This window comes from Molossus molossus, unplaced genomic scaffold (genome assembly GCF_014108415.1).
Source record: "Molossus molossus isolate mMolMol1 unplaced genomic scaffold, mMolMol1.p scaffold_m16_p_5, whole genome shotgun sequence".
NCBI lineage: Eukaryota > Metazoa > Chordata > Mammalia > Chiroptera > Molossidae > Molossus > Molossus molossus.
The window spans coordinates 4,995,559-5,066,631 of record NW_023425388.1 but is presented as its reverse complement, the minus strand read 5'-3'; the positions used below and the strand labels follow the sequence as shown (position 1 = coordinate 5,066,631).

The window sequence follows — 71,073 nt, the reverse complement described above, 5'->3', positions numbered from 1 at the left end:
CGCTAAGGGCGCGTACCTCGGTTGCAGTTTGTCCCCGGCCCTGGTTGGTTGTGCGGGTGGCGACCACTCGATGTGTCCCTTTCACATCGATGTTTCTCTCTCTCTTCCTCTCTCTCCCTCCCACTCTATCTGAACAAAGAATGGAAAAATGTCCTCGGGTGAGGATGATAAAAAAATAAAATAAAATCCCTTGGTCTCTTTCCTTTGCTGGCATGTTGTCTTGGTGACAGGTTTTACAGGAAGTGTCCGTGCCTCCAGATAAAGGACATACGCGTTAGCTTTCCCTTTGCACAAATAGGTGAGCAATTCTCACATATTTTCTCTTCCATGTGAACTTTAAAAATCATTGGTTCGCCCTGGCCAGTTTGGCTCAGCAGTTAGAGCATCGGCCTGCGGTCCGGAGAGACCCGGGTTCGGTTCCTGCTAAGGGCATGTACCTCAGTTGCAGTTTGTCCCCGGCCCTGGTTGGTCGTGCAGGAGGCAGTCACTCAATGTGTCCCTTTCACGTTGATGTTTCTCTCTCTCTTCCTCTCTCTCCCTCCCACTCTATCTGAACAAAAAATGAAAAGATGTCCTCAGGTGAGGATTAAAAAAAAAAAAGCATTGGTTCTCATGTCCACCTCCCAAACCAAAATCAAACAAACAATCAAAAAACATTAGAGGAATACTTATTGGCATGGCATAAGTTTGTAGATTAATTTCAGAGTAATGGACATTTTTATGATATGAGAGCTTCCCACTAAGGAACACGTACATCTCTCTGTGTATTCCAATCTTAAATTAAGTTCATTAAAAAATTTTTTAGGGTTTTGACTATGGACGTCCTTCACTTTTTCTATAAGGCTATTCCTGTAAACATCCTGTAAACTTATTTATATATTATGCTCGCACACAGTGTGTGCATGTGTGTCCAAGCCCTCTGCTCTGTTCCAGCTCCCCCCGTGGTTCTGTCCACCGTTGTGCCGCACGTTCTGACACCATGTTGTTAGGTGCACATGTGTTTATGGTCGTTGTAGATTCCTGAGTTATTCTTTCCCTGGCTGGTACAGAGCATTCGTCTTCATCCAAAAGGTCTTATATTTCTGGACATTTGTTGGACGTGTTTTGCTACTTTGGTTGTGACTTTTTCATTTGTATTGTTACCAAACACTGCCTCTTGGTCTTGCTGCCCAGCGTCGATGCTTTTTCGGATCCAGGCCAAGCAGACATTGACTTGCCCCTGGAAGAAGCTTGAAGTGCGAGCTACAGACAAAGCCTGGCCTTACCCCCCGCAGAGAAGAGGAAGCGGAGTCAGCGAAGAGGTCCGAGGGGACAGCTGACATTGTCACTCAGGACCGGGAGCTCGACCTGCCGGGACTGCTTGATGAGCAATCTACTGCAGCATGCTGTGCAGCAGAGCCAAGAGAATATCACTGGGGCCCGGCCAGTGTGGCTCAGTGGACCGAGCATCGCTCCATCGACTGAGAGGTCCCGGTTCGATTCCCAGTCAGGGCACCTGCCCAGGTTGTGGGCTGGATCCCCAGTGGGGGGTGTGCAGGAGGCAGCCGATCCATGTTTCTCACATCGATGTTTCTCTCTCTCTCCCTGCCCCTCTAAAAAATCAATAAAAACTTATTTGTTTAAAAAAAAAAACAAAAAAAACAGAAAATATCGCTGGGTTTGGGAAACCGTGAAAATAGCCTGAATCCTCTCTGAACCCTTCAGCTGCGGAGGAGGACCTTGACAGAGTCAGATCCCAGTGCCGACCTAGAAGCGCAGTTCACGAGGTGGGGTCAGTGCCAGGGTCCCCCCTTCTTTGCCCTCCGCGTGAGTGGCTCCATCCGATGAGCTGACGGCCTTCAGAAAGGACGTTCCTTCGAGGAGGAGGGAATCTGCCTCCGGACTCCAGCTGCGACCCCAGCTCTTCCTGCGCCTGCAGCCTGCCAGCCTGCCGTGCAGATCCGGGACTTTATGGACCTGCTACCTCCACAGTCCTGTGAGCCAATTCCCTCAAATCTCTCTCCTGCTAGACAGACAGACGACCGCTAGGTAGGGAGAATATTCTATATACGGCTATGTCTCCTGTTGGTTCTATTTCTCTGTCGATCCTTGACTGCTGTGGAGAAGGCAGGTTTTAAATGACCTTCCAAGGCACAGCAGGGTGGGGTGGGGAGAGCTGGGGGGGGGGGGCGGTGCTGAGAGGGTGAAGCTCCCGGGCGAGGACCTCACTGCAAACAGAGCAGTTTGCTTTTATTCTCCCTGTAACTCGAGTCCCATGTAATGTCACTTTAGGGGGGAAAGTGTCTCCTAGGTTAGCATTTCAGTCCAGAAACCACAGTTGTGGGACTCTCGATGCGGCTCACTGACGTGGGTGCTGACAGTGGGATCTCCTGCAATGGAGCCCCTCTTCCCCCGAGGCACCCGCCTGCAGCAACACCCCCACGTGCGGAGCGCCCCTGACTGCGGACTCCGCCCAGGCGAGCCCTGTCCGAGGGCTCAGTAGTGGTGCCATGTGTGCGATGTGAGGGGCACCCTGGGCGTCTGCCTTGGAAGGCTCTGGGCGCAGCCAGGTGTGCTGACAGCTGTGTTTGGGAAGCGTCCACCCCACCGCGGACAGCAACGCAGCGCCAGGAGCGAGCCGGGAAAGCATCCCCAGCAGCTCTGCTAACACCGACTCCCCGCCCCGCCCCGTGCTCCCTAGAAGCGCGTCCCCTGCTGCAGTGACCACACAGAGAACAAACGGGGGGTAAGAAGGACAGGCCGCCCGCAAACTCCCGGAACGGCCCTCCTAGTCACTCGCGCTCGGTTCGCGAGCTGGTTATGAAAAGGGAGCACACCCCGAAGTGGCCAGGCGCAGGGGGCTCTGCGTGCGCTCTGCAGGCAGGACGGGGGCCAGGGACACCGCACGGCCTCAGCCTGCACTGAGGCCACCGGGCTGCTTCCTGTCCCGGCTCACCAAGCCTGTCATTTTCGGCTTTCGCGGGGCACCGGTCCCACCTCCAGGTAAAACCTATCCTTACCACACAGGGCATGTTCTTAAAATTCTTTACAGCTTAACCCACATCAGTCTAACCCCGATAAAAGCATAGGTTTGCCTTCTGCTCAGCGCTGCATTGTAATTTCCCCAACAACCTGCTGAAAGGACCCAGGGAAACTTAGCAACCGGCAGCCGGCCTGGAGGGAAACTGCAATTACCAGGGTGCAGGCCTGCGGGCAGCAGCACCCACTTCAAAGGCGCGAGGGGCGGGCGTGGGCAGAGCTGTAATTAGCCGGGCCGCCGGGCACCACCGGCCTGCTCAGCCTGGGCTGCGAGGAGCAACAAAGCCCGCGTGCGCACGCACAGCCGGCGGAACAAAGGCGCCCAGTGTTTGATGTGAATCACCCAGAGTCCGGGAGGAGGGCCCGCACCTCCACCCTGCACCGGGACCCCCGAAGGCCTCCCGTCCGCCCTCTGGCAGGTCCCTGCAGATGTGGGGATGCCTTGAGGAGGCTTTGGGGAGATGGACCAGATGCGCCCGCTCCTTGCCAGCGCTCGCGGAGTGCCCTAAAGCAGGTTGGAGGTGCACGTGGTCTGCCCCCCACACAGGTGGGGCCGCGGTGGGTCTGCAGGGGACAGGGCACGGCTGCACCCAGCGGGCAGAACACACATCCTCACTGGTCAGGGCGTGTCCTGAGCACCTGCGCAGGGAGAGGCCTGAAGAGCAGGGGCCACACCCTCCCTGCCACAGGGACCTTGAGAGCTGGAGGGAGCTTCGGCAAGGACTACTCGAGAGAAGGAAGCGTGGGAGGCGTGGAGGCCAGCCGCTGGCCCCTTGCCTGATGGCCAGTTGGCCCCAGACGAGCCCCAAGTCAGAGTGTTTTGGCCTCCGTGTTGAAGTCCTGTCCTTGTTATCTTCAGACACTTCTAAAACCGCATCTTCCAAGGACACAGGACGTTCTAATGCTGTCACCAAGGCACAGGTATGTGCCATCTAAGTGTCACGTGTCCGACCGCGGCACCGAGGCTCTTCCCTGCGCCAGGGCACGATCTCTCACTGCGGGAGGACGGAGCCTGGGACATTGGTGGACGTCCTTGGTCCTGCACTGAGATCGCCCGGGGCAACCCCTTCCTGCCCCTGTGGGCCTGGGGACTGCCCCCGCCTGCGCAGCGAGGTCGTGGGAGTCAGAGTGGGTGCTCAGTCTCACTGCTGTGGACCCAGACTCTCCCGCAGACCTCACAGCCCCGCCGGCGACACGCCCACTGCTGGCTTGGGGACACCCATGGTCAGAGGCTTTTAGTCTCACTTCTCCCACAGCTGAGCGACCTCCTTTCAGTGGGAAGCGGGAACCCACAGACTGCATCACCTGCCCTTCCCTGCGTGTCCGCACACCTGCCCGGTTCTGCACCGCCCCCTTTTCCAATCCGCGGTCCCCACCGCCACGTGGGTCATCGTCCCCTCCTCCTCTCCGAGGTCCTCATTCCTAGGTTTCCCCTCGCCTCAGCCCTGCTACCCTCCCCTCTAAGTATCTTTCATTCCATCTGCTCCAGGTCTGCTCCAGGGCAGTGGTTCTCAAAGTCTGGTGCACAGGAACCCCTGGAGGGCCCAGCTTGGGACCAGGACTGTCCTGCGCAGCCCACGCAGAGAAATATTCCGGCTCCTCATTCCACGGGAAGTGCAGTTCCCATGGGGCTCCCCTCCACTCTGCTCCCGTCGGAGGACTTGTCCCTCTCCACCCTGACTCTCCGCACCTTGTCCCCAGCTTCCCAGCCGTGGGGCAGAGCCTGCGAGTTGCCTGTCCCTCAGGCCTTGGCTCCTTGGCCCTGGCCTCCGGGAGGGGCTCGGTAAAGTGTGACCTGCCTCCTTGGGTGCTCAGTTGGACCTAAGTCCAATATTCAGGTCACAGGAGTTGAGAGATGACTCGGGCTTCTGGTAACAGGCCCTGTGGGCTTCCCCAAAGGAGCAGAGGCCTCCACGGGGCCCCGTGGCTCCTGCGGTGCTTTCCGCAGGGCTGGGCTGACCCCAAGCCCCGATCGTCCTGCGCCCTGTACACCGAGGGAGGCGCTCGCTCCGTGCCGCGTGGGCCAGGCTGGTGGCTCGCTGCTGAGGGTGGGGGCACGGGCGTGCCCTGCTGTGCAGATGGGTGAGGGGGCAGGAGAGGCTTGGCCCTCCTCTCATGGGCAGTGAGCCTCTCGAGCACATGCTTGCATCTGCCACGGGCTTGCATCTGCCACGGGCTTGCATGCAGCTGCCACGGGCTTGCAGCGGCCACGGGCTTGCAGCTGCCACGGGCTTGCAGCGGCCACTTGCTTACAGCGGCCACTTGCTTACAGCTGCCACGGGCTTGCAGCTACCACGGGCTTGCAGCTGCCACTTGCTTACAGCTGCCACGGGCTTGCAGCTGCCACTTGCTTACAGCTGCCACGGGCTTGCAGCGGCCACGGGCTTGCAGCTGCCACTTGCTTACAGCTGCCACGGGCTTGCAGCGGCCACTTGCTTACAGCTGCCACGGGCTTGCAGCTGCCACTTGCTTACAGCTGCCACGGGCTTGCAGCTGCCACGTGCTTACAGCTGCCACGGGCTTGCAGCTGCCACGGGCTTGCAGCTGCCACGAGCTTGCAGCGGCCACGGGCTTACAGCTGCCACGGGCTTGCATCTGCCACGGGCTTGCAGTGGCCACGGGCTTGCAGCGGCCACGGGCTTGCAGCTGCCACTTGCTTACAGCTGCCACGGGCTTGCAGCGGCCACTTGCTTACAGCTGCCACGGGCTTGCAGCGGCCACGGGCTTACAGCTGCCACGGGCTTGCAGCTGCCACTTGCTTACAGCTGCCACGGGCTTGCAGCGGCCACGGGCTTATAGCTGCCACGGGCTTGCAGCGGCCACGGGCTTGCAGCGGCCACAGGCTTGCAGCGGCCACGGGCTTGCAGCGGCCACCGGCTTCTCAGGCAGTGGGAACAGAGCAGAAAGCCTCGAGACGGAGAGCTAGAGGATTCTAGAAAGAACCGAGCCCCTTGTGGAGAGCGGAGGGAGAGAAGCGGGAGACAGGTGGAGAGAGAGACCCGGAGGACAGGAGGCTACCAGACGCGGGGCCAGGCGGGCTCAGATCCAGCGCAAACAGCGCCTCCGGCAAGCGGCCCCTTCTCCGTGTCCTCACGTGGCTGTCCCTCCGTGGGCCTGTACCCTAGCACCCTCTTCTCATAAGGACGCCAGTCACGGTGGATGGGGGCCCACCCGAACGACCCCATTTTACCTTCATCGCTTCTCTAAAGACCCCATCTCTAAACACAGTCACTCTGAGGCACTGGGGGTCAGGGCCTCCACATATCAGTGTTGGGGACACAACTCAGCCGTAAAAACCATCGTGATAGAAGAGGGAGGTTAAGTCATTATTTATTTAAGAGAAAAGTCAACACGTCAAAGCAGATGGTGGTATTAGTCCTTTTCTCGGCGTCGGGAATAAACCTGGCAACACGATTGTGAGACACGGGTCTCGCTGAGTGATGTTGGGGGTGGGCCCAGGAGAGCCCGCGGTGAGCACGCTCCGCACAGGGCGTGTGCTGCGGCGAATGAAGAAGTGTGCGGGGCTGGGGACGACGGCTCTCAGCCAGGGTTCCGGGGTCACACTGAGCTTGGAGCACAGGCCCCCCGTCAGCGGCGGCACAGCCCCCCATGTCGGCGGCACAGCCCCCCATGTCGGCGGCGGCACAGCCCCCCATGTCGGCGGCGGCACAGCCCCCCATGGCGGCGGCACAGCCCCCCATGTCGGCGGCGGCACAGCCCCCCATGTCGGCGGCACAGCCCCCCATGTCGGCGGCAGCACAGCCCCCCATGGCGGCGGCGGCACAGCCCCCCATGTCGGCGGCGGCACAGCCCCCCATGTCGGCGGCACAGCCCCCCATGTCGGCGGCGGCACAGCCCCCATGTCGGCGGCGGTCTGTGGTTGGACACGCCGGTGTCACGTCTCATCTGTAACCTGTTAAAACAGCAGCGACAGGGCCGTGAGCATGCGGCTTCGCCCCGCGGGCAGATCCGGGGGTGCGGGGAAGCCTCCGCAGTCGCCCAGGACGGGCCTCGCGGTTACAGCCGGCAAAGAAATGACCTCACGTAGACATACGTGTGCTTCTAAAATAACTTTATTTTTTTTAACTACACAAGTAGGTTCATTGTTGAAACCTCATCACATAGAGGACAAAAGGACGGATGTGAAGATTATCCGTAATCAGAGGTGATCACTTAGCATCTCTGTGGGTTGCAGCCCAAACCACAAACCTACAACATACTACATACGTGTCCTCCATGCAACATACTACATACGTGTCCTCCATGCACGGGCTCACAGTCCCCTCTGCCACCTCTTCTTGGCTGACAGTGCGGCTGAGGAGGAGTCAGCGTGAGCATGGGGGCCGCCCTTGTAAGCTGCGGCTGCCCATTTCCCAGGGGGACCCGGGGGAAGGGGGACCCGGGGAAGGCAGACCCGGCCCCTCCCCTTGTGGCTCCGAAGTTCTGAGCCGGCCCAGGGCCCTCTGTGTCCCTCTCCCTGGTCAGAGTCCAGCAGGTGCTCCCTGCACACAGCTCCCCCCACCTCCCCTGCAGGGGGCAGGGCATTTCATCAAGGGGCAGCGTCCACTCCATCAGAAACTGGGCTCCCTGCCATGCCCTGTGGCTCTCTGCCTGAGGCCAGGCCTCCGAACGAGGGACCCCACTCCCAGGGGAGAGGGAGGGCCAGTCCCTTTGCTTTGCTGCGTTTCCACGTCCTTATCCTAGGACAGGAACACTCGCGGTGGCCACTGCCCTGCCTCCCTGAATTGGTGCAATGCAGGTGATCTGGGTCACGGAGGGAAGGTCGTTGCCCAGCCCCCTCCAAGGGCCGGGACAAGGTGATCACCAAAAGGGAGGGGCCGAGCCTGGCAGCACCAAGTGCGGCAGGTGCTTTCAGACGCCACAGGCTCCTGAAACTCACGCCTCCCACCCTGGTCCCCGAGCAGACCCCTCCCCCTGGAGGTCGCAGCTCTTTCCCTGTGCCCGGCACGCGGAGGCCTCTCTCCACGAGGATCCGCTGTCCCCGTGATGATTTCCCACCCACACCACGTAGGGCGTGGTCCAGGCCGTAGGACACACTGACCCTGTACTTGCGCAGACTCGGTGCAGCGGGAGCAGGCGGAGCACGGCAGTGACCATGCGGCTCCGTGGACCTCGGAGGCGCCCGCTGCGGCCTGTCCTCTTGCAGCCTCCTCTCCATCCAGGCCGGGACACTCCGGCTGCCTGGGCCTCCCTCGCCTCCTCCTGGCCCAGCTGTGCCGCACTGGGAAAGGGCCCTGGGATCCAGAGGCCCAGCCCAGAAGCAGATGCCTGGGAGCTGCTCCGGGAGCCGACCAGACACCACTGGGCACCCCCAGAGCAAAAAGACTGCGGGGCGGGGAGCACCCTGGGACAGCCGGGGCAGCAGGGACCGGAGAGGGGCGGGGAGGGGGACAAGCAGGGGCTTCACTGTCCTGGCCACCCTGTGCACAGCCCAGTGTAGGCTCCCTGGTCCTGGAGGGGCCGGAGCTGGGGCTCCTTGTCCGACTTCTCAGGGGGGAAGAGTCAATGTTCCAGGACAGCGCACGAACACTGGTGAAATGAGGGCCCAGAAACTGTGGGGCACAATGAGCCCTACTGAGGCCCACCGATGACTGTCATTGAAATTGTCCGTAAGAAGGGATGTTAGGGTGCAGTCGGAAGGCTTTGCCCTGAATCAGAGGGAGAAGAGTGGGTGATGGCCTGCGTCGGGGCTCCAGCACCTCCTGGCCGAGCAAACGCCCGCTCAGCCACACTGCTCTCCGCACGCCTGCCCAGGGAGGCCCTGCCCACTGACCACAGCCAAACGCTGGAGCAGGAGCACCGGGCTGCGTGTCTTGGCTCTGAGCCAGGACGAAAGCAGGGCACAACCCGCAGAGGGTTCTCTCCCCCAGACCCCTCCGCTCAGCTGTTAGCTGGTTCAGCTGCAAAGCTGAAGTCAGGGTCACTGGCCGCGATGAGAGAGGGGTGACTGTCACCTCTCAGTCGGATGTACCATGTGTCGGGCACTCTCAGGACACTGTCTCCACCCCCCACGGGGCTCTGGGGCGCTGCCTACAGGGTGAGCACCGCAGGGGGAGAGGTGCTGGCCAGGGTGACAAGGACAAGGCACGAGATGACAGGTGTTTGCTTCCTGGGGCAGCCGGGAAAATGAACACACTGAGGGACTCGAAAGAACAAATCCCTCCCTCGCTGTCTGGAAGCCAGGAGTTGGACCCAGCTGTGGGAAAAGCCGTGCTCCTCGCCCCGGGCTCGGGGAGGGTCCCTCCAGCCTCTTGCAGCTCGGGGTGCTGCGGGCACCTTGGTGTTCCCCGGCGGGTGGTGGCATCACCCCCACCTCTGGTTCCTTTGTCAGGTGTGTCTTTGCCTGCTCTAGCCTGACCTCGTCTGCAGCGACCCCGCCGAGGCTGTGCTGATAAGCTGGCGGTACCTGGGGTGGGCAGCCTGCCCGGTTTGGATTCGGGGCTCCCTTGCCTCAGCCCCCAGGCTCCGGAGCCCAGTCTGGGGCAGGAACCCCTTGCACCGGCGCAGAGCGGCAGAGGGGCTGGGACTCACGGGAGCCCGTGTGGCTCTGACGTCAAACCACCTGACACGGCTCCGGCCCGTTCGGTTTCCACTCAGGATCCGACCGTGCATCCGCCGTGACTCGGAGCCCGCTTCCTCCGAGCTCGGCACGAGGCCTGCGCAGGGGGACCCTCTGGCGGACACGCCGGGGAGGGACACGCCGTGCTGGCCGGCGGCTCCGTGCTCCAGGGCCCCGCGTGGCCGGCTGGAGTGGTGAAGGTGAGCCACAGGCCAGGTGTGCGAGGAGCAGGAGACATGACCAAGTGCTGTTCCTTGGGGTAAAACGACCCGGGGTTGGGGCCAGACCCTGAGGACAGGGGTGGACACACGATGCGAAGAATGTACCCATAGAACACTCCAGAACACTTTGGGGCCACTTACAGGTAAACATCAAAAACAGGAACGTCCCAGTTAAGCTCCAGCCCGTCCCTGCAGCGACGTCACACATTCTGAGGGTTCACTCACCTGGATTTGCTCCTCTAACCGCCACGGTCCCTGCAGCTCAGGACCCGTGTGGCACACACCCTTGGGGTGAGTGTTTCAGAGGCGCCAGCACTGGGCTCCTCGGGCTGCAAAGAACAGAACCAGCCCCTGGCGGACTGAGCCGGGCAGGAGGCTCCAGTTACAGAGCCGCCAGGACATCCGTCCCAACAGGGCGACATCTCTTGTGTGTCTGTCTCTCGGACCCTCAACTCAGGGTCAAATCCCAGGAGGTGCAGCCCTGGTGGCTGAGGCCTGGACTACATGTTCCTACCTCCTACCTGACTGCACGCTGTGGAGAGGCGATTCCCAAAAGGGAGCATGGCCAAAATTAGGGGGGGGGTGTGACCCAAACAAGCAAGCGTATCCTTGTGACATCACACAGATCACACCGCCCTGGCCTGTCCCTGTCCCCACAGTCCTTCCAACCACCCCACTGCCGCCTGATGATTCCAAGCTCTGTCCTCGGACCCACTGACAAAGCCTGTCCTGACCCCGGGCCCACCCACCTCCTCCTTCTTCACCAGCCCTGCCCCCACGCAGCCTCCAGACAACCCCCGTCTCCGCACCTCACTCCCACTCTGACCCCACCAGCGGGAGGGGCTGTTTAAAGATGCCACTCCAAACACGAGGCTCCTCAAATCTCCGCATAACAGCCAACCTCGACACACAGCCCATCAGCCTGTGGCTGGGCTGCTCCCTGTCCAGCCTCACCTGGGGAAGCGGCCACCCACAGCCCTCTGTGCATGTGTCTGTATGTGGTGTGTGTGCATGTGTGGATGAGTGTGGGCACGCAGGCATGTGTGTGCGTGTGTGTGCATGTATGTGTGTATGCATGTGTGTGTGGCCATTTAACCAGTAAGGACAACGGCTCCTCGAAACCTGAGGCTGAGTCACCTCCTGCCGCAGGGCCTGAGCATTGCGGGCAGGTCCGAGGCCCTGACGGAAGATAGGATCTGCAGACGGTGAGTGATTGCATCTCCAGGTGGCTGGAGGGAGGAAGCTGGATGCATTCCGAATGTGACTCCCAGGCACAGGGCAAAGCACCTGAGCGACGTCATCGGTGCCATTGTAATGAGCTGGCTCACGCACGACTCGTCTCAACACGTGTGTGCGCCCATGAAAGAGGGAAGATCCCCGTGGAGCCCGCACACCGCATTGTCGTTGCTGCTCAGAGACCCGGGTCTCTGACCAGACAGGTCTGTCGCCACGCACTCCTCCAGGAGAGAACAGCACTTGGAAGTCACTTTCATAGCAAGTGTCTTGTTGTCGAAGCCCCTGGGCCCTGGAGGCCTCCTGGGGGAGCCACAGTGGGCAGCAGTGGTAATGACAACCATCACAACGACAACAATGACAACCGTGGGTTCTGTTGGTCACACCCCACTAGCAGCAGGCTCTCGCTCTTCCAGGGCAGAGCCAGGACCTAACCCAAGTCTACGTGGTTCCCAAGCCCTCACCCGGCTCCTAGGTCACCTGCAGGGGACGCCGTGGTCTGGCCTCAGACTGAGCGGGCTCAGGCAGGGTTTTCGTCACTGCAGCTTCTGAGATGCGCTCCAACCAGCAGGAAGGCTGCAGGGGAACCTCCAGCAGGACGAGCAGGCAGGAGCAGCAGGCGTGTGGGCCTGACAGCAAGCGAGCCGGGCTTGGAGCGGCCGGGAGGAGGTAAGGTGAAGAGACCTCGAGCCTCTGCAGGTCCTCAGGCTGGAGACCGCGCACAAAGCCGACAGTGTTCTTTACATCTCATTAATGGCAACAAAGAGGGAACGAGCCCCTGGACACGAGGCCCAGACTCGAGAGAGGGCCCGGCATGTGGAGCCATGCTCTGGGGGCACTGGCCAGCCTGGGGGAGGCGGCTGGGAGCCCCTCAAGGCTCTGAAGACAGAAGGCTGGGCCGACCCCAGAAGGCCTGACCACAGGAGCTGAGCCTGGCCCTGGCCGGTTTGGCTCAGCGGTTAGAGTGTCGACCTGCGGACCAAAGAGTCTCGGATTCAATTCCGGTCAAGGGCACGTACCTCGGTTTCGGTTCAGTCCCCAGTCCTGGCACCCCGCGGAGCTGGGGACCCAGTTGGAGGAGGGTGAGCCCAGCAGGTGAGCAGTCTCGTGCCGTCGCTGGGTGATCGGAATCAAGCCAACCCAGCCCAAACCAAACCTCAGGCAGCGCGGGTAGTTCGGAGAGGTCTGTGACAGGTGGTGCCCTTGCACCTGGCAGAAGCAAAGGCCAACGCCCCCTGGGGAAACGCACCTCCAGCCAGGGATGGGCTCAAGGTCAAAATGAACTAAGCCCAGGGAGGAATAAGAACGAGAGCCCCGCAGGAACCAGACCACAGGAGCAGACCCGAGACTTCGGACACAATGTAACACCCATGCTCGCTGCGCTTGTGACAGGGTGGGAAACGGTTGTCTATTTCCCGAAAGCCCCAGACACAGAGGGCCCACCAGGGAGGGCACCAAGGCAGCAGGACACACTGGTCCCAGCAGGGCCCCTGGCTGAACCCTCCGCGGCTGGCAAGCTTTTCCATGGGCCCTTCCTCCCGACACCCACACCCAACTTCCGGGCAGGAGAGGACAGGGAGGTGGTTTGAGTGCATATTTATTCTATGCATTTGTAACATTTTAGAAGAAACAATACACTTTAAAAACATAAAATATAACTGAGCAAAATCTTGGCTGGTCGGTTGCTACCCAGAGGACACCAGTTCTCAGGTGAGCCCAGAGTTCTCAAGAGGGGGGATGGGCCAGGCGAAGAGGGGTTCAGAAGCAGACCCTGATCTAAGATGCCCCACTCCTTCTACCCCTAGGGAGGCCACCTTCCCTGTCCCAGGCTGTGTGTGACTTCTGACCAGAGGGCTGAGAGCCAAGGGTCGCGCATCCCGGAAGAGCAGACGGGATCTCTGTGCAGCCAGGCCGGCTGTCTGCCCTGGGCCGCACCTCAGGTCACAAACACGGACACGGCACCTGCTGGGCCAGCAGGGTCTCAGCCTGTCCTGAGAGGGGCGGGGCCTGTGGCTGGTTCCGCTGAAGGGCTGGACAGGCCGGATGGAGCAGGAAGAAGAGGGCAGACGAGAGAGGACGCGAGTGGGTCGACCTGGCAGCGGAGCCCGCATGGCCCATGTGGTCCTGCTTCCCTCCATCCTAATTGGTGGCCCCGGGTCCTCAGGTGCTCCTGCAGGATCTGCAAGACGCTGCTGTCACCAGGGACGTTCCCCATCATGAATCACCCCGCAGACGGGCCAGGCGGGCATGCCCGACACGTGACTGCACAGGAACGTTCAGATCCCAGGCGCTTGAAAGCCTCTTCAATAAAATCTAATTAAGTTTTCAAAAGCATTGGTTTTCGAAAAGCCTAATTTTAATAACTTGGATTTACATTTTATGTTCATTATAATTTGTATTTTGCAAATCACTACTTATCCATTTGACTTGGTATTTTAATATACACCTTTGAAAACTTTAAAAGCGAATTACTTTATGAAAACACTGAAAAATACTTTCAGCTTTTCATTTTTCTATTGAACTTCAATTTATGTATTTTATGGAAATGCACTCAAAGTATGTACACTTTAAAAACAATTAGTCTTGCCCGGCTGGTGTGGCTCAGTGGCTGAGCGTCGACCCTGCACCAAGAGGTCGCCAGTTCGATTCCCGGTCAGGGCACGTGCCCAGGTTGTGGGCCCGATCCCCGTGGGGGGCCTGCAGGAGGTGGCCCTTCGATGTTCTTTTTCATTGATGTTTCTGTCTCTCTCTCCCTCTCCCTTTCCTCTCTCTCTAAAATCAATAAAGGAAAAAAAATTTTAAATAAATAAATACAATTAGTCTTTTTTTTTATCCTCACCGGAGGACATTTTTCCATATTTTGTTCAGATAGAGTGGGAGGGGGAGAGAGAGAGAGAGAGAGAGAAACATCGACGTGAAAGGAACACATCGAGTGGCTGCCACCCACACAACCCAACTAGGGCCGGGGACAAACTGCAACCGAGGTACATGCCCTTAGCGGGAACCAAACCCAGGTCTCTCCGGACCGCAGGCCGACGCTCTAACCGCTGAGCCAAACCGGCCAGGGCAACACAATTAAATATATATATATATATATATGTTATATATATAATATATATATATAATATATATATATATAGTTTGTTTGTTTGTTGTTGTTAATCCTCACCCGAGGATATTTTTCCATTGATTTTTTTAGAGAGAGTGAAAGGATGGGAGGGAGAGAGAGAGAAACATCAATGTGAGAGAGGCACATCGACTGGTTGCCTCCTGCACGACTCCAGCCAGGGCTGGGGATCGAACAGGTACGTGCCCTTGACCGGGAATCGAACCACTGACCCTTCAGTCTGCGGGCAACGCTCTAACCGCTGAGCCAAACTGGCCGGGGCTCTTTAAAAATATTTCAGATCAACACTGTCAATAAATATGAATTGAACGAAGACCGTGAGCATCCTGGTGAGGGACTGTTGAAGGGGAAGCATGTGAGCTGTAGCAGTGCTGGGTGGCGTGTCCACGTTCCGTCTCGCGCCGTGTCGCAGCCTGCCCCTGCCCACGGAGGCCAGCCAGCCTGTGCCCGAGCTGAGCTCCGTGTGCTCCAGCTGCTGTCAGCAGGGACCCGGCGCTGGTTCGCCTTCGGGCAGATGGGCCAGAACCTGTTTGATGTCATGGTTAGCTTGGGCCTTGCCATTTCCATGTGGGCCTGGCACCCGCCCTCTGAGCCTCTGCATCTGAGGGGGTGGGGTGCACATGGGGGGGGAGCGGCTCAGTGGGGCGGACCCCTGCGGACCACCTGGACAGTAGGAAAGTGGGGAGTTGCCTCCCTCAGCCCCGAGGTCTGGAGGCATCTTAGCAGTGTGAGCCGGCCCCTCCTGGCTCAGAGAAGCATGTGGGGTCCCCACAGAACACGTGCATGTCCGAGACTTCTGACGGCAGCCCGAGTACCTCCCAGGCCAGATCCCGAGACCCCTGGGTCCTGTGCCAGAGGATGCCCTACTGGAGTGCGAACTCCCCTCGGCCACCAGCTAGACAGAGGGCTGGCCGGTGCCCACAGGGCTCTGCTCTCTGCTGGGGCCCAGGAGCTCTGAGCCAGAGCGCAGCCTCAGCCACCACGGCAGCCTGGGCGTCATGGCAGCCTGCTGACCTGCTTTGCCACCTAGGGTTGGACAAGAAGTCAGCAGGCGTGCGGAGGACCCACGTCCCCCCGCGGAAGCTGCCGGCCCAAGCTCCTGTGGCGGGCCCAGGAGGATGCTCACCTGGAAGCCAGCGTGTGCAGGCTGGCAGTCACCGATGACTCATGTGGCTAATTTCTTTATGACAATCAGGCTAAATTTAGGTTAATTACTCCTTAACCACCCTCCGGAGGGTACGTGAAGATACTTGAAGCCAGCCCACAGCTCCGACGCGGCTCTCTGACAGACCGGAGGCCAGCTGACGGTGCGGTCCTCTGTCCTGCTGTCCAGGGGACGGGAGTAGCCAGCTGGAGGGACCTCATGCGCCACTGTCCAGCGTGCAAACTGGTAGCCCAGGTGGGGTTTTCGGGCACATAGGCATGAATGTGTGCCAGGGCAGTTTGCCTGCCCAGCCCTGCAGCCCTGTCCCCTCCCCCAGCTGTGTGGATTTGCGGCCCCTCACCCGATCAGCCTGCACACTGAGACCTGGGGACCTGGGGGACGCTCTTCATGTGCCACCAGTGGCCCCTGCGCACTGCCACGGCAGCTGGGTTCCCACCAGACCCTTCTCCTTGGTCTCCTCGTCCCATCCTCCCTTAACTCAACAGCGCAACTGAACTTTCCAGAAAGTCACTCGAAACCCCGGCAGGTGAAGCCTGCCCAGCGGTGCTGCCAGCCTCCCTCCACACCTCCTAGCCCCCGGCCCTCCCGACCAGCGGTGCTGCCAGCCTCCCTCCACACCCCCTAGCCCCCGGCCCTCCCGACCAGCGGTGCTGCCAGCCTCCCTCCACACCTCCTAGCCCCCGGCCCTCCCGACCAGTGGGGCTCTAGGCCCCCCCGAGCTCCGCCCCCACTCTAGAGCCGCTGCTGCCTCCCGCTGCCCCAGCACCCTCACCTGGCCCCTCCCCAGGCCCGGCCTCTGCTGGAGCCCTCCAGGCCTCCTGCTGGCTCGGCCATCACTCTGGCTCACAGCTGCAGGCAGAACTGCGGCTTCCCACTGACCATGGGGCCTGCCCCTCCCACCGAGGGGCTCGGAGGACACGTGGCCAGCACGGCCACAGACAGCACTGGCCACGCAGCACCCCTCCCAGCTCTTCCCATGCATCAACTCTGAATGCTCTAGAGGCTGGGGCCGGGGCCTGCTGCCTGTGGCTGACCGTGGGAACTCCCCTCTCCCTAGAATACCAAGTCAGAGGTGTGGCCAGAAACCCTGTCCCGCTCCCGAGCACGGTGCCTCCCCACCTCGCCCCACCGACAGCGACCCCCCTTGTCCAAAGTCCACTGGCCAACCCCTGGCCCAGGAAGGCCAGGCCCCTGCACAGCGGCCTCACGTGACAGGATTCCGGTTCGTGCCGCTTGGACGGGCCGGCCAGGGTCTGTACGGGGCCCAGACCAGGGCTGGTCTGAAGCCCAGAGCCATGTGCAGTCCCCGGAAGGAAGGCTGTCTGTGGAGGGCGAGCACTGGCGTGGACAAACCTGCCCTGCCCTCCACGCCCCGCCCAAACGGGACTCGCATCCTGAAGGATGACCGACGGCTTCCTCGGCCTCCCTCCTCGCCTCCCGGGGGGGCCGGCGAGCAGCCTGAAACCCGGTCGGAGACGCAGCTGCACAAGGTGGGTACCAGCTTCCCCAGCGTTTTGCCCTTTATGGTTTTCAAGTTATGGAAGCGGCACGTGTCGGCTGTCCCCGGGGACCGGAGCGGCACTGTCGGCCGTCACCGGGGACCAGAGCAAAGCGAAGGTGGTGAGCACCTCGGTCCCGGCGCAGCTATGACGGCATCGGGTCCTGACCAGCAGCTTTGCCCTAAGCCAACAGCACACTGGACAGAACGCACAGGCCGGTCTCGGGGCAGCGGAGGAGGCTGGTGTGAGACTGTGACCCCCGAGAAAGGAACAGGAGGCTGCAGGAGCCACGGACTCCTCCCTGGGCGTGGCTTCCCGGGTGGCACAGAGTTGGGGTCCAGGCAGAGCATCGGAGAAAAAGGTGCAGGGAGGACATCAGACAGAAGCTGCATAGACGGGCCCCCAGATCCACAGCCCCCGAGTCCTTGGCTGAGGACTGTGCGCCCCGACCGTGTGGGCACGTGGGAGCTGCCAGGTGAGCTGCTCCAGGACGGACACTGAGAAGCCGACTGGTGCCAGCCCAGCGGCATGGAGAGGCCACCTCAGCCCTCACTCGGCCCCTGGCATCTGGCTGAAACACCAGGAAAGCCACGCCTGAGACTTCAGCAAGGTCACGCCTTCTAGTGGGAACCACATTTTAAGTAAGATCCGTGCTAGACACCCACCTGCAAAGCCCTAAGTAAAGTCCTGACAGGAGCCACGGGGGTGGGTCTGCCCGTGGAGCTTGGGGAACACCCAGGACACACCTCAGAAAACCAAACCCACACACCGATACTCAGCACTCTTCAGAGGGGAGAACCCAGGGTCTCCAACCCCTCAGCAACCAAGACGGCGGGAGTCAGGAAGTCGCGTAACCAACAGCCCAGACAGAGACGCAGGCGGTGGCACGACCCTGCAGCAGGTGTGGTCCGTAGGCTCCAAGAACGAAGGGGAAGAGGACCCGTGGGAGGGGAGAGTCGCGGCAGCTACACAGACACCGTAAGATGCAAATCACATTGTTCAGCTCTGCAATGTCCACACGAGCAATTCACTAAAAATTAACCAACCTGAAGAAGAGAGAAAATGAAGCTTGAAGAGTAACACAAACTCAGGGGCCAGCGGGACAGTCGCAGATGCTCCGACACTTAAAATTAAAAAATTACTCAACATACATTTAAAAATCCTAGAAGAAAATGCAGGCAGAAAAATCTCAGACATCACATATAGCAGAATTTTCACTGACACATCACCTAGTGCAAGAGAAACAAAGGAAAAAATGAATAAATAGGACTATATCAAACTAGAAAGCTTGTGCACGGCAAAAAAACCAGCATCCAAATGCAAAGGGAGCCCTGGCCGGTTTGGCTTAGTGGTTAGAGCGTCGGCCTGCGGTCCAGAGAGACCCAGGTTCGGTTCCCGCTAAGGGCACATACCTCGGTTGCAGTTTGTCCCCGGCCCTGGTTGGCTGTGCGGGTGGCAGCCACTCGATTTGTCCCTTTCACATCAATCTTTCTCTCTTTCTCTCTCTCTCTCCCTCCCACTCTATCAGAACAAAAAATGAAAAAAATGTCCTCGGGTGAGGATTAAAAACAAAAAGGGCAGAGGACCTGAATAGACACTTCTCCAAATATGATAGGCAAATGGTGAGGAGACACGTAAAAAAATGTTCAACATCACTAATCATCAGAGAGATGCAAATTAAAATGACTGAGATATCACCTCACACCTGTCAGAATGGCCACCATCAACAAGTCATCAAACAACAAGTGTTGGCGAGGGTGTGGAGAAAAGGGGACTCTAGTGCACTGCTGGTGGGAATGCAGACTGGTGCAGCCACTGTGGAAAACACTATGGTGTTACCTCAAAAAATTAAAAATGGAACTGCCATTTGACCCAGTGAGCCCACTTCTAGGAATATACTCTAAGAAGCCTGAAACACCAATCAGAAATATATGTACCCCCATGTTCATAGCAGCCTATTTACAATAGCTAAGATCTAGAAACAGCCCAAGTGTCCATCAGTAAACGAGTGGATAAAAAAAGCTGTGGTACATGTACACAATGGAGTACTATGCAGCGGTAAGAAACAAAGATTTCTTATCCTTTGAGATGACATGGAGGGACCTGGAGAGTATTGTGCTAAGCAAAATAAGCCAATCAGAGAAGACAAGTATCACATGATCTCACTTGTTTGTGGAATATAATGAAGAAAATAAGCTGATGAACAAAACAGATCCAAAGACATAAAAGCAGGGTTCAGACTGACAGACTCAAAGGAGGGGGCGGGGGAAGGGAAGAGATAAACCAGAGAACTTGTATGCATGTACGCATAACAAATGGGCACGACGTTAGGCTGGGGGGAGCAGGAGGGCATGGGAGGAGGACAAAGGGGTCAATGGGGATGGGAACATCTGTAATACTCTCAGCAATAAAAAACTTTTTAAAAAGACCACTACCCAAGGGAAAGAACAGTAAACAGACGTCAACCACAAGATGGCAGAGTGTCCGAACTACTGGACTTGAAGTGGTTTTCCACGCAGCCTCCACGAGGTGTGGTGATAACACTTACATTGTGTGAAAATAGAGGAGTTCTCAGCAGAGAAATAGAAAGCCTTAGAAAGACCTAACTTCAAAAAAAAGATAGCACATGAAGTAAAATAAAAATATTAACTGTGGCCGGCCGGTGTGGCTCAGTGGATGGAGCGTCGTCCCCCGGACTGAGGTCCACGCTGGGCTCTGGTCAGAGCACATGTCAGGGTTGCGGGCTCGATGCTCAGTGTGGGACGTGCAGGAGGCAGCCGATCCATGCTTCTCTCTCACATCGACGGTTCTCTCTCTCCCTTCCTCTCTCTCTAAAATAAATAAATAAATATTTAAAAAATTTTTAAATATATATATTAACTGTGTGTAGAGTGTGGAACTTAGGGCTGTGTACTGTTATCCCTAGAGTGGTCACTAAAACATTAATACAAGGAATATATTTGAAAAGCTAATAAAGTAAATGTAACACTAAACACTGCAGCATGGCTCGGGGGACGGAGGCTCATCCCACGCGTGCAGGACGGAGCCGATCAGTGCTTCTCTCTCACATCGATGTTCCCCTCCCCTCCCCTCCCCTCCCCTCCCCTCCCTCTAAAAACAAACAAAAACAATTAAAACATATTTTTAAAAATAAACCTCCACAGGCACCAGCACGTCAAACTGAACACACAGCTGGAGCGAGCACAGCGCAACCAAACCGGGCGCCTGAGAACCACGAGACGGGCTTGGAAAGTCCGGGAACGTCACTCGCTCTGACAGGTGGACAGAGAAAGGGAGCCACGCACGCAGGGGGCAGAGCAGGTGCACACAGGGCGCCATGTCTCAGCAGCACCCCAAGAAAGCCCTGGGAAGATCCCCTAGGCCGAGCAGAGGCCCAGGCTCTCGGTGCCCTCGGGAGGGCAGAGCGGGCAGGGAGGCTCACCCTTCAAAACAGCCAGGAGCGCCCTGGCCAGTTTGGCTCAGTGGTTGGAGCGTCGGCCCACAGACCAGAGAGACCCGGGTTCGGTTCCCACTAAGGGCACGTACCTCGGCTGCAGTTTGTCCCCGGCCCCGGTTGGGGTCATGTGGGTGGCGACCACTAGATGTGTCTCTCTCATGTCCATGTTTCTCTCTCTCTCTTCCTCCCTCTCTCCCTCCTGCTCTATCTGAAGATAAATGCAAAAATGTCCTTGGGTGAGGCTAAAAACAAAACAAAAAAATAAATAAAAGAGGCAGTTGGTTGGTTGGTTGAAGTGTCATCCCACCCAAAAGGCTGCGGGTCCGATCCCCAGTTGGGTGCATACAGGAGGCAACTGATCGATGTTCCTTTCTCACACTGTTTCTCCCTTCTTCTCTCTAAAAACAATGGGGGGAGGGGGAGGATTTTTTTTAAAAAGAGGCAGAGCCATTAGTCGCACCCCACACCCACCACAGGGACCTGCTGAGGGCAGGAGTGTGTGGTGACCACCCCCACCCCCACTGGGCTCAGTGGTCTAGTTCTTGCCACTCACAGCTGCAGGAGGGGAGGATTCACTGTGGCCACCGGCTGCGCTGCTCTGGGTGCCAGTGAGTGTCACCTGCGGGCACCTGCAGGCCCTGTGCCAGCCCAGTCTCCACCATCCACATGCAGCAACAGAACCAGGCCCACGGAACCATTCATCCAGCCCAACTACTCCACAGCAGTCAGGGCTAAGGGGACAGGACACCCCGAAAAGCAGCCCAGACAGATGGGGGGGGCAGAGAGTCTACAGAGAGATCCGCGCTTTCCCGAGGTTGTTGAGAGGCCCATGGGCCCTGGGGCATGTACTGAGGCCTGTTCTCTCCCCTGACTGCCCGTCACAGGCCCCGGGAGGCTGCCCAGAAGCCTCACTGCGGACCCCGCGTGCTGTGTGCTCAGGGCCCTGACCCCTGGGGTCCAGCATTCCTCACGGGACAGGAGAAGGACATGGAATCCACCCCACCCGCCCCCGTCACTGGACTCAGCTGGTCGGGGCTGGACCCACCCCTACGGCCGTCACCCGTCAGGGGCCCTCTCCTCAGCTCCAGCTCAGGTCTGGCACAGCCTTCCACCCTTGTCCCTGACCCAGACCCACGTAAGCTTGGTGCCCCCAGATTTGCCCACACCTCAGCCTGCAAGCCCTCCAAGTGCTGTTGGTTGTTGGCCTGTCCCTGCCAGGACCCGCTAGCTCAGCACGGTCCCAGGCGGTGCCCAGGGAGTCGCAGGATGAGCTGTGAAAGCTAAGCCCCACTGCGCCCCACTGCGCCCCACTGCACCCCACAGCGCCCGGCCTCGGGTGCTGGCAGTCTCCTGGGGCTCTGCTGCTGGGAAACAGAGGCGGAGGCGGCAATCCAGTGCCCAGCCCCAGACCAGCCCCAAGCCACAGGGGCTTCTTGCCCTGAGGAGTGGGGTGTGTGTGCATGTTTGCATGTACGTATGAGTTCTATGCACACGTGTGTGAGTGCACGTGCACACGTGTGAGTGCACAGGTCTTCAGGAAGACAGGGCCATGCTGGGTGAGGTGGCGCCCCGAGGTCTGGTGGGTGGGACCTTGCTGCTGCCTCGTCCTCGCGTAGCTGCTCCTGTGAGCGGGAACTGGTCCAAGAGGGAGAAACCGAGAGAACCCCCAGCCTGCTCTACCCTGAAGCTGCAGCCGTTTCATGTGGTTCCAACTCGTTTAGTGTATTATCCAGGATTTCAAAGGGCCATTAGCAAGACGATCCCTCAGTCCCTGGTTTCCACCTGAATCTGGGCCAACGTCAGGTCCTCTGCCAGACAGGTAAACCCACACACACGTGTACATGCACACATGCGCGAGCGCACACACACACACACACACAGTCAGGTCCTCTGCCAGACAGGTAAACCCGCACACACGTGTACATGCACACATGTGCGCACACACAATCAGGTCCTCTGCCAGACAGGTAAACCCGCACACACGTGTACATGCACACATGCGTGCACACACGTGTACATGCACACATGCGTGCACACACACACACCAAGTCCTCTGCCAGACAGGTAAACCAGCACTCACATGTGCACGCTCACACGCACGCACACACAACTTGAAATGCTCCTGTCACACTCACCCTGGAGCAAACAGGGTCAGGAGGACTGAGGCAGGCAGGTGAGGTCAGTGCACGGTCACACTCGGCTGGCCGCGCGCCGCTGGGGCCCGAGCGGCAGGCATGGAGCGCTGGCCACTGCACTCAGCGGGATTCTTGAGACGCGTGCTCTGGCCTCAAGGCCCACACCGCTCCTGCACCAGGCTTTGCCAGGAGTAGGTGGGGCTGGCAAGCTTCACAGTGCTGATGCCTGGCAGACGGGGAGAGTGTCACCAAGGGCCAGTGGCAGAAGCTGGAAGGGCCATGAGCAGCCAAACAGGTTCCTGGGGTGGAGATGGACCTGGCCCCGCTGCACAGGAGGGGCTCCGGGCAGCCATACAGAGACCTACTTCTCATGGAGGGTGCAGGGGCTTTGTCCCAGAGGTGGTGGGCAAAGCGCACCCTGGCCTGCAGATGAGTTGGCTCAGAGACAAGCACCTGGAGGCGGAAGCCCACGTCTCTCCAGGAGACCAGAGCCTTGGTTCTTGCCCGTGAGGCCACGGTGGGATCTGGCTCCAGAGCATGGACCCTTGACCACACAGCCGAGCCATCCACAAGTGAGCAGCACTGGCCAGCCAGGGCCAGGCACCCCGCACACGGCATGGCCTCTAGCCCCACTGCAGCGGGTGGATCTGTAGCCACGCCCAGCCTTCCTGGGCTGGCCACCCGTGAGCACGCACCGGTGTCTGTGCACCCGAGGAACCCAGAACTCCGGTAACCCACTGAACACGGTGGCACACCCTGTAAGGCAGGTGCCAGGTGTAGAGAAAGCCTCGGCAAGTGCCCAAGCCACTCCTAGAACCGAGGTTCCCGGGCTTGGGGCGACAGATTGAGTGGCCGCGGCAGGTGGCCTTGAGGGAGGGTGACATGCCTGGTGATGTGGAGGGTGGAGCAGCCTGTGACGGGCTGGAGCCAGCCCTTGCCAGAGCTGGGCTTGTCGAGTGGGGGCAGTGGGCACCGGCTGGTTCACACCAGGACACAGGGCCTAATGACCCAGGAGGCCAGGGTGGCAGGGGATCTTGAAGGTGCTGCTGGGCTGGGGTTCTGGTTTGGTGGTGGGACTGGCCCGAGGGCACGAAGTTGTTTTTCCTACACAAAGCCCAGCCCAGGTGGGGTGGGGAGACGGGAGCGAGCTGATGGCTTGGGGACTGTAACACTGGGCCCCAGCCACACGGCTCGGCCCAGGAACCATGTCCTGCATGGAAAGGGAGGTGTGGTGTAGGGTCCATGAGTGCCTCCCCTGCAATCAGACCTCCTGCGCCGTGCCCAAGGGGCAGGAAGGCGCGGCCTCTCCACAGGCCCCAGGCTGGCCCTTGGCCCCAACACCTGGGAATGTGGGCTTCAGGGGGGTTCCCAGCAAGTGTGACCAGAGTACCTCCCTGGGCCTAAACCGTCTGTGCAGACACGATGGCTCTGACGGCATCTACTGTCCCCTGGGAGTCTCGAATTTTGAGGTGTGCCAGGCGGAGGGGCCACGTGACCAGACCCAGTAAATACCCTGGGCTCTGGTCTGACAAGCTCCCGGGCAGACACCTCACACAGACTGTCACTCCTGCTGAGCAGTGCAGCACGTCCTACACGATCCCTGGGACCGGCTCTGCCTGCTGCACCCGGTGTCCCCAAAGCTTCCCCAGGGGTTTTCCTGAGCTGACTATCCTGCACCCTTCCCAGTCTGTGCCACAGCGGTTAGCCCAGCTAATCACCAAACCTGGGGTGGTCTTGAGCACCCCAACAGAAAGCGTGAGCACTGCCGGGGGAGGGGATCCAAGACCTGAGCCTGGGGCACCTCAGGTGGCAGAGCTGGGTGCGGAAAGGAGGGCCACCCGTTTCTAGGGAAGCCTGGGGACGACACGCCCACTGTGACAGTCACCGAACAGGACCGCAGGTCAGCAGGACCGGCGCCCGGGCCTCTTCGCTAACACTAGGGGCTTCGGAGGCAGGTCCACCGTGACCGCCCCTCAAGTCCGATGAGAAGCCAGGCGTGGTCTCGGCGGCTGCTGCCCGTGTCGTTAGCGGCTGGTGAACAGACATTTCCTCTGCCCGACTCGGTCCTGAATGCTGTCACAGAACCCAGCTAGGGAGCCCGATTCCAGAAGGAGAGAGAGAGAGTGGAGGAAAGAACCGAGAGGGAACCTCCCCAGTGTTCCCACAAGTCTTCAGAATACAGTGGCCTCTGAATGGCACAGACGCGGAGTCCTGGGCCCGGGCACTGCCAGCGGGAGGGCGGCGGCACTGCCGGGCCCCTGGTGTATTCCACACGATGATATGAAATATAACAGACACAGTGCACAATGGGGAAAATATAGAACTTTATTTTTAACCAGGGGATTCTCTCTTTTCCATTTAATAAATACAAGTTAATAAAATACTTTGTTGTGCAGAGACCGCCTCTCCTTTCTCCAGATTTCACGGACGCCCCCGTGGCCAGCCGCTGATGTGGCTGCAACCCCCTTGCTCCAGCAAGTCCACAGACCGCACCCCCACGCTCTGCTCCTGGAAAGGGCTCCGCCTCCTGCCAAGGGGCCTACAAATACTTCGCAGGTGCAGTAGCTCCCCCCCGCCCCGACAAGTCCTTGCGCTGAGTTCCAAAGCTTGGAAGATGCCCTGCTGAGGAGAAAACGGGTCCCCACAGACCCGGACGGAGCCCTTCAGCCAGTTCTCGTTAACCGGAGAAGGAACGTGAGGCGCAGGCGCATCTGACAGGAAGGAAAGGACGAAGTAAACTCTAGTCTATGTCTTGGAGGCCGTCCCTTATTTCAAAAATAGAAATTCCTATTTAATTTAACCTGCGGGAAACAGGCTGGGCGTGTGATTCTGCCGCAACAGATCTGATATTGCTCGCGATGCACCCGGACCGGCCGCCGGGCCGCCCATGCTGGAGAAGACGGCTGCATCGAAGTCACCGTCCGGAAACAGTGGTGTGTGCCCACTGGGCCCGGGACCCGCGGGCCTCGCTTCCACAGCACAGTCAAGTTCGGAGAGAGGCACGCCTCCCCTTCCGACTCTGGCTGCGAAGAACAACTGTCCCAACAGTCAGAGTCCCTGCTGCAACCACAAAGGACAAAAGCCTAGAAGTCCCCGGGTTGAGACGAAAGACACACTGCTGCAGATCCAGGAGAAACTGTGACTGAGACTTTCAGTCTCAAATTTTCCTGCATTAGTAACTAAGACAGGACTGTAATGTTTGACAGACGTGGTTGGGAAAGATCATCAGGCTGGTAGCAGTGACATTTTCCATGTGCCCCACTGTTCATTCATCCACATTTTTAAAAAGTATTTCCTGAAAGTATTTCTAAGTGTGACAGTTTGTAACACACACACACACACACACAAGATGCAACTAGATTATAATAAAAACACCCGCGTGTAGAATAGAATGAAACATCCGCACTGCCCATGGGCACAGGGAGCCAGAGGGCAAGCCGCTGCCCGCCCTTTGCCTGAGCTCCAGGCCTGGGGAGGCCAGCACATCCGCCCTCAGCACTAGGAGGGAAGGGAAGCTACTAACTGTGGGGTGCGCAGGCGCTCCAGCTGGCAGAGGTAGTGGTGACAGCTTTGCCACCCTACCTGAACCACCTTGCCGGGACACTAACACTGCACCCCACCGTCAGTATCCTAAATCAATGCAATGTCAGGCTAAGCCTGTTTGGGGTGGGAGAGGTGGAAAAGAAGACCAGAGCTGCAGCTTGGCAAGCTTCCTTTTTTGGTACCAGCACCAAGTGTCACCGTCACTAAGTGTCCTGGAGGAGCAACACTGAAAACTGCTTGGTGGTGTGTGCGCACACGCGGGCACGCTTACAGCCCCAGCGACTTCTGCACAATCTGCTTGGCGATCTTGTAGAACTGCTCTCGGTCGTCCCGCCACATCTTGGAAGCGTCCACGTTAGCCCCGCTCTCGTCGTTGGGCTCTGAAAGAGAAAGCAGATGTGTCCACTTGAAAGGGACTCGAAGTCAGGTCTGAATGGGCAGGATCTTCATGGCGTTCAAAATCACCAATGGATCCTTCCAGAGACGTGTCCAGAAATAAATGAGAGATGCTGATGACTGAAATGCTGGGGGAGGAAGTCTGTCCTTTTAGGAACAGACAAGAGCCCTCGCCTGAGAATAGGTGTGAGGTCCATGGAGAAATGCATCTCAGGGCAAGATCCATTTCCATGACTTCACCTTCTGAGTGTCTACATGTGCCCACATGTAGAAGTCACCTATCTCGCTCTGGGCACACCAGGACAGCCTGCATGTGACCTGTGGAGCACCCAGAGAGCGAGCCACAGATGCCCACCGCCGGCTTACTCCCCCAGGGCGTGCTCTGTGCAGACCAGTGCAGCTCCCCCAGCTCCTCCCGGAGCACATGCCAGGCGGATGTGGCTGCACATGGATGTTGAGCCCACACAGACACCTGACCCCAGGCTAGCTAGTCCATGCGCTGGCCAAATGGGACCAGCAGTGGCTCCAGGGTAGAATCAGGACACACAGAGGCAGCTGGGGCCTACGGGAAAGGGACAAGGTAACTGGCAGTTAGAGGTGCAGGCAGTGACCACTGTGCAGGTGGTCAAAACGCGGAGAAGCGAGGACATCAGAGCAGAGCAGGCTGCTGAGGCCAGCTGGGCAGTGAGCAGTGCTGAGCACAGCCTGGCCCCGGCCACTCCCTCCCGCTCCAGCCCTCCTGGCCTAAGCTGCCATAGCAGCTCTGACCCTCCAACCAACAGGACTGTTTCCTTCCTTCCTTCCATTTATTCAACAAACCCTTCCTCACTGGGTCCTATGTGCGAGGCCTCATTCTGGACACTGGCATTGCAGTGGGCCCCGTGATCTGGGCCCTCAGAGAGGCACCATCTAGTGGACCTCACAGAGATCACTGACACCCACAGATGCCTCACTTCAAACTAAGTGATCCAGAGGGGAGAACGAAGGGGACAGCAGGAGGCAGAATGACCGGAGCGCCAAGGCTTCCCGAGATTGTGGCACTCAGGGGACCCCCCCTGGACCAGACTGCAGGGAACATCCAAGCTTGAACAGAGCCCCCCAATCCCTGCCCAGAGCCCCTGGCCGAGGAAACGCAGTGCCCCCGCGGCTGCCTGGAGGAGCACAGGACGGAGGCGAAGCTGAGCAGGAGGGGCAGACTGAGCGCTGACTGCGCAGGGAGGCAGCTCAGAGCAGGGGACACACTCCAACAGGAGTGTGCATAAAGACTACGTTAAACTAAAACAAAAAAGGACAAGAATTTACAGCAAAATGTCTGTAACGGCAGAATGCAGAGCTGACATCAGAAGACGGCCAAGTCGCTGCCTCTCTCCTGCCTTCACACCTTCCATTCCTGTCCGCTCTGCGTGAGGAGGGGGAGCACCAGCTTCGAACACACACCTCTGAGACCCTGGACTTCCCCTTCTGGGACGTCGCCGCAGCCCAAGCGGTCAAACCCAGTGGCTGCTCAGCTGGACCTCTAGCTGGAACCTCCCCTGGGCCTCCTGCAGCAGTCAACGTTCTCCTCTAACACATCTCCATTCCCTCGATTCCCAGACCACTCCCCCACACTCCTCTGAGGACCCCTCTCCTTCCATGTGCCCTTTGTCCACGTCACCCACTGTCTTATCCACAGATGATCCCACACTCTCACTCCATGATCTGCCCTCATCTGAATGGCTCCCAGACAGTGGACACTCACAACCCGAACTGTTCCCTTCCCCAAATCCAGCTCCCTCTGGGTTCTTGTCCCCAAAGACAGCACCCTTTTGCCCAGGCACTCAGAACACAGGAAGGAGTCACCACACCCCAGTGTGCCCGAGTTCTACACTGTGTCTGCCACACCCTTCCCTGGGCCCAGGGTGTCCCGCCCTGCTCCAAACGCCACACCCGACCAAATCCTCGTCTCTCATCTCTCGAGGAGGGTCTTCCCGCGGCTCAGGCTGCAGGATCTGACACCCCCGGGCGGCGGTCTGCGGGAGTGCACTTCTGCAGGGCCCCTGGCCCAGCCGGGCTCCAGCCACAGAGGGTTTGGCAGTGCCTCCACCAGAGCCACCGCCTCTCCTCCTCCCTTACCTCGTAACTCCTGCATGTCCTAATTCACCCCAGACAGTCCCAGCCTGGGAGCTGGCCTGAGAGCCCTCTGGGCACTGTGACCGTAGGATTATCAGAGTGCCCCGCAACGGTTGGTGGATTTGGAATGTTTCCTTAGAAGGAAGGGGCCTTAAGGCTGGGGTCTGTCATCCTGGGCTCTACACCCCTGGTATACTGTGGCTGCAATACAGCGAGTCCCATGATAGATGCCTACGAAATGAAGATAAGGACAGCTACTTCTGATCGACATGAGATACACAGCATAAGACCATCTTTGAAATTTAAAATTATGAAAAGTATGGTTGTGCCTGGAACAGTGCATACAAATAACATGAAATGAAAAAGCAGAAAAGCATATATATATAAAGTCATCAGAAACAATAAAACTGAATTATGAAGACAAGGACGAAATGAGGGAGGCGGCGCAGCCACCGAGCTATCTGGTTTCATCCACTAGTGGCGAGCCCTCCGTGACCAAGGCCTCGACGTACCTGCCAGCATGCTCACCACCGACAGGAGGATCTTCTCCACGCTCTGCACGGGGCTCCATCTCTCGGCACTGCTCTCATAGCCCATGGGGTCGTCACCCGGAGCATGGAGGATGGAAATGCAGACTCTGCCATCAGGGTAGACTGCAGGGGCCAGAAGACACCGGGTGAGCGATGACTGGGCCACGTGGTCTGAGCCCACACAGGAAGGGAGCGGAGGTGCGGACACAGAGCGCGGACTGTCTGCACAGCTGGAGCACACCCTGAGCCCCAGCGTCAAGCTCCCATCCACGTGGTGCTGTGGGCCTGCGCCAGCCCCTCCGGGCACTGCTCACCCCGACGGGGCTCTAGGCTGGGCTGTCCAGTTCTAGTCATTAAGGGACAATTCCACTTTCAAATGATTTTTTAAAAAATATTATTTCCAAAAGAAATAAATGAAAGGTTATCTGGCAGTCAAATATTTCACCAAAAAAAAAAATTTTTTTTTTATCCTCACCAGAGGACATTTTTTATTCAGATAGAGTGGGAGGGAGGAAGAGAAACATCGATGTAAAAGGGACACATCAAGTGGCTCCCACCTGCACCACCCCAACCGGGGCCGGGGACAAACTGCAACCAAGGTATGTGCCCTTAGTGGGCCAAACCTGGGTCTCTCTGGACTGCAGGCCGACGCTCTAACCACTGAGCCAAACCGGCCAGGGCTCACTAAAATATTTTATATAATTAAGATTGTTCACAATACTTTTCAGAATGAGTTTCTTAGATATTCATAATTCTATCATTATATGTCTGAAAAACTGTTCACCTGGCCAACATTTATAGCAAGACACCGAAGACCTGATTGGAGAAGAATGAATTTTCACTCACAGTACATAATCATTCCTAATGAGAACGTTGAAGCATCTGTTATCTTTCTCTCGTATACTTACAGAGTTTCAGAGGGTTCCTTCCGCATATACTCAGACATCCAGGAATCAATAGAGATAGATTCAATCGTAAAATTCTAAGGCTACTAAGTTCTAATAATAAAAACAAGAACCCCCATGTTCGTAGCAGCACTATTTACAATAGCTAAGAAACAGCCCAAGTGTCCATCAGCAGACGAATGGATAAAAAGCTATGGTACATGTACACAATGGAGTACTACGCAGCTGTAAGAAAGAAAGATCTCTTATCCTTTGAGATGACATTGAGGGACCTGGAGAGCATTGTGCTGAGTGAAACAAGCCAAACAGAGAAAGACAAGTATCATATGGTCTCACTTATTTGTGGAATATAATGAACATAACAGTCTGAGGAATGGGGTAGTCCCAGAAACGTGAAAGTGGGGTACAGACTGACAATCCCCAGAAGAGGGGGGGGGAGAGAGATAAACAACAAAACTTATATGCATGTATGCATGAACAATGGACATGGACAACAAAGCTGGGGACAGGGCAGGGGGGGAGGGGTGAATCAGTGGGGGAAAAACATCTGTAACAAAAATTAATTAATAAAAATAAATTAATTAATTTAAAAAAAATAAAAATAAGAGATGCCCTGGCCAGTTTGAGTGGTTGGAGCATTGGCCTGTGGACCAGAGAGTCCTGGGTACGATTCCTGCTAGGGGCACGTAACAGAAAAAAAGGGGATCATTTAAAATAAATTCATTGAATTCACCTGCATTCATGGGATTGCGAGCTGTGAGTTCTAAGCAGCCTCCCTTCCCCCTGGCCCTCACCGCTCCCACTAGCCCCGCCCAGTGCTCTCTGCTCTTCAGTGACCCACACAGCACAGCACAAACTCCCACTGAGTACGAGGCCTGGGAGCTGCATGCTGGTCATGGGCGTGAGGACGCCCCTCTCCAGGCCCCATCCCCGGGACCTGGGCACCCGTTCTCTCTGCCATAAATGTAGAGGAAGTATCAAGAAGTTTACAACTTCAGTGTCCCTTCTCCAAGGTGACGCACTGCGCAGTGACCCTACATACCTGAAAGAGCCGTGTCCCTGCGCCACCTCCCTCTGACGGAGTTCCATGTTTTCCCCCAACCCTCCCCTGAACCTCCACGCCCACATTCCTCTCCCCTGGTCACCACAGCTGTGTCCCAGCAGGCTCCCCATCTGTACCTGACACCACACCAGAGTGACCCTCAAAGACCACGCTGCCCATGCTAGCCCTCACTCTCATGCCAAGCCCTCAGCAGCTCACCACGTTCCTCAAATGAACACCTAAATCTGCATCACTGCCCAAAGGCCTCAACTGGACTGGCCCCTGCCCGCCGTCCCTCTCTCCTTCCCCTGCTAGGCAGCCCCACTGCTCTTCCCTTGAGGACTGAGCTTGGCCGCCACCTCTGCGGAGCATGTCCCCACCTCACCTCCAGCCCAGCCCCCCCACCTTTTATTATGTGCTCACCACTGTATCCCAGCAACTCAGTAAATGTGTTCAATTATTACTATTTTTTAATCCTCCCCTGAGGATATTTTCCCATTTATCTTCAGATAGAGTGGAGGGAAGGAAGGGAAGACATTGATTGGTTGCCTCCCACATGACCCTTACTAGGGCCAGGACCAACCCACAACCGAGGTATGAGGTACGTGCCCTTGACTGGAATCAAACCCGAGACTCATTTGTTCTGAGGGCCGAGGCTCTAACCGCTGAGCCAAGCAGGCCAAGGCTGTTCAATTATTTTTTTAAGTATTTATGGACTGACCAATTTTCATGATATTGGTAGACCTATCTAATATAGCTCTTCTCACAAATAATTTTTATAAAATAAAAATAGCACACATTTACAGTAAGTCTGAATTTGAAAACTATTTGTATTAATTATCTGAACACTGAAATAATATTATCAGACTTTTCCTACTGCACATTCACACAGTTGAACCAGTTCATTGGCCATACTTGTTTCTAACACAACGTCACAGGCATTGTTGTAAAGACCATTTATCTTCAATAAAATATTATTATTTTTTAATTACCCACAATCCTGTTTATAGTTGCATTTTATGATTAATCAACTTGAAATTGTTGACCTGTTCAACCAATTCTATTTTAAACTCTTGTGTAAATGCTCTCTGAGCCTCCCCGAGGTCTTCCTTCATCTGAGTCTCCTCCCTTCTTTTTCAGTTGCATCTTTGAAAAACGCCTGTTAGATCTTTAAGCAAAATGTGACTCACCACTGATACAATAAAAATAGATTTGAAAACTAAAAACAAAACAAAACAAAAATCTACCTTTTTTTTTTAACTGTACAAGGAAGAAAAAAATCTACAGCCATTCGGGAATTCTGATCTTTGCTACTAGACACTTTTGCAACTAAAAGTACAATAAATTTGTTCAAATAACCTTACTTTTTCTTCTTTTTAAAAGTAATACACGTTGGTTTTAGAAAAAAAAAATTTAAGAGAGAAAGGGAGAGAGAGAAACATTAATTGGTTGCCTCCTGCACGAGCCTGAACTGAGGATTGAACCTGCAACTCAGGTATGTGCCCTGACCAGGAATCAAACTTGCCACCTTTTGGTGTATAGGACGATGCTCCAACCAACTGAGCCACCAGGCCAGGAACCCACCACTTATTACTTCAAACACGCACCAAGGTAGGTAGTAGTCCAGTGAATGTCATGTGTGTGCAAGAAATTAACTAATGCTGAGCTAAGGAAAGGTACAGAATGGTCTCTCTGAGGAGAAATCTAATTACCTTTATGTTCCCTTATCACTAGTAAATGACAAATTCCTAATGAGGGTTTGAGCAGCTCGTCCCATGGAAGAGAACATTTCCCTGGTGGGTAATCCTGGACTCTCACTGGGATAAAGTCTGGGCAGGGCTTTTGAGTGTGGGGGTGCACAGATGAGATAGTCTAGGAGACAGTATGCCAAGTGGGTTCATTTGTAAACCAAGAGAGAAGTCAAAGATTAAGAAAATTCTATAAATTCTCTCATGGATTAAATTAGCCTTTGGCTATTTGATATGCAGAAAAGTACAGGAAAAGAAAATGATTTCAAATAAGTATATATTTCATCGCTACAAAATGATATATCTTACTTCTCCACAACTATTAAGATCATGATGTGGCAATAATAATCATTTATAAAAAGGAACATTATTCTAAACATGATAATTGAAAACACAACTTATTTCCTTATTCTCTTCTCTATAATCCCTAACTGTACAAATAAGAAAAAATTACAGCCATTCAGGAATTCTGATCCTTGCTACTAGACACTTTTTCGACTAAAAGTACAATAAATTTGTTTTAAAAAACCTTTTTTCTATTTTAAAAGTAATACATGTTGGTTTTAGAAAAAAATTATACGAAAAGAAAAGCTCATTATGCCACTGAAAGAGAATCAATTTTAAATTTTGTGCTGCATTTCCAGTTAAATTGTAACAAATTTATAGATAACCTGCTTTTCTCATCAATACACCACAAACATCATCCCATATCATATACTTTCTAAATCATCTGCAATATCTATGTAGTACCTTAACATATGGATGAATACGACTTAACTGATTCTCTCTCGTTGATAACCTGGGTTGCTTCCAATTTTTCCAGTCAAAAACGACGCTGCGGTGAGGACACAGCCCTCGAGCACACGCCCAGAGCACACGCCCACAGCACACGCCCACACCGGCTCTCCTCCTGCAGCCCACTGCCAGCAGGACGGCCAGCTCAAATGGGACCAGTTTTAGGTCCACGTTTTCTTTTATCTACATTAAAATGTCCTTCTAAACTGAAATCACAATGTCAATAACACCATGATTAATTTGCTAAAGTTCAGAACATAAAAAGTATTTTCAATGGTCTATGTCACTCACTAACACTACCTTTCACAGTTATACAATCTCTGGGCCCCTCATGGAACCATCAAAACAACTTCCAAAAGCACTTACTGTTGGGATGAAACATCTCACAGGTAAATCTCATTTTGGGGGGGCTTAATGGGTAATCAAGCGGGAAACTCAGGATGGCTGGAAAAACACCAAACTCAAAGCAAGTGTCTTCTGGGCCCCTGGAAGATATAAAATACATAGAACTTGAAGGTAGATTTTTCAATGTTTACCACACTTTAGAAATGAGTTCAGAACATTTTTACTGCTTTATTGCACATGAAAAGAGTATATAAATACTAATGATGAATACTGTCTCATTGTCCCATTTCAATCTGGTTTAAATCTTAGGTACAAGCACAAAGACCAAGGTAAGGTAGTTTTTCCACTAACAGAGGTAACAGTGGGTCGGCAGAACTTCTATCATCACAGGATTAGAGAAAGGTACTAGGGCCAGCATCACAAGATCTCAAGGACTTTGCTTTTCTGTAGATGTTGTACAATTACATTTTAGGAGAAAGATATAAATTATGGCACATGTTATAGCAAGGTTCTATTGTAGCAAATAAATGAGGATTGAGAGTTGTTTCCCAAAGGCTATTTTTAAATTTTTTTTTTTAATATCCTCAGGTGAGGATTTTTAAAATTTATTTTATATTTTTATCCTCACCCGAGGACTTTTTTTTTTTTTTGCATTTATCTTCAGATACAGCAGGAGGGAGGAAGAGAGAAAAAGAAACATCAACGTGAAAAAGAAATATCAACGTGAGAAAGACACATCAAGTGGTTGCCACCCACATGATCCCAACTGGGGCCAGGGACAAATTGCAACAGAGGTACGTGCCCTTAGCGGGAACCGACCCCTGGCCTCTCTGGTCCGCAGGCTGATGTTCTAACTGCTGAGCCAAACTGGCCAGGCCTATTTTTAATTTTTTTTTTAAATCCTCACCCAAGGATATTTTTCCATTTTTTGTACAGATAGAGTGGGAGGGAGAGAGAGAGAGAAACATCGACATGAAGGGACACATCGAGTGGCTGCCACCCGCACGACCAACCAGGGCCGGGGACAAACTGCAACCGAAGTACATGCCCTCAGCGGGAACCGAACCCGGGTCTCTCCGGACCGCAGGCCGACGCTCTAACCGCTGAGCCAAACTGGCCAGGGCCTATTTTTAATTTTTAAACGGAGCCTCAGAAGGAATTTCTGTAACCTTCCAGAAGCAGGTAAAGCGCACACATGGTCCCTGCCAGGCTCCCTGCAGAGGCCAGGTGTGCACACGTGCGGCAGTGTTGTGAGCCTCAACCCGCAGGCCTGGGCTCAGGGCCACCCTGCACCTACACGTCACCTAAGCACTAGGGGTCATCGCCAAGTCCTAGGTGTCACTAGGCACGTGCATGCCTGTCTGCCTGGGTTCACCAACTGCTCGTGTGGAAAGTGGAAGCAATGGACTAGCCACTTCCAAGGCTATCACACTGTAAAACTAGGGGCGCAAATGAACACCCTCTTGATCAATACACAGCACAGTGGCCAGCAGGAGAGGAGACATGAGAGCCACCAGCTCACATCTGAACAGAGATGAACTCCTCCCCCAAGAAAAATGTCGTTTACAAAATCTGCATTAGAGTAGTTTTAACAGATCTCAGACCATTTTTCCAAAGTAAATTTCCATCGAACACAGAACTGCTGAATGACAGCTACAAACATTGCAACAGCAGCAACCACTTTGGGCATAACCCATCTGTTCGATAAATAAGAAAAGAAACCCCACTCTATTCCTATGAACTGAGAAGTCCCTTTAGAAACACTGTCTCTCTAAACAACGGTCCTAACGTGAATTCTACAGCAAGGTGCGTGCCATCACCACCACCGGGACTGAAGCCTGGGCCACTGCGGAAGCAATTCCACACGGGAGGCCTACCGCCTCGACGACAGATAGATAAGTGCAAGATATGGCACAGAAGAAATATTAAAATATATTTATACTAAAACAATCTACATACATTCTTAAAATTGTTGTTTAAAGTATAAGTTTACTTTAAATCTTCATAAAATTATTTTAATTCAGTGAAATTTAAAAAATTTATATAGACTTGCAAATATCAGAAACATCTCCATAATTAAAGGAATAAGACAAAAAATTCAAAAAGAACAGAGCTTGGGCCCTGGCCGGTGTGGCTGGTTGACTGAGCACCGTCCTGTGCACGGAAGGGTAGCCGGTTCGAGCCCGCTTGAGGCACACGTCTGGCTGCAGGTGAAGTCCCGGTCGACATGCATATAGGAGGCAGCCAATTGATGTCTCTCTCTCCCTCTCCCTTCCTCTCTCTCTAAAATCAATTTTAAAAAACATAGTTTTAAAAAAGAAAAAGAACAGAACAGAGCTTTATCTTCACTTGGTGCCGACTCGGGGCCTTCGATGACACCATCTCAGCAGAGGCCCGGATCGAAGCATCCTCCTTGGAGGCTGCGCTGCGGTAAAATGGTCAAAACAGGAACAAGGTGAGAAGTGTTCGGTAGAACTAAATATTTTCGATTTAAGAGGCTAACCTTGATTCTGAAAACTGTGTCCTTGCTATTTTGGGGGGAGCCACAGTGAATAGCTACTTTGTTTTGGAGGATGTCACTGCACGACAGCGCCCAGAGCCTTGGCCTGAAACCAGGACAGGAAAACCACATGAAGAGGAGGGCGTGGGGTGGGCTCCTGGAAGAGAGGTGGCCCAGCTGCACTGCAGGCGAGGGTCCAGCCTGGGACAGGGCTGCAGGCCAACACCAGCGCGGGCAGCGCCAACCCTGCGGCACTCTTCCTGAATCACGCCCTGGAAGCCTCTCTGCGCAGGGGTCCGCACAGACCACGCCCCAGAGATCTCCGATCACCTCTTGCCCAGCAGAAGAGCTCAGGGCAGACAGTAAAAGTACCACTCCGTCCTTACTCCACATGTCCTGATGACATTGTCAGAAGTGCTGCTTAAACTTAAGGAAAGCTGGGAGACCCAAGCATGAAATGATTGGTCAAGGTCTTAAATCAGTTGGTTCAGTGCCGGAGTTAAGAGTAGAACACAGTTCAAAACTACTAACTCAGAGGCTGGACAAACAGAGACACTACCTTCAAAAGCAACAGTGTTACTATGTCAGGAATGCACGCCAGTGCTCCGATCTTTCTGCCACCTCTGATTTAGTAGAGAAAAAATGTCTAGGTAATGCTTTTGGAATGAGCCAAATGATACTTGCTCAATACTTTGATAACAGTTCTTTGTTTCTCATAATAGCGCTTTCTTTAAAATTAAAATAAATAAATAAATCCACTGGGTCATCCACAGCCTCAGAAACATGATCAAACATTTCCTACAATGCCCCCACATCTTCAGTATCAAAGCGATTCCCATGCTCTGGTGGCTGCTGGTCTAAACCAGGGCCCCTTTCTCTCCCAGAGGCCTGGTGCCGGGACAAGCCTGCAGCTGGGCCCATGTGGGCAGTGACATGCCAGCTGACGGATGGAAAACTCTAGCAAGTAAATTCCTAAACCAAGACAGGGAGACATAATTAGTATTATTTTTGGACAAGTTTTAGTGCCACACTCCAGGCAATAAAGAAGTGATAGCCTCATTTCTCCCTCACTAAATGCCTCATTTCAAAATCTTCAGACAAAAATGTACAATAAAAACAAAGGAAACAAAATATTTATCTGAGGCAAATACATATTATCCAAAGCCTGAAAATTGTTTTTCATCTTATTAAAATAAGGGCCTCCATGATTCCGGAGCCCTGAGACAGCGCTGGCACCTGCGAAGGAAACGTTCCCGATCGCTCGCTCTGATGACTGGCTCCAGGGTGCCGCTGCTCAGGAGCAAACACTGAGAGCAGCGCTGCGTCTAACCCAGGCTGCTGCTCACAGCGCCCGCTCTGTGCAAGGGACAGCTGTGGTCTAACCCAGGCTCCTGCTCACAGCGCCCGCTCTGTGCAAGGGACAGCTGCCTGTGCGCAGAGTCCTGGCACCCCCGATTCTGCAGCGTCCACAGCTGGTCAGCTGATCGCCTGTGGAGCCAGGCACACCTGGTGCGAGCCACCTGCCCTCGGGCATTTCCCAGCACCACAGCTCACACAGCTCTCCCGCTGGGGCAAGTGGTGAAGATGCTGTTTTTGCTGTTTCCTGTTTTAGGTTTGTCACAGCACAAGAGCAAAATGTCTCATACATATGACAAGGGTTTAAACAGTAAAGATTGCAAACCCATTCATTAGTACCTAAACCTGAACTGGATTACTAGATAGTTATGATCCAAAGACGTAACCACCTGAAGCATGAAAAAGAAAAAGCATACTGCTTCCTAATACCCTCTACTTCCAGAAGGATCATCAACAGAGCCTGGTAGGCCATGAGGGGCACCTGTGTTACAGCCCAGTCAACACATTTAGTCCTTAAGGAAAAGCAGATCAAATCCACAGTAAATTCCCACTTCAAACCCAGTAGGATGGCTGGAACCAGACAACGCCAAGGGGAGGAGGGAGGGGAGAAAGAAAAACCCTCACATGCTGCTGGTAGGAATGTAAAACGGTGAGTGAGCTACTGTGGAAAACAGTCTGTTTCTTAAGCTGTTAAATACAGACGTACTCTACCCTCCAGCAACTCCACTCCCGTGTTTCCAGCCGAAGAAATGGAGCAGCATGTCCACAGACAGTGCACTGCAGCACACAGCCCAAACGTGGACACCCAGATGTCCCTCAGCTGGTGAGTGGACACACATCAGATGTGGCCCATCACACAGCGGAGCACGACTGGCAACAAAAAGGGAAGAACCGCCAACACTCTGCGACAGGAACTCAGTCTATGCAGTACACCGGGTACCAGAAGTCAGACACAAAAGACTAGATGTTTTATGATTCCATCTACAGGAAAAGTCCAAAAAAGGCAAATCTATTAAGTTAAAAAGTAGAGCAGGGCTGCCTACGGCTGAGGTGGGAGCAGGGACTGACTGCAAAGGTGATGAGGGCCTTCTCGAAAATGTTCTAAAACTGGATTGTGATGGTGACCACAAAACTCTACACAAACCTCGGTTCTCGAACATCTCACATCTCGAATAATTCTGTTCTCGACCAAGTTGTTCACAGAAAAATGTCTCAGTCGTCAAACAAAACTTGGGTTCTCGACCCAACAATCCTTTCGTGTGGATGCCTGTAAGCTCTGTCATGCACCTCTCAGGATACAGACGAAGGAGAGAATGCGCGTCTAGGAGTCAGTGTACTGCTAAACCTCACATTAACATCTCAGGAAAATGTGCTGTGAACATTTTTGTGTTTTTTGCTTTTGTTGCTGCTTACCGTATTATTATGAAATGTCTACAGCAAGTCACCATGGGTCTTAAGGTTAGTGATAGCAGGAAAGTGAAAAGGAAAGTTGTTAGAATGACAGAGCTTAAAAAAGAAATACCTTATAAGAAATGTTAAAACGGAATTATTTGGGAGTCTGGAATGGACTGATTCAATTTACATGATTTCTAATGGGAAAAAGTGATTCTGTTTTCAAAGAAATTGCTTTTCAAACAGCCGTTCCAGAATGAATTAAGTTTGGGAACTGAGGTTCCACTGTATATTTACTAAAATCACTGACTTGTACACTTAATACACGACAACTTATGGCACATAAATTACATCTCAAGAAAGCTGTGAAAATTTTTACACTGGGGACAATGCCTCATGCCACGCCAGGGTTTCTTGACCTCAGCACGGCTGCATCTTGGGGCAGACAGTCCCTTGCTGTGTGTAGGGCCATCCTGTGCACTATGGGGTGCTTGGCAGTGTCCTACTAGATGCCAGTAATGGAGCTCCTCCTACTCCTCAGTTGTGACAACCAAATATATCTCCAAACAGTGCCAAATGTCCTGGAGGCGGGGGCGGGGGGAGAAACCCCAGTTGATAGCACTGGTCTAGACCTATTGTTCCATAATTTGCTTCTCCCATAACAACTGGGGACACTTCGAAAGGCCAGTATGTGGATTCTGCTGGAACCCTCCAGAGCCACATGGCATTCCGCTGTGTGGATACCCCGTGAGCCATACGGGACACGGTGCCAGGTCCGTGTTACTATGGCAATGCTGCAGGGTGTCCTCATACTGAGGTCTCAACAGCACTCTTGTTGAAGGAATTCCTAGGGTGGGGACTGTTGGGCCAGAGAACATAAATACAAACTATAAGCATCTACTTTAACCCCTCAGGTTTATTCAGCAGGACCACACCCAGAGCAGCTCTGTGACCGTCCTCTGTAAATGAGAGCCTGGCGGAAGGGTGGCTGCTGTGACCATGGCGTCCACACCAAGCACAGCCCTAGGCAGAGCAGACGCCTGGAGTCCTCGCACCCACAGGTGACCCAGCTCAAACTCAAATGTGCCACAGTGATGTGGGTAGTCAGCCAACGGTGCCCAACCACTCAGGAAGGGGAAGTCCTTGTCATTTTATCACAGCTGACAGGTCTGGAGAGGGGACAGCAGCTAGGCCATGGACCAGGCAGGGAGGTGACCACTACCAGCTACTTTGAGAATGCTTTGGAAGGACAGAAACAATGTGGCAAAGTTCCAAGGGTCTTCATGCCTGTTCCCACCGCTGGCGATGCACACCCCTCCTGCACTGCGGGCTCTGTCCCACTGAAGGGCTCCAAAGAGAGAGCAGGTCCGACCTCCACGGTGAGGGCCCTCAGACAGACCCCACACCACAGCCAGGGACCAGCGAGGTCACCCAGCCAGAGCTGAACCTCTTTGTTTGGATCCAGAGAAGTGCAGGTCAGAGAGGCAGGGTGACTGGCCCAAGCCCATGAAGCCATGTGGCCACACAGCCCTGCTGGCCCACCTCCCTGGGTCCGACAGGAGCCCCAGCCGTCCTGCTGAGTTGCAGGCTCCAACTCCAACACAAGCTCTGCAGAGAGTCATCAGAGTTCTTTCCCCCTATTAATCAGAGAACAGGCAGTAGCAATTTTATCATTTAGTTCTTCCTGTTCATTAATTTGTTGCGCTCCCACCCTAGTCCCTCAGTCTTGTTGTTTAAGGGTGGAGGTTTGGGGTCACCCCTGACATGCCTGTCTGCACGAACAAGGCTGTCAGTGTTTGTGTCTGCAACACGTGGAAAGACGTCTGCTCCCTGGCACAGCCGGGATGGAGGCTCGGGAGGCAAGCTGCAAACTCGGGGAATGAGGCAAGCACGGCTTTCATAAACACTAGGGGATGGAAGAAACTCTGGAAACAGTCAAAGAATAAAAAGAAAGAAAAGAAAACTTATCACGAAGTAGAAAAGCTCAGCCAGCTGTCTGCCAACACAGGAGGGTGAGCCGAATCAATGGGAGGACAGTTAATTCCTTAATAGATGTTTTAAGCACACTGGTGAGCGGCCTCTTGTTTGTGAAAGGGTCTGGAACAGGACCAAAACCCACAAACTCACCAGATCCTGAAGCAGGGGAATTCCACATGAAAGCAAAAGCCTTCTTCAAACATAAAAGTGCTCTACCTAAAAAATAGTTCTAATTACTTTTTACAACAGGTTTTCAAAATATTGATTTAATTTTATACTGTTTATCTAAAATTAGTAATAGTTACCCTAACAGATTTTTAACAATAAGCACTATTAAAAAACCGTAGTGAAGGGCTCATGTGTCCCTTTCAAGGGCTTCTAAACAGTCTCCTGGCTGCACAGAGCAGTTACCTCCCAGAGACAAAGGGCCCATCAGGTGCGCATGGACCTCTGCCCCTACGACCAGGCCTGCTGCACGGTGGCAGGTGTATGTGTCCATGTTAACACAAAGGAGTGCACATGGCACAATAAATGAGAAAAGTGGGTTACAGATCAAGTTCCTATAGTGTGATCTCCTGTTTCTTTAAAAATACAAAGAGCGCCCTGCTGGTCTGGCTCAGCAGTTAGAGTATCAGCCCTTGGACCTAAAGGTCTCGAGTTCAATTCCCAGTCAGGGGTACGTACCTTGGTTGCAGGTTCGATCCACAGCCCCAGTTTGGGCACATGCGGGAGGCAACCAATCGATGTGTCTCACATCGATGTTTCTCTCTCTCTCCCCTGCCTCCTGTGCATTCTATCTTAAAATCCATGGGAAAACACCCTCAGGTGAGGAGTTACAAACAACAACAAAGAGCTTGCTAATAGACGTGCAGTGCTGCGTTCCTTCCACTGGATGTAGGTTACGCTGACTTAAAGCCCACAATCAACTTATCACTGCTGTAGGGGTGACAGACACAATACCACAGATACAAACACAAGTTGCAGAGACATCCTCATGCCAGAAACACTAAATCACAGAAAAACTATGGGTAACATGGACCCACACAGTGAGGGTATTACAAATGATAATGAAACATCAGTGTGCTATACTGTCACTGGATAGTATTTATTGATTTTTAAAATACTGCCCTGGCCGGTGTGGCTCAGCAGTTAGAGCGTCGGCTTACGGTCCAGAGAGGTCCGGGTTTGGTTCCAGCTGAGGGCACGTACCTCAGTTGCAGTTTGTCCCCAGCCCCGGCTGGGGTTGTGCAGGAGGCAGCCACTCGATGTGTCCCTTTCACGTCGATGTTTCTCTCTCTCTTTCTCCCTCCCACTATATCTGAACAAAAATGGAAAAATGTCCTCAGGTGAGGATAAAAAAAAAAAAAAAATACTTTGCTTATCAGAAAACTCATCTTCACATCAATTTTCACATATTACGCTAACCTCACAGACAACAGTTTCTCAGACTAACATGCAAATACTAAGAACTAATGTTGTACAAGCACCAGGCAAATTCAGAAAGCCAGATGACATTTAAAATGACACCCTGGCCCTGGCCAGTTTAGCTCAGCGGTTAGAGCGTCGGCCTGCGGTCTGGAGAGACCCGGGTTCGGTTCCCGCTAAGGGCACGTACCTCGGTTGCAGTTTGTCCCCGGCCCTGGTTGGTCGTGTGGGTGGCAGCCACTCGATGTGTCCCTTCACGTCGATGTTTCTCTCTCTCTCTCCCTTCCTTTCTCTCTCTCCCTCTCTGTCTGTACAAAGAATGGAAAAATATCCTCGGGTGAGGATAAAAAATAAATAAATAAAATAAAATAAAATAAAATGAAATGAAATGAAATAAAATAAAATAAAATAAAGACACCCTGAAACCAGAGCCCACAACTGCTTCGGTAACGTCACGCTAGCGCACTGCATCCAACAGGAAAACTTCCTGGCTACCTGAAGACTTCATCTCACTACTGAGAAAAATGAGGGACTAATTCTAAATGTCAACTCCCTGAATGTTACCCGACCACATTTTCTTCAAATACACTAAGTCTAAGAACGGCCAAATATTGCACATAAGGTAGAAAGAGGACAGACAAAGAGCCCGGGTCACAGAGCCATAGAAGACTCTAGAATCAGAAGCCCACTGGCTGCTCTCAGAGCATCACTGTACATGAGACACCACAAAATCCAGCCACAGTCTTCCCAGAACGGGGCAGGAACCGCCCTGGGCATCCCAGAACTGGGCACTTCTCCAGGCAGGGACCGTGGCAGGCCAGACAAGGCACACGGCAGGAGAGGCAGAGGGGAAGGCCAGTCCTGGTGCACAAGTGGGGTGTCCGCCCCACACGAAGAGGCCTTCCCAGCCTCAGAGCCCCGGCTCGCAGAGCTCCGGAGCCGACGCAGCACAGCGCTCGGCACTCGCTGCTCTGAAGCCCTACGAGAGCCCGGTGCTTACTGCGCCTTTACCCTTCCTCCGGGCAGTGTCCGTGTCGGCCCCTGCCTTCGGGGCCGCAGCCCAGAGAAGAGCTCGATCTCAGAGGCACACTCGCCTTTCTGGTAATCACCACTCCTGAGCGGTCGCACTGCCAAGCGTGATGCACAGGCCTAACTTCCAGCCAAGCCTTAAGACTCACAACACATATGATTAACTTACATGATCAATGCCTCCCATTCAAAAAAATTCTCTTCATTCATGGGGCCTGCAGGAAAAGAAAAGTATCCACATTGTAACTGTGAAGGCTTCTCTGGCTGTTAGAAGTGAATTAGAAGAAGGTTGCTTTAGTGCCTCACCTGCCACAATTCCTTCCGGAGGGTTCAGTGTTAACTCTATAAAAGTAAAAAAGTAAAACCATTATGAAGCAGAATGAGTATTATGTTGGCATTTTAACAAAACAACTGTAAAAAGTATACAGACAATAAATTATATAGTGTACATATTAGCAGATTAAAATTCTTTGTACAAATTGAGTGCCTGCTCCAGGTACACACATTTCTGATAAAGAGTATGTGAACAGTTCTCTATACCAGTAAAAAGCAGAATTTTAAAGCTAGAAACCCTTTCATTCCACAAATGAGGAAACAAACAAAAGGAGTTAACTGTCTTTTCCAAGATACTCCTGCTGGTTATTCTCATTAAAGCTCATAAATCAAACACAGCATATTATTTTCCAACTGAAAGGTATCTCCTGTCACTCTGAGACAAAGAAGCGATGTGACCAAAGCTTGACTGAGAATCAAGTACAAGGAGCAGCGGCCAGCCTCTAACATCACTGCAAATCTACGAGCCCCACAGATGGGATGCCCCGGAGCACAGACTTCAGCACTGACGGCAGGGACAGTAAGAGACAAGTCAGCAGCACTGCTCAGCAGTTTAAGATCAGTGCTGGTTGAAAAACTTGAGGCCCAGCTTTGCCACTCAGAAATGTCATTTCAGCTCCTGGCCTCCTGGGTTTTATATGAGAGACTCCAAACTGAAACCCTCCTGGTGAACAACTCCAGAAATGTGAGGAGTGGAAGATGAAATATTATGAGCAAGAAGCGTGGCAACACAGGGTAAGGAACTGGGCCAAAATGCAAGCCCCGTTTGGGCCAAGTGCTGGGGAAATCACTAACATAGTAAGAAACATACAAATAGAAGATCAACAAAACCAACAGCTGGTTTTTTAAAGAGACATGAAATTAGCCCTGACCAACCAATTTAGCTCAGCAGTTAATGTCTGCCCACAGCCCCATCGATGTTTCTCTCTCTGTCTCTGTCTCTCTCTGTCTCTCTCTCTCTCCCTCAAAGTTCCAATCAAAAGAAAAAAAAAAATCAATGGAAAAATATCCTCAGATGAGGATTAACCAAAAAAAATATTTTTAAGAGACATAAAATTATTATTAGCAAGTTAGAAAAGGAAAGTCTAAAAAAGATATCAATTATAAACGTAAAAATACGTTGTTGTTTTTTTTGTTAATCCTCAACTGAGGGTATTTTTTCCATTGATTTTAGAGAGTGGACAGGAGAGAGGGAGGGGGAGAGAGAAAGAGAGAGAGAAACATCAATGTGAGAGAGACACATCAATTGGTTGCCTCCTGCACATGCCCTAACCGGGGCCTGGGACTGAACCTGCAACCCAGGTACATGCCCTTGACAGGGAATCAAACCCTTGACCTTTCAGTGCACCAGCTGACACTCTAGCCACTCAGCCACACTGACCAGGGCTAAAAATAAGGTTTTAAAAGACGTGCAAGACATGTAAACATCTGAAAGACACTTATTAAAGGAAGATTATATTATATTCATGGATAAAAAACTCGGTATTGCACGGCCAATGTGGCTCAGTGGTTGAGTGTCAACCCAAGCACCAGAGGTTGCTGGTTTGATTCCTGGTCAGGGCACATGTCCAGGTTGTGGACCTGATCGCCAGTGGGGGACATGCAGGAGGTGGCCAATCTATGTTCTCTCTCATTGATGTTTCTCTCTCTCTCCCTCCCTCCCTTTCCCTTCCTCTCTAAAATCAAAGAAAAACTTTTTCTTTAAACTCGGTGTTATAGTCACCAATCCTTCACAAAATGAATCTATGGGTTCACTGCAACCTATGCCAAAATCCCAACAGTTTTTTTTCATTTGAATTTGACAGGACTATTCTAAAGATACATGAAATGCAAACGACCAAGAATAGCCAAGACACTCTTAAAAACAATAGACTGAGAACTCTCTCAAGACTTCCTCTGAGCTCTAATGTGTGCACTTGATGCTGGCAGAGTTCCACAAATCCATGGAACAGGACCAGGCACGACGGAAACAGACCCTCCATTCACTCCAAACTAGAGTTTGGAAAGGACCGTCTTTTCCACAAATGATGCTAATCTTTAGACCAAAAGAAAGAAAACTTTTCACCCTGGCTGGTGTGGCTCAGTTGACTGGGCGTTGTCCCATGCACTGAAAGGTTGCTGGTGTGATTTCCAGACAGGGCACATGCTCAATTCCATGTAGGGGCATGCGGGAGGTAGCTGATCGATGTTTTGCTCTCACATTGATGTTTCTGTCTCTCTCCCTCTCCCTTCCACTCTAAAAATCAATGATCAATAAAATTCTTAAAAAACAAAACAAAAAACATTCCCATTTCACACTACATAAAAAAAAAATTAAGGTAAAGGAGAGAAGGAACATGTGAGATAATAAAAAATTTATACTGGTCTCTGTCCCCAGCTCCTGAAACCCATGGAACTTTCTAAGTGATAAGAACACCAGAAGCATCTTTGGTTCTATTTGGGCTCTGTCTCACCCCGCACCCCCATTCCTGACCCAGGGCTCCTAAATCCCTTGAACTCTCTGGGTGACAGGAGTCTTCTGTTCTAATGAGGTGACTTTGGGTGGGGTTCCTGGGTGGCTCCTGGATGAGGGCTGGTCACCAGAAAGACCAAACTGTGATTATAAATAAGCCTGGGCCTGGCTGGTGCGGCTCAGTGATTGAGCGTCGACCCTGCACCAAGAGGTCACCAGTTCGAGTTCCAGTCAGGGCATGCGCCCAGGTTGTGGGCCAGATCCCCGGGGTTGGGGGGGGGAGCCATGCAGGAGGCTCACTCATGTTTCCATCTCTCTCTCTAAAATCAATAAAAAAAAGAAAAGAAAAGAAAAGAAAAGAAAAGAAAAGAAAAGAAAAGAAAAGAAAAGAAAAGAAAAGAAAAGAAAAGAAAAGAAAAGGAAGGAAGCAAGCAAGCAAGCAAGCTTGGCCCTTTCAGCCCCGCCCCCATTCAGGCAGGGGCAAGGCGCTGGAGTGGAGGCAATGGCCCACCATGCCTGTGGGAGGAAGCCCCAGAGACTCCCAGTGGCAGGGGCTCAGGGAGCTTCCAGGTGGCTGGGCATGCGGAGGAACTGGGAGAGCGGCAGTCCCAGAAAGGGCACGGAAGCTCCGCAGCCTTTCCCCATCCCTTGCCTACACATCTCTTCCATATGGATGCTCTCCTGTGTCCTTTATCCTTTTACAACACACTGATAAATTCTCTTCCTGAGTTCTGAGCAGCTCTAACAAATCGAACCCAAGATGAGGATCAAGGGAACTTCCAATTTAGAGTCAGTCAGAAGCACTGGACTTGCAACTGGCACTGAGAGGGGGAGGAGACAGTCCTGTGGGACTGAGCCTAAAGGCCAGGTAGATGGTGTCAGAATCGAGCTAAATTGTGGAGCACGCAGCACCCCCACACATCTGCTTTCAGAAGGGTTGTGAGTGTGAGAGTAAAGGAGACACACAGAAGTGTAGGTTTGCTAAACACGGCAAAAGATGTGGACAGACACCCAGTGAAGACGTGCATGGCAAAGCAGCACGTGGAAAGATGGTCAACACTGTGAGTCATAAGAAAAAGGAAAATTAAGACCACAAAAAGGTATGGCTCTACATCTTTATCTGTAAAAATATCTTTATTCAGTCAGAACAGAATAGCTAAAATTTTTTTAATTAATTTTTGTTATAGATATTTCTCCTTTTCCCCCCCTAGACATCCTCTTCTGCCCAACCCCCCCCCCCCCCCCAGCATTGTTGTCTATGTCCATTGGTTATACATTTAACTTCTTTGGTTTATCTCTTAGCTCCCCCAGCTCCCCTCCTCTGAGGTTTGTCAGCCTGAATCGTACTCCTTTCTATGTCTCTGGGTCTATTTTGTTCATTATGTTCCACAAATAAGTGAGATCCTGTAATATTTGTCTTTCTCTGATTGGCTTGTCACTTAGCATAATACTCTCCAGGTCCCTCTATGTTGTCTCAAAGAATAAGAGATCTTTCTTTCTTAATGCTGCATAGTACTCCATTGTGTACATGTACCACAGCTCTTTTATCCACTCACAAACTGATGGGCACTTGGGCCGTTTCCAGATCTTAGCTACTGTAAATAGTGCTGTTATGAACATAGTAGTGCATATATTTTTTCTGATTGGTGTTTCAGGTTCCTTAGGATATATTCCTAGAAGTGGGATCACTGGGTAAAATTTAAAAGGCTGACAATACCAAGTGCTGACAAGTTTAGCAACTAGATCTCTGATGCATCTTGGTAGAAATGCAAAATGGTCTGGTTACCCATTGTTAAACACTGACCATTTCCAACAAAAACAGTTTAAACATATACTTACCAAGACCCACAGTTCTACTGGTGAATATCTACTCAAGAGAAATGAAAACATACATCCCCATAGATGCATACATGAATGTTCACAGAAACTTCATTCATAACCCCAAACTGGAACCAGCACAAATGTCCACACTCTGTAAATGAACAAGGTATAACCTGTGTGTACAACGGAAAAGCACTTGGCAATGATGGAACAAACCACTACACACCCGACAACATGGATTACTCTCAAAACACTAAGTGAACAAAGACTACTCATGTGAAACTCGAGACGAAACCACAGTAATGGCAAGCAAATCAAGTGTGGCCAGAGGCCAGGGGCCACAGGGAAGTGGGAGGGGACTGCAAAAGGATAATACAGGGTAATAGCTTCATGCTCATAGTAGGACTAACAATAAATAAACAGAAAGTACTAACTATAAAGGAAAAGACTGATAAAAAATTAAGACCATTAAAAGTAAGAAACTGACATCAAAAGATACCTCCTCTCTCTCTTTTTTAATATTCAAAAGGCATCTTTAAGAGAGTAAAAAGGTAAGCCAGAGGAAGGTCATATTTGCAACAGATGTAGCCAACAAAGGGCAAATAACTTTTAAAGAACTTACAAATCAATAAAAATATAGAAACCATCCAAAAGAAGAGTCAAACACAAGATTTGAATAGGCAGTTCACACACACACACACAAATACATATATGTTACACATATATGATATATATGTAACATATAAATATCATCACCTGACATCATCACTTAGATGAGCATCAGATTCTAAGTAGCAGCCAACATGATTCTATGCCGAGCAACTTACACCATATTATAACAATCCCCCTATGAATCCACCTGGGAAAAATGAGGAAGTGGCAGGTGAAATGTCACTGAAATAATTACAGCATCTGTTTGATATTTAACATTTTGGCCTGCTCCCTAAAGAGATAAAGGGCACCAGCTTAAGCAAGTGAGCATTCGATGACTTTAAATCTTATAAATAAAGGACAATTTAAATATTTCATTATTGCCCTGAAAATATTGTTCTAACTGATGTAAAAGTTTTCCACGTGTCTCTATTTGGCTATACAATTTTATGTATTTAAAAGTACACAGTTGTCCGGCCGGTGTGGCTCAGTGGTTGAGCATCGACCCATGCACCAAGAGGTCGCCAGTTCGATTCCCGGTCAGGGCACATGCCCAGGTTGTGGGCCAAATCCCCAGTAGGGGTCATGCTGCAGGCGGCCAATCGATGTTCTCTCTCATCAATGTTTCTCTCTCTCCCTTCCTCTCTCTCTCAAAATCAATAAAGAAAAAAATTTTTTTTAATAAATAAAAGGACACAGTTAATTTTAATCACAAAAGCATTCAATTCCAGGTGATATTTCTTCTCTTTACACTTGCTTCTTGTTCACATCTGAAGCTTTGAGGAGCTATACAAAGCCAAGGGGCAAGGGTTTAAGTGACCCTACGTGACCAATACAACTAGAATTGGCCAACTACTAATTAAATATCAATCAACAAATAATCAATTAATTATGCTTTTACTCTCCCAAGTTTTATTCTAGGCCGAGGAGATATAGTGGTGAATGATACAAACAAGGTCCCCACCTTCAATGAGCTTCCATTCTAGTGAAGAAAGATGGGTAATGAACAAGGAAACATAAATAAAATGAGTTTCAGATATTGATGAGTACAGTGAAAACGTGATACAATGACAGCTGTATCGAGGTGGACAAGACATGCCTTGCTGGGGAGAGGACACTTGATGGTGAGATCCTTTTTGTTTTTTCAATTGAGATACAAAAAACATAACAGGATATTAGTTTCAGGTATACAACAGAATGAGTCAATATTTGTATATACTGCAAAATGGTTAACTACAAATAACTCTGGTTAACATCCATCAACACATACAGTTACAAATTCTTTTTTTAAATCTACTCTCCCAGCAACTTTCAAAGATGCAGCACAGTATTATTAACTATAGTCACCATGCCCTACATTACACCCAAGATTTAGTTTATATCTGCAAGTTTGTACCTTTTGACCCCCTTCACCCATTTCGTCTGCCCTCCCCCACCTATAGCAACCATCAATCTGTTCTCTGTATCTATGAGTTTGGTTTTGTTTTTTTTAGGATTCCACATATAAATTAGATCACATAGAATTTGTTTTTCTCTGTCTGACTTATTACACTTAGCAGAATGCTCTTCAAGCTCCATTCATGTTGGAGCCAATGGCAAGATTTCCTTCCTTTCTTATGGCTGAATAATATTCCATTGTATATATACTCTATATTTACAGCAGCATTATTCATAATGGGCAAAAAAAACCCGGAAACAACCCAAATATCTTATCAATAGAAGAGACCAATAAACTGTGGTATATTCATACAATGGAACAAAAGTGAAAGAAAAATGATGTACAGCTACACACATTACACGTTGTGCAAAAGAACACAAACCTAAACACTACATAACACACTGTATATATACACATACATACACAATATAGAATATACACACATAGAACACATAACTACATTTACATAGAGATTACATACGTCAATAGCAGGCAAAGCTGAACTACAGAGATTAAGAATAGATGCTTTGGCCCTGGCTGGTTTGCTCAGTGGTTAGAGCCTTGGTCCAAGGACCTAAGGGTCTCAGGTTCGATCCCCAGCCATGGTTGGGGTTGTCCCGGAGGCAACCAATCAATGTGTCTCTCTCTTTCTCCTCTTCCCCCTCCCCTCCCACTCTAACTGGAAAAAAAAAAAAATCAATAGAAAAATATCCTCAGGTGAGGTTTAACCCCACCCCCCACCCCACCCCCGCCTCAAAAAAAAACACACCAAAATACATGCTTTGGCCCTGGCCAGTGTGGCTCAGTTAGTTGGAGCACCGTCCCATATACTGAAAGGTTGCAGGTTCAATTTCTGGTCGGGGCACATATAGAAGGCAACCAACTGATGTTCTCTCTCACATTGCTGTTTCTCTCTCTCTCAAATCAGTAAGTATATCCTCAGGTGAAGATTTAGAAAGAGAGGGAATGCATGCTTTGTGGAAAAGCAAAGCTGAACAAGGAGACTCTCCTGTGAGGAAGAGCTGCCTGGGGGCGGGGAGCCCACACCCTGGGGTTCTAGAGGGCTGGCAGCCCTCTTGCTTCCCCTGGCTGGCATCGCTCTCTCTGAGAACTCCCTGAGCTGAACGCGTCCTTCCTTGTTCTTCTCTTCGTTGGTTATATTCCAAGCCATTAAGTAGTTTTAAAAGCTGTTACTTCAACAGTCCCAAAGGGAAGACTATACTTAAGCCAGAGAGGCAGCTGTGACAGTGGCAGGAATGGAGAGGCTGGGCTCTCCCCCACAGGCAGAGGGGCAGGGCTTGCTGACGAAGTTCCCGTGCTAGGTGAGTGCAAACAAGAGGGTCCAGACCATGACTCTGGTGGCACCACTGCTGGGCTGGGATGGGGGAGTTCTCACTTAAACGTCTGCAGGCCGAGACATTAGTAAACAGACAAGCAAAGGTGACAGGCAGGTGGCCGAGAATGAGTCTGAAGCTCTAGAGAACATGGATGTTGGAGATGGAAAGTGGGGAGTTACTGCATAGGAGCGCACAGAGCCCCCAGGGCCTGATGGGACTTGTCAGAGCAGTATTTCCCAGGGAACATCTGGAAGTACAGGTGGCTGTTTTTAGGTTGCACAGTAACAGGGGAATGCACCTGCCATTGGTAGGAAGGGACCAAGAACTTTTAACACTCTGCCATAAACAAGCCCATAAGGAAAAATGTATCTCACTCAAAATGCCAGTAACACCTGTGGAGAAACCCTGACCCAGGAAACAAGCAAAGGGACGTCAGAGAGCCAAGTCTGTACCAAGGGTGAAGAGGGAGACAGCAGTTGTCAGGGGAAGCCAGCGAAGTAACACAAACAGCATTGGTCCCAAGCGCCAAGTCCATTAAATACTCCACGGAAGGAAGAACCAAGTGCAAATGAGGTAATTACCAGTGAGGCTGAGGTCCTTGGATCCGGCAGACAGATCCTGACTGTCTCAGCCCCTCTCTGTACCTCTTCATGGTAGTAGACTGGGAGAAGTAACCCCAGGACCCAACTCACAGGCTTTACACACCTAGTCATCTGAAATCTCATCTGGGTTTTGTGTTTAAGTCAAACCACCTTTTGTAAGAACAAAAAAAAGAAACAATAAGGTAGATGGGTTATAAACTGCTAAGGGAAGCAGAGGGGGCACAGGTGGGCAAGGGGGTGGGGATGGAGGGGTGAGGCAATGTTTTTTTTTTATTTTTATATTTTATTTTTTTATCCTCATTCGAGGACACTTTTCCATTTTTTGTTCAGGTAGAGTGGGAGGGAGAGAGAGGAGAGAGAGAGAGAGAGAGAGAGAGAGAGAGAAACATCAACGTGGAAGGGACACATCGAGTGGCTACCACCCGCACGATCAACCAGGGCCGGGGACAAACTGCAACCGAGGTATGTGCCCTTAGCGGGAACCGAACCCGGGTCTCTCTGGACCGCAGGCCGACGCTCTAACCGCTTGAGCCAAACCGGCCAGGGCGAGGTGGGGCAATGTTGATGGAAATGGGAGTAGGGTGCCTAAGAGCAACATAGAGAAATAATTACACCAATCATTTTCATGGAATCTCAAAGAGGAGTTTACACCAAAAAGAGCTAGCTTTCTTCTTCATTTGTGGAGTTCCCCCTTTAAGTGAGAACTCCCCCTTGGAACTTCCCTCTGTGCCACCCCCCCTTTAGGAAGAGGCAAAGGGTAGTCTAAACGGTGTAGCTGGAGAAACAGCCCACTCCAGCAAACTTCCTACCAGCACTCTTATTCAACAGCGGCACCTACTGGTCAGTACAGAACTACAGCAACTCAGTTCCCAGACGGAGGTAATGCTCCTGACTACACATTCATGCAGTCATAGTTTCATATTTACAGAAAAAACAATTTCAAAATAAAAAGAAACAAAATCTTAACAATGTCAGAGAAATTTGCAAAGATCATAACACTGATTCCTTGACAATGTTGCTAAAAAAATATTTTTAAAGTGGCTTAAAAAATAGCTGCCAGCCCTGGCTGGTTTGGCTCAGGGGTTAGAGCGTCGGCCTGAGGTCCTGGGAGACCCGGGTTCGGTTCCCGCTAAGGGCACGTACCTCGGTTGCAGTTTGTCCCCGGCCCTGGTTGGTCGTGGGGGTGGCAGCCACTTGATGTGTCCCTTTCACATCGATGTTTCCCTTTCACATCGATGTTTCCCTCTCTCTCTCTCTCTGTTCCTCTCCCCCCACCCCCCCACTATACCTGAACAAAAAATGGAAAAATGCCCTCGGGTGAGGATTAAAAAAAAAATATATATATATAGCTGCCACACAGCCCAACCAGATGAGATTTCAGATGACTAGGTGTGGCTCAGTGGATTGAGCTCGCCCCATGGATGGAGAGGTCCTGGTTCCACTCCTGGTCAGGGCACATGCTTGGGTGTCAGGCTCGATCCCCAGTAGGGGGCACATAGGAGGCAGACAATCTATGTCTCTCTCACATTGATGTTTCTATCTTTATCTCCCTTCCTATCTCTCTAAAAAATAAATAAATAAAAACATATTTTTAAAAAAATAGCTGCCACACAAAATGAAATATAAATTTAACCTTTAACCCAGCAATCCCATGTCTCAGAATCCATCTCACAGATACACTGGTAAAAATAAGGAAAGATACATGCATAAGGCTATTCATTTCAGCCCTATTTGTAATATCAAAAAACTGGAAACAACCCAAATACTATCCATAGGGGACCAGTCAAATTATGTTACATCTACCAAGACCATACCCACAGCTGTGAAGAAGAATGATGGACACCTCTATGCACTAGCACAGAATAAACTCCAGGGCATATCAAATGGAAAAGCAAAGTGGAGGAAAGTGTATAACTAGCATCTCTAAAGAAGTGATTCAGGTTAAATGAGGTCATGGGGGGTAGGGGGCTCTGACTGGTGTCCTTATAAGGAGGTTAGGACACAGACACAAAGGGACAACCACATGAGGACACAGGGAGAAGACAGCTCAGAGAGGCTACATTATACAAAGAATTCTTACAACTTAATAAAACAAACATAACTGAAATATGAGCAAAAAAACTCAAGATACATCTTCAAAAAGATGTTGTGGATGGCATATAAACACATGAAATGATACTCAATGCCAATGGTCATTAGGAAAATGCAAATTAAAACCACAATGAGAGGATGGTGACATAGAAAGATTTTGAACTCACTGCCAACAGACACGTTTTTTTCCCCTTAAGAAACAAAACAAACACAAAATAAAGGCTGGCTGAAGGACGACTATGCTAAGTAAACACTGCCCTGTTGGAGAGCACCAGCGTGCCCTGGAAGGGGCCTTAGCACATGCTGGTGCTCTGATCTTTGCAGCGGCCACGTTCGAATGTCTCTTGATCACCTGGCTCTGAAGCCCAGGGAGCTTGTGTTCCTGGTCACTCGGGACTACAATAATTGGTGTCACCCAGAAAAGAGTTCATACCCCAGTCTGGCACCCTGATTTTTGTGAATGCTCCCAGGCGACACCTCTACATTACCTAGCTCTGGTGGCCAGTGGGGCTTCCACACTCTGAGTCGCTCAGGACTGTAACCACTGGAAAGAGTTCTTAAATAGCTACCAAGTCTAGAGCACAGCAAAAGGCAAGAGACCCAGAAGCCTGGTCTTTCTGTGAAGGAGGCCTATTAACAAATAATCATGACTGCAGCCTGAGGGACAGGCTTCTAATTAAACTGGAATCCTTTCCAAAGACCTCAGAAGGCAGGTGCTAATTACATCATGCTCACCCTCTGCTGAGCACCAGAGTGCCAATGTCTCCTGGAGGGGAGTTTTATACATGCTTAGTGCCCTGGTTGCCCTTTGATCAACTTGCCAACAACAAAACCAGTAGGGGCCAGAGAGCAGGGTGCAAGGGCAGAGTGTAGATGAGGTCAGAGGCAGAAGGGCCAGAGCACGTAGAGCCTGACAGGTCATTGCAAGGACTTTAGTTTTTACTACAACCGAGGGTCCTAGGCAGAGTGACATGACCTGACTTTCTGCTGTGTTAAAACTAGAACCAAGTGGGGCAAGAGCAGCAGAAGACCTCTACGGACTGAACTGCAGTCATCCAGGCCTGGGACTTGGCTCAGCCCGCACAGGGCTCCAGATAAAGTCTGAAGTAGGACACCAAGTTACTTGTGGATATAAAAGAAAAGTGAGGCATCAGGATGGACCCAAGGTTTTGAGCCCAAACAGAAAGAATGAGGCTGCCAACACTTGAGACAGGGTACGACAATGATACAAGAAGAGCAGGGGCTCAGTTTTACACACGTGAGTTTGGGGTTCCTGTTAGACACTGTACTGAGTTGAATTATGTCCCCCAAAATCTGTGAAAGTGACCTTATCTGGAAATGGAGGTCTTGCAGATGTACCCTGGTTAAAATGAGGTCATACTGGACTAGGGTGGGGCCTAAACCAATGACTGGTAACTTTGTGAGGGAAGACAACCACATGAAAAGACAGAGACTGGAGTTACACCACCACAGGCCAAGGAACACCAAGGATTGCAGCAACCACCAGAAGCTGGAAGAAACAAGAAGGAACTCTTCCCCAGAGCCTCTGGGGGGAGCGTAGCCCTCCAGGCACCTTGATTGGGGACTTTTGGCCTCCAAAACCGTGAATGATTACATTTCTGTTGCATTAAGCCACCGAGCTTGTGCTCCTTTATTTTGGCCCAAGGAACTCACACCTAAGTCTATCTCTGACATAGATGATGTATGAAGACAAAACCTCAGAAGAAGATACCAGCTAAAACATTTTGCCCTGGCGGGAGTGGCTCAGTTGGTTGAGCATCGTTCACAGGTTAGATTCCAGCTCAGGGCACATGCCTGGTTTGCTGGTTCAATCCCTAGTAGGACGCATGCAGCCAATCTATGTTTCCCACTTACTGATGTTTCTCTCTCTCTCCTCACTCCATTCCTCTCTCTCTAAAAAAAAATCAATAAAAACATCTTTTTAAAAAGTGGGTCTTTTTTCTGGCTTTCCTTTTTCTGGTTTTAAGAAATTAGACAAGTCATTTTACTTCTCTGTTAATTCAATTTCCTGTAAAATCAGGAGCCTGAGCAGAATCATATCCAAGATCTTACCACCTCTAAATTTCTGTAGTGCTATGACTATTCCCAAGTAAAATAAAGTCCAACAACGCAAAGTTTGGATTGAACTTAGTAAATTCCTTCCCTACATTGACCCTCCCTGCCCCCCAGCCACCAGGTTTCCCGAGAGGAGACAAGGCACCAGTCCCTCCACTCACCCCACTCTTTGCTCACACTAAACCACCTCTCCCGAGTCTCTTTTACATATATGTTCCTCCTATGGAGGGCACTAGGTGGTGAGCATTGTTTAAATATTTATTTTAATGACCCTGCATTTGCGACACTTTGGTTTGCTCACGCCAAACATTAGCTCTCCCCACACAGTGCTACTGATGTGGTTCAGGCAATTGAGCTGCATGCATATCTACCAATTACTTTCATGACTTCATTAAGTTAGCTTATTTTCAACTTTCATCTGAAGGTATCTTCAACGTAATCATAACAATAACAGCTGTCATTATCAAGGGCTGCCTATCGGTATCCTGCAAAGTGCTAGTCTTCCCAGGTGTGGATGAAAAGGGACCACATACTAAACCTGACAGGCTCAGGGGAGGCCTTTGTGGCAGCCTCACAAACTCACTCAGAGGCCTAAAATAACCACACAGGATGGCATGAACTTGAAACTTTTTAACTAAAGGTGGATCATGGCAGGTAGTCATGTCCTAAAGGTAACATTTTTCCTTAATAAAGGTTAATCTTCACCTTAACTAAGTATGTCTGTTGTACTTTTGCATCTAGAATAAGGTACCTGATTAACATGCCTTTGCAAAAACAAAGTAATTTCCCTCCCCCCACCCCATCTCTCAAAGCAAAGGGCGGAGACCACAAATCCCCTCATTATCAATGTTATCATGTTATTGTTGACTATCCTGTACCCCATGTAAAAGAAGTATGTGTCCATCATTTTACTTTTAATCCAATCCCAGGGGTGTCCGCACTTTGCTTTCTCCAGTCTCCCTAATCTATCACCAATGGATTTCATGTACCCACTTCCATCTTCTCTTTTGATTGTAATGCACAATGCAGGGTACAGAACTGCCATCTTCTCAATTCTTTGAGGTTCTGCTTCCAGACGACTGTCGTCAGTGGCTCAAATTAACTCATAAAAAGTCTCTACGGGCCTTGAGAAATGCCACCGTACAGGAGCAGGCGACATCAGTAAGAAGTGGAAATACTGAGTCACAGAGGGGTTCAGCAGTGGAAAGTGGCAGCAGAGTGAATGGAAGCTACACAGACCATCTCCCAGGACCAAACTGGAATTACAACTAAAATAAAGACAAATCGTCAGGAAAAAACAACTGAAAAGCATATGGAGAGAACCCGTACAACCAAGGACAGAAAGAAGACACCGAATCAAGCCTGGTAGGAACTGCAGAGGTGCGTGAGGGTAGGCTGGGAGCCCACGGACAGCAGTGGAGAGCTGTATTAGCTGAGTGCGCTTCCCACTGAGAAAGTGGGGGTTTTAAAAAGCACCAAATCAGCTACAGCCACTCACCTTCGGCTCCAGCAGAGGGAGGGCGGACTGGACTGGAACCGTGTGGAGAGAGTCCGGGGCTACTGGCTCAGGAGAGAGCTGGACTGGATGACACCAGGAGTTTTGTGTTGAATCACTCCCTCACAGGACAGTAGCCATCTTACTTAAAGAGCCCCTTCCCAGAGCCCCTGGGAGAAGCAACAGCCCCTCCCCTAAGGGATTCAACACCACCAGGCCAGGACAGAGAAATGCAAATTGAGGTTCATTAACATCCAGTTGGATAGCAAGCAAGTGCCCCACCCACTGGAAATCCTCTTAACAGCTGAGGGATTTTTCATTCAGCTGAGGGCTACAGATCCAGGCTCATCAAGTAACTGAGACTAATAACCTCCAGGCAAAAAGCTAGAGGATAACTGAACCTTTCCTTGGCTTGCAAATCTACCAAGGAAAGTAAGACTTGACAGTGGTACTTAACGTGGGTCCTCCCAAACTCATCCAAACCCAGTAGAGGGAGCCAATCTGGCAGCCTCTAAAACCCACTGAACAAACAAAATGGCAAAACCAAGAAACAAATTCCAAATGAAAGAACAAGAGAATTCTGCAGAAGAAGAAATAAATGACATAGAATTAAGCAAGATATTAGAGGCAGAGTTCAGAGCAATAATCATGAGGAAGCTCACCAGCATGAGTAAAGATAAAGAAACATTGAAAACAAGCCAATTGGAAATGAAGAATGACATAGCAGAAATAAAGAACACATTGGAAGGAATAACCAGAGGAGTAGAGGAAGCTGATGACCAGATCAGTGAATTAGAAGACAGGGTAGAAAAAATCACCCAATCAGAAAACCAAAAGGAAAAAAAAGAAAAACAATTAAAAAACAGGAAGACAGCCTAAGAGAACTGTGAGACAACATGAAATGTACCAACATCCGCATCACAGGAGTGCCAGAAGAAAATGAGCAAGGGTTAGAGAATATATTTGAAGAAATAATGACAGAAAACTTCCCTAACTTGGTGAAGAAAAAAGGCATACAAGTTCAAGAAGCACAGAGAGCCAAGTAAGAACAACCCAAAAAGGCCCACACCAAGACACATAATAATTAACACCCTGTTGACAGCTAACAAGTTAACTCATAAAGGAGTTTCTCAGTTTATTGCTATTGATGGAACAACCAAAAAATCACAGTGGAGGGATTACTGGTCAAGGGACCCTTTGGTTGAAGCTCTGATATTTCCTAAAACTATGAGCAGAATGAGGTTCGAGCAAATTCTTACGTTTTTCCAACTCAGTGATGATTCACAAAATACATCTAATGGTTGTCTCTAGTTATGGCCTTCATTTTCAAGTCTATGTTATTGGATATGAGTATTGCTACCCCAGCTTTTTCTTTCTTTCCATTTGCTTGGAAAAATGTTTCCATCCCTTCACTTTCAACCTATGTGAGTCTTTTGTTGTGAGATGGGGCTCTTGTAAACAACATATATATATGAGTCATGCTTTCTTATACATTCAGCTACTCTTTGTCTAAAATTAGGCCTCTTTTGGATTACTTTCTTCAAAAATTTCAGTCTTTGTATGTCCCTAAGCAGGAGTTATCCCTAAATGAAAGCACAGTGAAACCAGATATATTTGCAAAACATGTTGTGTACCATTACACGTAGGTGACTGCTGTACAGTACACCACACCAAAAAAAATTACTAAAATATATAATATGTATAAAATATAACATGTAGCAGATATGTACAAAGTTTCATTTAAGTCCATTATGTATACTGAAGTTTATTTAGATTGTTTCACTTTCATACTCAATTATGAAAAAATTGCCTGTGACATGAGATAACTTCTGCATAAAATTGCTGGTCAACAATGTGTTAAAATGCCAAATATTAAAGACAAAGAAAATACTAAAGGCAGCAAGAAATAAGCAACAGGTTACCTATAAAGGACCCCTGCTAAGGCTATCAGCTGACTTCTCAACAGAAACACTACAGGCCAGAAAGGAATGGAATAAAGTAATCAAGGAAATAAAAAAACAAGGATCTGAATCCAAGACTACTCTGTCCAGCAAGACTATCATTCAAAATAGACGGTGAAATAAAGAGCTTCCCAGACAAAAAAAAAAAGCTAAGGGACTATATTAGCACCAAACCAGCACTCCAAGAAATGTTAAAAGGACTGCTGTAATAAGTGGAAGAAATAGGAAGAAAAACATAACCATAATGAACAAAAATGGCAATAAATAAGTACATATCAATAATAACCTTAAATGTAAATGAGTTAAACACTCTGATCAAAAGACAAAGAGTAGCTGAATGTATAAGAAAGCATGACTCATATATATGTTGTTTACAAGAGACCCATCTCACAACAAAAGACTCACATAGGTTGAAAGTGAAGGGATAGAAAAATTTTTCCAAGCAAATGGAAAGAAAGAAAAAGCTGGGGTAGCAATACTCATATCCAATAACATAGACTTGAAAATGAAGGCCATAACTAGAGACAAAGAAGGCCACTACATAATACTGAAAGGATCTGTACAACAGGAGGATATGACCTTGGTAAATGTATATGCACCCAACACAGGAGCACCAAAATACATTAAAAAACTTCTGGAGGTCTTCAAAGGAGAAATCGACAGCAATACAATCATAGCAGGGGACCTCAACACCCCAATGACATCACTGGATAGATCCTCTAGACAAAAAATTAACAAGAAAACAGAGACTCTAAATGATGCACTATATCAAGTGGATTAAATAGATAACTACAGAGAATTACACCCCAAAACTGTAGAATTCACATTCTTCTCAAGTGCATATGGGACATTCTTGAAGACAGACCATGTGTTAAGACACAAACTAAATCTCTACAAGTTCAAGAAGACTGATATCCTATCAAGCATCTTTTGAGATCACGGTGGCATGAAACTAGAAATCAATACAGCAAAAAACATTCAAACACATGGAGACTAAATAGCATGTTATTAAACAATAAATGGGTTGCCAAGGAGATGAAGGAAGAAATTTTAAAATTCCTGTAAACCAATGAAAATGAACACACAACAACACAAAATCTATGGGACGTAGCAAAAGCAGTCCTGAGAGGGAAGTTCACTGCACTACAGGCCTACTTCAAGAAACAGAAAAATTTCTAATTTACTTTCTAACGCTACAACTTAAAAGAACTAGAAAGTAAACAAAAAGAAAATCCCAGAGCAAGTAGAAGGAAAGAAATAGTAAAGGTCAGAGCAGAAATAAATGACATAGAAACTGAAAAACAAAACAAAACAAAACAAAAAAAAAACAATTCACAAGATCAATGAAACAAAGAGCTGGTTCTTTGAAAAGATAAACAAGATTGATGGACCCTTAGCCAGATTCACCAAGAAACAAAGAGAGAGGACCCAAATAAACAAAATCAGAAACTAAAGAGGAGTAACAACTGACACCACAGAAATACAAAGAATCATGAAAACATACTACAAACAATTACATGCCAACAAATTGGACAATCTAGGACAGTGGTTCTCAACCTCCCTAATGCCATGACCCTTTATACAGTTCCTCATGTTGTGGCGACCCCCAACCATAAAATTATTTTCATTGCTACTTCATAACTGTAATTTTGCTACTGTTATGAATCACCTTCGGAAATATGTATTTTCTGATGGCCTTAGGCGACCCCTGTGAAAGGGTCGTTTGACCCCCCCAAAGGCGTCACGACCCACAGGTTGAGAACTGCTGATCAAGGCAAAATAGACAAAGTTCTAGAAACACACAGTCTCCCAAAACTGAATGAGGAAGAGATAGAAAATTTGAACAGACCAATAACAACTAAGGAAATTGAACATGTAATCAAGAAATTCCCTGCAAACAAAAGCCCAGGCCTGGACGGCTTCACGGGGAGTTTTACAGAACATTCAAAGAAGATCTAACACCCATTTCTCCTCAAACAACTCCAAAAACTCCAAGAAGAAAGATTTCCAAACTCATTTACAAGGCCAGCATAATTCTAATTCCACACCAAATAAAGACACTACAAAGAAAGAAAACTACATACAGGTCAATATCCCTAATGAATATAGATGCCAAAATGAAGCTAGACCACCAACTTACACCATACACAAGAATAAACTCAAAATGGATAAAAGACTTAAATGTGACTCATGAATCCATAAAAATCCTAGAAGAAAAGGTAGGCAACAAAATTTCAGACAATACACGCAGCAGAATTTTCAGATACCATACCTAAGGCAAGAGAAACAAAGGGAAAAAAATGAATAAGTGGGACTACATCAAACTAAAAGCTTCTGCACAGCAAAAGAAACAAGCATCAAAATGGAGAGGGAACTCACTATATGGGAGAGCATAATTTCCAACGATATATCAGATAAGGTTACTTTCCAAAATATATAGAGTACTCATACAACTCAAGGAAGAAAAACAATCCAATTAAAAAATGGGCAGAGGACCTAAATAGATACCTCTCCAAACAGGTCATACAAATGGCCAAGAGACATATTAAAAAATGCTCAACATCACTAATCATCAGAGAGATGCAAATTAAAACAACAATGAGGTATCACTTCACACCTGCCAGAATGGCCGCCATCAACAAATCATCAAACAACAAGTGTTGGTGAGGGTGTGGAGAAAAGGGGACTCTAGTGCACTGCTGGTGGGAATGCAGACTGGAGCAGCCACTATGGAAAACACTATGGTGTTACCTCAAAAAATTAAAAATGGAACTGCCATTTGATCCAATGATCCCACTTCTAGGAATATGTCCTAAGAATCCTGAAACACTAGAAAGAATATATGTACCCCTATGTTCATAGCAGCACTATTTACAATTGCTAAGATCTAGAAACAATAGATGAGTGGATAAAAAAGCTGTGGTACATATACACCATGGAATACTATGCAGCTATAAGGAAGAAATCGTACCCTTTGAGACAACATGGAGGGACCTGGAGAGCATTATGCTAAGTGAAACAAGCCAGTCAGAGAAAGACAAATATCACATGATCTCACTTATTTGTGGAATATAATGAACAAAATAAGCTGATGAACAAAATACACCCAGAGACATAGTAGTAGGGTACAGACTGACAAACCTCAGAAGAGGGGGGACAGGGCGGGGGGAACAAGCCAAAGAACTTATATGTATGTATGTGTACCCAATGGACATAGACAACAATGCTGGGGGTGGGGGGAGGGGACCCGGAGGAAGGTGTCGATGGCGGAAAAAGGAGAAACATCTGTAACAAAAATAAATTAATTAAAAATATATTTTTTTAAAAGTCTCTACAGGTTTGAACGCTTTTTGCGTTAGCACAGGTGAGGAAAGTGCAGAGGTTAAGGGCCAAGGTCAGTGTCAATAAGCAGAAGCAGTGTCTGAACCTAGGTCTGTGGCCCTGCCCTTAATGAGGAGGGGACTGCCACCTTGTCTCCACCAACTATTTGACAGGACAGCACCCCAGGACTTGTCCCAAAGGAGCATTCCGCTGTGAGCGTAGTATGCGGAATGTTCCTAGTTCTCATTTCTCCCTTTGCTTTCTGCAAATACTAAAAACTTCTACTGGCTAAGAAAGCACTGAGGTTTTCTGAACACTACCTAGGAAGAACGGCGGGTGGTGGTGATACCGTTGCAATTAGCTAATTATTAATAACAGGAAAAGAGCAAAGGGGAGCCCAGACTTTACAGGCATGTTCTCTGCAAAACATGGGGGAAAGGGACAGGACCAAGGGAAGACAGACGCATGCCCAGTAAAGTTGGGATGACTAAGGACCGTGCTTGCTGTTAGTCACACCTGGGAACAGATCAGGGGCCAGAATGGGCGTGGCCACTGAGAGCGTGCAGCTCTTGGCAAACTGGCTGATGGTTCGCAGCTGGCTCCCTGGTGTTCTCCCCTGTGGCCTATGGCCATGCGAACCCCGCACGCGATGGGCTAATGGACTGCAACTAGCCAGATGCTGTCCTGGACCCCCCTCCAACAGGGAAAGGAAGCCGAAGACACTGGCTTTGCTGGTAGCTTTACTGAAACCCCAGCTCCCCTTCTTCCATGACATTTTCTTCTAAGTAAAATGTGACTTTAGAAACACTAGGATTTAATTACATGCAAACAAAAATCACTGTGCTCCAGGGCGAGCCTCAGAAAATCCCTTCCCTCGGGATATCTAAGGCATCCTATCCCCAGGAGCGGCCCTGTTCAAAACCTCCCTCCCCTGATGACGGAGGAAGCCAAAGGCTGACCTTGCACCTTAACTCATCCCAGTGCGTTTTCCCTCTGAAAACACTTCTCCGTTTTCGAACCTCTCAGGAGGCAACTGAGGCGTCCCTCCTCTCCGCTCTCTGCACGCGGGCGAGGCTGAACTAGGGAGTTCTGCAAATCCTGACTCGGCCACAGGCACAAGCAAGCGGCAAACGGCAGAGAATTCACCGCTCGCCGTTCTGGCCAGCGCAGCGTCACGTTCACTTCTGCCCTTTAGCGCGCCCTCCGCACAGGTGCACGGTCACGTGCGGGCGCCGGCGGCGGGCACAGCGGGGCAGGGCGACCCGAGCCCGCGGCGGCTCCCCCGCCGCCCACCGTGAACAAACGGGTCGGGGGGGAGGAGTCCGCGGCTCCGCAGGCAGCTTCCCCGGGCTCCGCACTCCGCCCGGGCCTCCGGGAGCAGCGACGGACTGGGGCCCAGGGCGCGGCCGGGAGGGGGGCCAGGGGGCGCCGCCCCGACGTGAGGCTCGGCGGCGGGCGGGCCCGGACTCACGTTTGTACTCGGCCATCAGCCTCTTGAGCGCCGTCCCCGCCATCGTCCGGGAAACAGCCGTGCCGTCGGGCCTAGCCGCTGAGCGCTCGTATCCTCCCGCCGGACGACGGGGTTGCTTCCGGGTCGCAGAAGCTCTTCCGGGCATGGGGGCGCGCGTGCGCGGTGGCTGGGCTGGCGCCGATGCGAACGCCGCGTGTGGGACAGGGCGGGGCACGGACGGGGCGGGGCGGGGCGGGGCACGGACGGGGCGGGGCGCGGACGGGGCGGGGCGCGGACGGGGCGGGGCGGGGTGTGCGAGGGACCGTGTCGCTGCGGCTTTGGCCCCTGGTCCCGCGAGGTGGCTTGGCCCTTCGGCCGTCTGTGGGGTTACAGCCTCTTCCAGCAGCCCGCTTCTGGAGGGCCGGGTCTTCCCGAAGATTCCGGGCGGCGGGTGCCCGGGATGGGTGCATGGTAACCACCTGTTCCGTCACAGTGGCCACAGGAGGGTCGGGACGAAGGAAGGGGCGACGGCAGGGCGGTGGACACGAGCTGGCCAGGGTATTTTTTAAAGACTCCCGGGGTGGGGGGCAGAGAATGAAGAAGCCGCAGTCGGCGGAGTCCACCGCTTGTGGCCGCGACAGTCATCCCCGCCGCTAGGAGCCAGTTACCCATTCGGGGCCGAACTGCAGCCAAAGGAGACCATCTCCTAAGACACTGCCGCCCGACTACTTCCCCACGACGGTTCAGTTTGGAAAGAGAGGTTTGGCGATGGTGGTGGGTTTATCCGGGTGCCCAGACTCGGCCCCACAGAGGGAGGGACCTGGGGAGCCCTAGGGGGCCCAAGCCGGGGGCCAGCCCGCTGACCAGCATGTGAGAGCTTCCTAAGCAATCACAGAGGCCAGCAAGTTCAGTGGAATTAGTATCTTACATCTCCAGCAACTGAAGTTCTGAAGTATAAAAAGCATCTTCTGCATCACAGCTGAACCCAGTTTAAGGTAGAGCTTTAATATTCATACCGTTTCCCTAGATGTAAGCTTGGGCAGCACAGCAGGTGCCACCTGCCAGGTTTTCCTGGGAGGTAGGGCTCCGGGACTTGGAACTCTCAGGGCTGAGATGGAGAGGTGCCAGCTGGGACCCTGGGACCACCAACAGGACGGCTACGGCACACCTCCTCCTGAAACATCAAGATCCTGGGAGCTACATTTACACAAATATGTTTTTTAATTTATTGGTTTGAGAGAGAAAAGGAGAAACTTCTATTTGGCGTTCCACTTATCTGTGCATTCATTGGTTGATTCTTGTATGTGCCCTGACTGGTGATTGAACCCACAACCTTGGCATATCTGGAAGACACTCTAACCTATTGAACTACGTGGCTAAGGCCTGTGAATATTTTTAATATATTAATACCAAGTGGTATTATTCCAAGTGCACAATTTGCATAAACTTTAGGGAAAAGGCACCTCAAGTACGCCCTGTTCCACTGTCTGCTGTGGGGGGGATTCAGGCAGCACTGCTCTCGTCCCAACCTCCACCTCCCAACGTAAGGGGGCTGTGCAGGGGCTGCTCTGTGGATGTAATCCCCCCACCACTCTCCGGGGCACCTAGCACTCTTCGGTCCCACCTACTGTGGCTGCTGCGAATGACCAGGTGCGAGTGGATGTGCCATATTTCACCTGCCCTTGACCTTTCTGCTTGCGCTCCTCTCTCCAGATGGACGAACCAAAATAGCTAGTCATTTTCAACCATGGTTTGTCACAGCAGAGTCCACTGGGAAGTTCTGTCAAATTAGCAGTTCAGCTTCAAATCAGTAAGGCACCAAACAACTTGAGATGCCAGACTGATGTCCAGATCCACTGCCTCCAAACCCCACCCTCTCTTCACAAGTGACACCCAGGAGAGGAAGTGTCATTACAATGCCAATTCAGCTTACCCCAAAGGAGAGCTCTGGGAGACGTGAGAGAGAACTCCTCGGCAGGGATTCAGGGCGTGGGGGAGGCAGCAGGTGAATACGTACTTTTCAGCAACTAGCCTTTAAATCAAAGTCTGCGTGGCCTCCCTGAATGGTCATTACGAATGCTGAATTGTTGACAGTCAACCACAACCTCCAAATGCAGTATTTAATACAAGAGACAGAATACCAAACTATATTTACTGTTTACAGTAGTAAAGGACAACAAAGAATGTACAAACTGTGAACAAACAGCAGAGCCAGCAAACACCACATCCACACCCCAACAGCAAAACACAAAGGAAAGGCAAGATTCCAGGCAAGCAAGAGATGATGGTTGAGGTTGCACTGTCCAGGCGCCAGAACGAGGCAGAGCAGGGCCATCAGGAGTGGGGGTTCCACACAGTAGAAGGGCAGCAGCAGAACTGAGAGTGTAATAGGTAGAGGTTCCAAATGTCTCACAGAAATGAAATCACAGCTGACGTTTGGAAAGTGGCAGAGAACAGTCCACGAGAAGAACGTGAAGTCGTCTTTGCACGGGCCCATTTGTCACCACACTTTGAAGTAGCTCTTTTACACAAAAACGTCATTGCAAAATCAGCAATACTTAATCATACTTTTTTATAGAGAGACCGTAATTATTCATCAGAAGCAAATACTGGAAGAAATCTGAGAACACAGTACTACTACCAAGTGAGAAACATGAGAACTACTTTCCTCCATATTAAAAGAGGACACCTGAAACTAATATAAAATAATATTGAATGTAAACTATAATTGAAACAGTTTTTTAAAGGGGGAAAAGCCAATTTTCGCTGCACCCCACTGTGCCCATGCACCATCAGGAGCCCTGGCCCGCCCCTGCCCAAGCACACAATAGAGGAACAGAGTGCCCAGGGCCATGCTACTGAGGAACTCGGTTATTTTTCTTTTCACCCTTTATAAAGCATTCCAGTATTCTCCCTTCAACTTTCCCATATTCTCACAAAACTTAAAATTGCAATATTTAGCATTTAAGAAACAGTAAGTGGAAGTTTGTCTCCCAGCCCCACAATGCCCCCAAAATTTGTCCCACAGAAGCACCCCCACTTTGGTGATGTGAGCTCTCTACAATGGAATACGCAGTGGGGGGGCTTATTCAATACCTGGGATAAGATCCCTGTCTAGACTAAAAGGGGACATTCACACAAGTTTCGGGGAAATGCCATAGGAGGGGGGAAAGACAAAATTGAAAGCAAAAACAAACCCCAAAAACCTCGCAACTCATTTTCCTAAACAAACAGGACACTGTGGCTGGCCCAGGTTCAGGTAAGGATTCGTGCCTGCAGACAGTTTTGAGTTGCACCTGCAGTATGTCAGAGGAAAGGGATTCTGATGGATGTCCTTGGTTCCTGCAGACTCCTTTGTGATTGGCATGGTCACGTGTTCACTATTCAACAGCAAATGCAAGGACGGTGACAGTGGGGCCGGTGCCTCTACAGACTACATCCCAAGAGGCAGCCAGCTGCTCGCGAGCCTCCTGTCTGCTGCTGGAACACGTCGATGGTGTCTTCGTCCTCCATCTCCAGCTGGCAGCATCAGTGTGACGGGCACAGTGAGAGAGGGGAAAGCTGTTAGTTAGTTTTCTCGCCATCACAGGAACAGACACTGTCCAACTGAATTCACACGGCCAGCGCACTGTGTCCCTCGCATTGGCACACACCACCCTGGTGCCCTGTTACACCTTGACTCTATGGCACTCCCTCCTGGTCATACACAGGGACAAGAGGCTTTGTTTAAAATTTCTAACGAGCTACTTATTCACCAACCTTCCCCTAACAAAACTCACAAAAGAATATTCAAAACTGCCCTGGCCGGTGTGGCTCTGTGGTTAGAGTGTTGGCCCGAGCACCAAAGGGTCTCGTGTCTGATTCCCAACCAAAGGCACATACCTGGGTTGCGGGTTTGATACCCAGGTGCGGGAGGCAACCAAATCGATGTGTCTCACATCGACGTTTCTCTCTCTCTCTCTCTCCCTCCCTCCCTCCCTCCCTCCCATTCTCTTAAAAACAGTGGAAAAAAATCTATTGGGTGAGGATTATCATAAAAAAAAAAAACTAACTTTAACTGATAGAAAAACTAAGTCTCATTTAAAAAAAAATAAGTATCTAAAATTGTTACTGAAAATGACACAAAATCAGATTCCAATTAGGAACATCAAGTGAGTGGCACCAAGTCCTGGGGACTAGCCAGGGCCACACTCTTTGTGACAAGCGCAGTGGATGGAGCCTGTGGGTTCCAAAGCAAACCAAGTCAGAAAAGAAGTGCTCGGTAAGGGGCCTGGTGCTGGCTGCACCGATCCCCACCCCTCCCCTTGAAAACCAGGCCAGAGAAGGGCAAACGCTCCTGCCTGCTCCTGTCCGACGTCCCAGGCATGGACATCTGCCTGATCGCTGTCCACGCTCGGACAAAAGGAAGACTCTGCCGAATCACAGGCTAAACGGGGCTGGCAGCAGCGTTTTCCCAGAACGTTCTCAGAAATGGAGGGAAATACGTCCGGGTTAGCGGGCCCCGTCCTACTGCAGACACCACCTGAGCGGGAGCCAGGGTGACATTCCGGGGGAGAGCTTTCCAGCCCCCACCCCAGTGCAAACCCCCCAGAAATCCTCACAGAGCCCACCACCGTCTCAGCAGCAGCAAGTTCCTCACATGGGCAGCAAAGGCAGCACTTTTACACAAGCCGACCCAACTGATTCTGCCTCTGTCAAGGATAAGCCTGAGCAAACCTCCAATGGACAGTGACTCTGGGTCACATCATCATCCAGCTGATGAATGACAAGAACCACAGACTGAACCTTGGCCTCCACCTGGGTCTGAAGCTTTTACGCTTTGGCGCCACGCACTGCAACATGCTGGGCCAATGCTGAGGTTGTTTTGGGGGGCATGTGCTTAATAAAAACTAACTCCCGATAGTGAAGGGGTACCCACTCCTTTCCATCCACACCCCTTGTTGGAAGCAAGCCAGTAAGGTAGCTACAAACTGACTGACATCACAGACTCAATGTCCGGACCACCGGTGGGTGTGCGTGCGTCTGCCCAGCAGCCTGGACCCTTCTGCTGAGCCCCAGCCCGCTCACTGCATCTCCCAGCCTGGAGGAGGATGTCCGACAACGGGCATCATTCTCATCTGAAACAATGAACTGCCCAACTAAAAAGTTAAACAACCTAATAAATAAGAACATTGAGAAAAAGCAAGGCTTTCCCTATGAGGACCAACATGTAGCTCCCCAACACGACTGTCACAAACAGCAGTTAGTCAGTGCAGGTGGGAAGCAGCTCAGGATGTCAACGCAGCTTTCATACCTGGGCCGGGGTGTCCGCTTCATTGATTGGCTGCCCATCAAACCTGAATCTAATCTGTCTCATTGACAAGCCCTGAAAAGAAAAGAAGAAAAGAAAAGAGAAATATAATTAAGTATCTATAGGTAATGCATTAATTCAAAAACATCAACTACTTACACCAAAATATCAGAATTCTGATTGTGCAGATTAATGATCCAGTGGACATAAACCTACTGGTGGGCCTACAGCCCATGTCATGTGATAGCAACAGCAGCACCTTCAGAAACCACTTGTCACCCTGCGCACCTGCCCTTACCCACTCGCATTTCTCTCCCAGAGCCACGCAGGGTTTCTGCACTGCTGCACCACTCCTCCGCCCTTTACTGTATGCTCACAGAGAAAGGTCAGGTGACAGGCAGCAGGTGACAAGAACATTGCATGAAACTGGGAAGGCAGGAGGGAAGGCATTTTCCATCCAAAAAGGAGCACGTACATACTTCCCACACCCTGAGGGGATGTTGCACATGGTCAGGATGCAGAGACATTGCCTTTTTAAAAGCAGCTCTGATTTCACATGAACAGGAGATGAGATTAAAACATGCATCTCTGCTCCTGAAAAGACATCAAGAAATAAAAAGATGTCCTAATGCCCTGGCCAGTGTGGCTCAGTTGGTTGAGCATGGTCCCATGCACTGAAAGGTTGCTGGTTCGATTCCCAGTCAGGACACATACCCAGATTGCGGCTTCAATCCCCAGTCAGGGTACAAGCGGGAGGCAACTGATCAATGTTCCTCTCTCACACTGATTTTTTTTTCTCTCTCTCTCCTGTTCTCCCTTCTCTCTAAAAATCAATCATTAAAAAAAAAAGAAATAGCCCTGGCCGGTCTGGCTCAACAGTTAGAGCGTCGGCCTGTGAACCAGAGAGGCCCGGGTTCGGTTCCCGCTGAAGGTGTGTACCTCAGTTGAAGTTTGTCCCCGACCCAGGGTGAGATCATGTGGGTGGCAACCACTCATGTGTCTCTCTCACACCGATGTTTCTCTCTCTCTCTCCCCCTCCCTCTCTCCCGCCCGCTCTATCTGAAGATAAATGCAAATATGTCCTCGGGTGAGGAAATAAGGAAGGAAGGAGAAGGGGAGGGGAGGGCAGGGGAGGGAGGGGAGGGGAGGGGAGGGGAGGGGAGGGGAGGGAGGGGAGGGGGGAGGGGAGGGGAGGGGAGGGGAGGGGAGAAAGGCATAATCAGCAGGT

The 71,073-nt window shown here is 51.0% G+C and overlaps 2 protein-coding genes across 7 annotated transcripts in view; both read right to left on the bottom strand.

Moving 5' to 3' along the window:
• Positions 1-25,006: 25,006 nt before the first annotated feature.
• UBE2G2 (ubiquitin conjugating enzyme E2 G2) lies at positions 25,007-64,693 on the bottom strand. Of its 6 annotated transcripts, none has more exons than XM_036243527.1 (8): positions 49,749-49,827; positions 48,152-48,284; positions 43,834-43,869; positions 43,697-43,742; positions 41,224-41,289; positions 33,870-33,988; positions 28,996-29,136; positions 25,007-26,358 (listed from the first exon to the last, which is right to left on the bottom strand). In XM_036243527.1, the coding sequence occupies exons 5-8, from the start codon at positions 41,274-41,276 to the stop codon at positions 26,246-26,248; spliced, it is 426 nt and encodes a 141-aa protein (XP_036099420.1). In that variant the 5' UTR covers positions 41,277-41,289; positions 43,697-43,742; positions 43,834-43,869; positions 48,152-48,284; positions 49,749-49,827; the 3' UTR covers positions 25,007-26,245. The 6 variants fall into 6 exon arrangements, with proteins under 6 accessions (XP_036099420.1, XP_036099422.1, XP_036099417.1 ...); XM_036243529.1 differs by lacking the exons at positions 41,224-41,289; positions 49,749-49,827 and adding exons at positions 36,352-36,454; positions 48,890-48,990; XM_036243524.1 differs by lacking the exon at positions 49,749-49,827 and adding an exon at positions 48,890-48,986.
• A 1,993-nt stretch (positions 64,694-66,686) lies between these two features.
• Positions 66,687-71,073, bottom strand: part of LOC118617796 (small ubiquitin-related modifier 3) — a 14,334-nt gene continuing 9,947 nt past the window's right edge. The window contains exons 3-4 of the mRNA XM_036243800.1: positions 69,849-69,920; positions 66,687-68,074 (exon numbers count right to left, since the gene is read on the bottom strand). Of these exons, the coding sequence (XP_036099693.1) occupies positions 67,982-68,074; positions 69,849-69,920 (165 nt within the window). The 3' untranslated portion in view covers positions 66,687-67,981. The remainder of the gene's footprint in view (positions 68,075-69,848; positions 69,921-71,073) is intronic.

Excerpts from the sequence above, each read along its gene's own strand:
- UBE2G2 (XM_036243523.1), bottom strand. The coding sequence starts at position 64,619 with ATGGCGGGGACGGCGCTCAAGAGGCTGATGGCCGAGTACAAAC. Across the intron at positions 43,870-64,576 it reads GCTGATGGCCGAGTACAAAC|AGTTAACACTGAACCCTCCG; the intron begins GTGAGTCCGGGC and ends TTACTTTTATAG. Across the intron at positions 43,743-43,833 it reads TCCGGAAGGAATTGTGGCAG|GCCCCATGAATGAAGAGAAT; the intron begins GTGAGGCACTAA and ends CTTTTCCTGCAG.